General features: G+C 40.3%; 1 protein-coding gene across 2 annotated transcripts; it reads right to left on the reverse strand.

Annotated features, from left to right (window-relative positions):
- Window positions 1-1575: 1575 nt before the first annotated feature.
- On the reverse strand, window positions 1576-41346 carry GUCY1A1 (guanylate cyclase 1 soluble subunit alpha 1). 2 transcript variants are annotated; one of them, XM_058657555.1, is made up of 9 exons: window positions 41200-41346; window positions 23500-23854; window positions 17942-18003; window positions 13735-13793; window positions 11804-12513; window positions 9910-10395; window positions 8079-8222; window positions 5753-5907; window positions 1576-1960 (listed from the first exon to the last, which is right to left on the reverse strand). In XM_058657555.1, exons 2-9 carry the CDS (start codon window positions 23752-23754, stop codon window positions 1759-1761), a joined length of 2073 nt encoding a protein of 690 aa, XP_058513538.1. In that variant the 5' UTR covers window positions 23755-23854; window positions 41200-41346; the 3' UTR covers window positions 1576-1758. The 2 variants fall into 2 exon arrangements, with proteins under 2 accessions (XP_058513538.1, XP_058513537.1); XM_058657554.1 differs by lacking the exon at window positions 41200-41346 and adding an exon at window positions 40195-40458.
- Between the last annotated feature and the right edge of the window lie 30743 nt (window positions 41347-72089).

The following is a 72089-nucleotide window of genomic DNA, read 5'->3' on the forward strand; positions in this document are numbered from 1 at the left end:
GATATTATATGCTTTTTCATTTTTCTTAATCCCTAGTATTTGCCCATAAGGGTTCAGTTTTTTTTAAAAAGAAAAAATGTATTTGTCTCTTAATTTTCTTTGTAAACACTTATTTAAGTTTACGTAATTGTGAGACGGTAATTGTTTTTCTGAAGTTTTATAGTGTTTTCCCATAAAACATATTTAATCTTTTAAGACACTGAAGTACAAGGTAATCAGCATTATCCCTACAGTAATTCCCTAGTTAGAGGCTAGTTAGCAATGATATTTTATTGCTGGAAGAGAGACAATTAAAAAAGTTGTAAACTAAGTTACTTTTCTGTACTCCAACTATGAATTCAGTCTATTTGTACTTCTGCTAATACTTATTTTAAGATTATGATGTTCTTTCTTCTTGCTTTTAAGTTAAGGTCTTTTAAAAATTATATACTTTTTCCAGATCAAACTCTGACAACTTTGTAGGTTTGTTGTTTGTTTTCTCAAGTTAGTCAGAAAACTTAAGCTGACATCAGGCAAAATAAATGTTCAGGCTCTAGACAAATGTTTGGAATTTTCCAGAATGAAATCACGTCATCATTTGCTACAAACACTACTAGTGGTCTTGTAATACACATCACCAAGTTACTTTCACAAAAGGTTGTTTTTTTTTTAAACTCCACAGATATGTGCTTAAGGAGACTGAAAGTTGATTATTCTTACATATACACACGTGAGAATATTCAGCATAAATACATAAGAAAAGGTGGCCATCAGTAAAAAGGGAGAAGGAAAGAAGGGAGAGGGAAGAAAGGAGGAGAAAGAGAAGAAAGAAAGGAAACAGAGGAAGAAACGGAAGTTCTTCTTCCCCTTGTTATTTTGTGTGGCTCAGCGTGGCAATGGAAAACGGCTGCTGAAGCAGGTTTTCTGTGTGTGTGTGTGTGAGTGTGTGTATGTGAGTGTGCACATAAATGTTTTATAGGACTGTAGGCTCTGTGGGTGCATACTGTATTCTCACTCTGCTTCTCACTAAATTAGACGATCATTATTATGTTGGCAGAACATACACTAAAGTTGGAACAATACAGAGAAGATCAGAATAGAACGTGTTATTGCATATTGTTCTAGGTTGTATGTCGTGTTCCATCCTGAATATTTTGCTAGTAGGATACTTAAATGAAGTTTTAACTTGAAAATTTAAATATAAAATTTTGTATTCACAGAAGAACTATGCTATATTCATATTGCATCTAACCCCCTAATTGCTTATTTTCTTAAAAAGTGCAACAGAGAAAAAGTAACTATTTTGTTATACATACTATAGTTAAAGGAGAAAATGTAACAAAATGCAAAATTCAAAAGTTGCAAGAACTTATGGTATCAACCACTAAAATTTCTACTGAAAAAGCTTTATAAGGGCCGCACGGTCACAAATACACATTAACCACCATCGTATTCCACCAGAGCATGAGACTGTGTTGGCTTCATTCATCAGTCTGTGTAGCCAACCATAACTAACTGATATATGTACAATGTGCTAACTTGTGAGTATGGGTAGTGACTTATAAAACCAACAAATTTTTGAAGGTTCCATTTTTTAAAACGGATGAATCAAAGGAATAACATCATAGTTTTTGGTCATGTTAAACGGGAGAAAGATCATATCGTGACGTAGCTCCTGAAATCTCAATACTGCTTGCTAGCTTCCTACAATCCAAAAGTGCATTCAGAGGCACTGCACAGCCTCTAAGGACAAATGCTATTCCATAACAGAACGGTGCACTAATCAATTCCTGAGGCTTTGCCTAGGAAGTTGGCGTTGCCATCATCCAAATCTTTCTTTTGGAAACATAGTTTTGAATTCGATCCTTGTTCATAGGCATCCAGAAAGTAACAGATTCCAGGAATGTCACTGGGAAAGTTGGGTGGAAGTTCTTCTCTTGATCGAGGCGTAAACACAAAACCAGGGCAATCTTTGAGCAATCTGAAAAGACGAAGATAAAATATGATAACTCAACACTGTCATGGGTGCTTGCATAACAAAACCAACATCACTGGGAATATTCATATATCCGCTATTTAGTTATGCTGAACAGAGATTCTTTGGGGGGACATCAACAGGCATCTTCCCAGGTGTACAGTGAACAATCACTTCACAACATCAGGGAAAACTGGTGCTGTGGCAAGTTAAGTCACTGCATGGGATGCCCTCATCCCATTTGAGCAGTGGTTCATGTCCTGGATACACCATTTCTACCTCAGCTCCCTTCTCGTGCATCTGAGAAAGCACCAGAAATCAGCTCAAGAGCTTGGGCCTCTGCTGTCCACACAGGAAACCCAGATGGAATTCCAGGTTCTAGGCTTCAGGATGGCCCAGCCCTGGCCAGCATGGTCAGTTGGAGCATGAATCAGTGAATGAAGATTCTTTGTCATACATACACTGGATTTTCTTTTTCTGTAAATATCCCTTTCAAATAAATGAATATTTTAAAAATAACAGAAGTCTACCACATAATATACTTAAATTATATATTAAGAAAAATAAATATGAACTATTCAAAGATATATAATAAAATGATTTCAAATAATAAAAAAAACAGAATAACAGATCTCTAATTAAAAAATGCATAAAGGTATCATTGAATAAAGCTTCCTATGTCGAGAAACAAAACATTGTCCATTTTTTCACTAAATTTTCATATTAACTAGCAAGTAATCACAGACTTGGAAGGAGACATCAACTTAGGACTTTGGCCTGGTCCAATCCTGTGCATAGCATTTGAACTGTGAGCTAGAAGATGGAAAATCTCTCTCTCTCTCTTTCTGTCTTTCCTTTGTTGCTCTGTCTTTGAAGCAAATATATAAATCACTCATTGTGTAAAAAAATATAGCCTAAGTTTGTTTGAGTGTCTTGTGGCTTGTCACACTTATCTGGAGATGGACCAGGCTGACGTTCAGAACCAAGAGCCCAGTCTAGGTCTCCCCCACACACGGCCCAAGTCATAGAGCCATCAACGCTGCCTTGCATTGTGTGCATTTACAGAAAGCTGGAATTGAAGGTGGAACCAGGACTTGAACCAGGCACTGAGACATAGAATGCAAGCATCTCAACCAGTGCCTTAACCACTTCAATAAGCACTTCTCCCTCAAGCCTATGCTTTTTAAAGAAACTTGCAGAGCAACCCAATTAGAATATGCCAGAGTTGGAATTGCTTATAAAATCATCTTTTTAAAAAAGAAAATTAGAAATTACAAGAGAAACAATAAGGAAACATGTAAACCATTCAGGTGAAACCTAAGATCAGCGGTGTCAGATTTCCCATCTAGTAGCTTTGGTCTGCTTGCTCTTGAACATAATTTCTCCCAAGTTACTGTATCATGCTTCTATTCTTACATCACCTTAGTCCCTTTATCCACTTTATTTTTCCCTTATAGAATTGCTGTCCTACTCCTCCACGACTATGCTCTCAAATTTGCCCTATAAATCAGAATTCCTTAATCTATGTGCCCACCTCACAATGATAACATCCACTTACACATGCCATTTAGCCTTGATGATCCCTGGGTTGCCTCATAAGCCTCTGTCCAAAATCCACTGATTCAACACTTAACAAGATCTAACATAGTCTCTGTAACTTGTGCTTACGTAGAATAGTGTCACCTAAAATGAACATTTAACAACGCTCTTGATGATTAAAAGGAGGGATGTGCAATTTCATTATAATGCTATATTATGAATCATAGATTCGAATCTAAAAGTGAAAGATTGAGGGTGAGGATTTTTTTGGATCATGTATTCTCCTGTGTCCTAAATTTACATGTGTTTCATAAATATGTCAAGGATGTTGTATTTGATATTCAGCAGATAATTTTATCATCTGGGAAATGTCATTTTATGATTCATTGTATTAGCAACAGTTTTCTCCACAGAAATAACTTTCTTTCATTTTTTTATACTTTCTAGTAATGTCTATTCCTTGCCCTGAGTTTTGGCTGAACTTTAAATTACTAATTACACTCACAAGGCATGAATATTTGAATGAGATTTTAATTATCCATTCCTTTTAGAGCTTTCAAAACATATGACAAACAGGAAGTACCTCTGTAGTAAGGAAGAGTTTTAAAATGTCATAAAACTTATTGCACATGAAGTATTCATACCTTTCTAAAATAAACCACCACAAAACCATTGCTTGATCTTTAAACATGGTATATATATATATATATATATATATATATATATATATATATATATACCAAGTCTTTTATGGGCCACAGGCTAGAGATTCCCCACCCTTGGGAGGTTTAGATGCCAGTCATATATCACCATTTCATATCGGTTCCTGAGTCCAACTTGAGAGGCAGTAGGAAGGCACAGGTTGACTGGGGGTGGGGTGGGTAGAGGGTCCCTAGTTTCAGTCATTGCAGGCATTAGGACAGTGAAGCAGGGGATGGGGGCTTCTTTCTGTCTCGTCTGTTGGTTATTCTCTTTCTCCCTTTCAAATGAACGAGTTACCCGCAAGAACAGGAAATACAATTTGCTTCACTCTGACAATATGTATGCAAGAATTTTCTACCTACCAGAGAGTGGCTTGGTGACGCTTACAGATGCTTAAGTGATATCAAAATGGCAGGTTGCTCTGATTCAGCTGCCCACACAGCATGCTGTTGTGGACACAAATGGTGATTCTTCCCATGCTCATTGACTGTAGCCTCTCTTTTACTATGTTAATGCCCGCTGGATGCAGGCTTTACCTCTGTAACCCTTGGGAAATGTGTAATAACCTGCTCATTTTCCCTGGAAAAATTCTTCCTTGTTGGTGTGTAACAAGGAATTGGCCTGGCCCTGGCCACCAATTACAGGGAGGGATTTTAAAATCCTTGGAATTTCCTGAGTTGTAGGAATGTCTTTGTTTTCCAAGTCCCTTGCATCACACCTGAGTTCAAGTTAAATGGATGACTCAGAAAGGGAACAGGCCACCAGAAAAGTCTACCATGTAATGAAAAAGCTGGGGGCTTTGAGCCAGCCTGATCCCTGGGCGGAAGAGGGGACTGTGTTAATTCACAAGGCCAAAGGGTCCATCAATCATGCCTACGTAATGGAAACCAATATGCCTGCATACCACAGCTCAAAGCTCAGCTCGGCAGATCTTCCTGATTGGTGAACTCACTGATTTGTAGGAGGGGTACACACCCAATTCCCTGGCAAGTAAAGGGTATGAAAGCTCTCTAAGACTCCTCCCCCAATTCTTCCTAGACTCCAGTCTGCTTTCTGTTTGATTGACTGCTCTGGCCTGCACCTTCTATAACAAAACTGTGATCAAAAGTATAATACTTCCTTGAGTACCATGAGTTATTCTAATCCCAGGAACTTCTAGAAGTTTGCATCCATTCGGTCAGAAATGCCAGTGGCGCAAGGATCCCGAGAGTGTGGTTGATAACTATCCTTAATAGGACACTTTCATTGGAGACTGTTGCTAGTGCCAGAATTATAATGCAGGCTAACAATCAATAGCAGAATAGCTACTTATGAGAATATTATGTACACAGAGAGGAAAGATGGAAGAAGATAATGTTGTCTGTTAAGACACAGCTGGACTACAAATATCTCAGAAGCCCTCTTAAGTTGAAGATAATAAAGCTATTGTTTTTATCTTTCCTGAATGACTCTCCAAGCCAAACAATAGTCTGGAGAACTAATCAGATCAATGAGGAAAAATGACAATTGCACATAAATAAAAACAATGTATTTCAGATGCATCTGTTTAATTTGTACCTGTAAGTAGTTGGGCTGACATTGATTTTCCTTGGCACACTGCAGGACTCAAACTTGTTAGCCAGAGTGACATCGTTTCCAAAAAGGCAGTAACGGGGCATTTTAACTCCAACAACTCCCGCAAAAACGGACCCAGAATGCAGACCGATTCTCATCTGAAAGCAAAAGGTAGCACACGTTTCCCCATTAGCGGTGAGCTACTTCCTGATTGTCAGTACTAACTTAAAGGCCCTGATGAATTGCTTTACTGATAAGTTTCACCACACCAGTCCCTTCCGCAAAACCTCCAGCCAACTTCCCTTTATTTCTCAGATGCAACTGAAAATGACCAGAAAACACTCAGCAGTCTCCCCTCCTGACGTTTACCCATAGTTGAAGTTCATTACACAGAGCTTCTTTATTCCACCTGTTTTCCTACCTGAAGCCATCTTCCTACACAGCTCTCACAGTCACCATGGCAACAGAAAGAATGTATGGGCCATCTACATACTCCTGCTCTCTCACTAACAGGAGTAGGCCAATTTCTGGACTCCGGGAGCTATTGTCCGAAACACTCAGAGAAAAGGGCCTAAGAATGTAATTTATAGGATGTAAAAAAATTATTTTTAAAGACATTTTACATTAACATAACTTTCTACCAAACATGATCACACTAAAACATGACTAATGGCCAGGAAAACATAATTGTGATATTGAAACAGAAAATAATAGAGGAACTCAGAGAAAGCTGGACCTGCTTAGGCCTAAATGACTGTCAATGCACATTACCCTAAACTCTAGAACCATGCAAAGCCACAGTTGTTCTAGCTGTGGATGTAAGAAGCTCTCTGGGATGTGCTGGGGTGATCTTGTGCAGAGCCAGGAAACAGAATGGTTGAAAATTGGTCCTCTAGAAGATCTGATTACTTTAAGGCAGCAACTTAGGCTGAACACAGAGTGTTGGCTATCGGAACCTTGGAAGGGTGAGAGGAATTTGAATTTTAAGAAACAGGGAAATACATACATTTCTACAAATCGAAAAACAATGTGCTATTAATTCTCCTGCCCCAAACACACATGTCTTAATTATGAAGCCCATTTATGTGGAAATCACTGGTTTTCCTCTTAATTATCTGCATATTTTTTGATAATTATTTTGATGCTAGGAATATTCCCTCCCTGAGCACTTCATTTTTTCATTTTTTCCCTGATGCTGACATTATTATACAGTGGGTTAAGCCACTGTCTGCAGTATTGGCAACACCATATGAGTGCCAGTTTGAGTCCTAGCTGCTCCATTGCCAATGCAGCTCTCAGCTAACTCTCCCGGAAAGGTGGCCCCCAAGCGCTCCAACTTCATGAGGCCCTGCACCAATCCGTGAGACCGCAATAGAGTTCCGGGCTCCTCGCTCCTGCCTGGCTTAGCCCTAGGTGTTGTAGACATTTGGGCAGAGAACCAGAAGATTTTTTTTCTCTCTTTCACTGAAAGTCTCCCTTCCAAACAAATAAGTAAATATTTTCCTTTCATTTCCTCTCTCCACATTTTATAACATGCCAGATGGTATTCAACATGACTTTGAAAGCTCATTTCTGAAGGTCATCCCTTAACCACTGCTTTATGACGGTGACAGAAATTATAAGCAGAACAAATAAAGGTGATTCACTCATGTTTTTTTTAAACCAAATACCTGGCATAACATTATTTAACTTTATTTTCTTACATGTGTGAAGAGATCTTTGGATCTGGATCATCTAGAAATATTGATGTTATGTGCCTTGGAAAATACTGGTACATTAGTGATTAATATCCATTTTAGAGTATTTTCCTCTCCTGCAGACAATGACCAACAAATAGCTACATTTCCCAAACTGCCGTGTGGCACCTAGGTTTGGTGAATCCGATCTGCTTACACGGTATTTGCATGACTGTGGAAGCCTTGAGGTTTCCTAGGGTATGTTTAGCAGAGCCCATTTTCCATCTTGAGATGTTCGTGATGCAGGGTTTCCATCCTGCTGATTGTAATCATGGCAGAAGTTTTGTATCCAGCAACAGAGGTGACAGGATTTTCTGACCTTGACTGTGGTGGTATAGTTCTAAAGTGTGTTTCTGTATTATTCTCAAGGGCAGGAGCCCTTCTTTGAAAGCCCAAGCTACAGATATCTCAGTCTTTTTCCATAATGCTACCATCCAGTGTATGCCCCATAGTCAGTTCTTTCCTGTTTAAATGAGTTAGGGAAGATACCACACTCGACCACAAAACCTTGATGCACACACTACTGTTTGGATAATCATACAGTAAACATCTACTTCCCTGCCACCTCTTGAACGGGTTATCCTCAGCCTTACCTTGATCGGTTCTCCATGAGGGGACATGACCTCGTCAGAAAGTTCCATCATCTTCAAGGCCATGAGTGCGATCTGCACAGCATGGGTGTCACTCTCTCTGTGTAACCCACCGGCCACACAGTAGGCATCCCCGATGGTCTCCACCTAGCGTGAGATATCGTCCATATTAGAAATGAAACGAAGCAAAGCCCTGGCAATAAATAAAAAGATGAAATGAAATAAAGGCCCTAGAGTAAATAACATTGACTCCTGCTGGAAGCTCTCACGCTCCATGGATCAGCCTAGGGAGAGACCTTTCCACATCGATTCTTTCCCATTTAGTTCATCTAGATCTTCTCAGGAGGAGTCAGGAATGGAGAGAAGGCTGGAAATGAGGAAGGGGAGGGAAGGTGGTTTCCGACCAGCTCCTCTTGGATTCAGCAGGGGACTCTGGGGCCACTGTTGTTGTGGTAAGGAGCACAGTTCCCAAAGACTTGATAGGGTTTGTGGAAAACTCCATCCTAAAACCTTGAGAAGAACTGTGCAGAGGAGAAGGCTGTTGCTGCTGCCCGCAACCTCTGCAGTTGGCAGAGGAACGGGGAGTGGGGGGGGACTTCCTGCTTACAGCTCTGAAACAGCAGAGTATCTGCAAACAAATGCAGCAAATTCCATAAGAGGCCGTCAAACCTAATCTAAGTGAAGCCAATTATTTTTATCTGTAATTATCCATGGGCCTCTTTCTCCCCCACCCCCAGGGAGTCATGGCTGCGTCTGGAATTTCCTGTTAGAAATGTTTTGTAGGAAGGGTTTACATCTAAAATCTAGAATGAAAAAAAAATGGCAAGGATTTATGTATTCCCATAAATAATGCTTGTTTTCTCCTCAATATTTTATTTATTTCATGTTGAGTTAAGCTCTGGAATGCCAGATTGTTCTGTGGCAAATTAAGCAGATGACTCAAGCCAGACAAATGAGAAACACGCTTTATTTTTAATGCCAATATTGAAAACAAAGGAAAATAATTTGAATCGTCCCAAAATGGCTTTTTAATTCTAAAGAAGCAGGCTGAATTTGAAATCTCTTCATTTTCTCTTTTACTAATAATAGTTACATAAGAAAAAGAATAGCATATGGCAATAGGAACAGTCACTGCTTAGAACGGGATAAGCGCTCAGTATATCTTGGATGCCTGGTCCATGGCCCATGTTATCTAACACAACATTGATATTAACTACTCCCATCTCTGAAGATCATGGGGTGCACTGCGTATTAGTCATGCATTTTAACTGTGGATACTACTTTCTGGCTACAAAAATGAGGAAGATTATCTTGCTTGCACAACTTCAAAGCAAGTAAAATGGAGAGGACAATTTGAAGACAAGTCTCTTCTATTTAAATGCCTCCACCACTGGTCAGGATGCAACTATGTCTTAAATAGAGGATTTTGATTTTTGTTAACCGGGCATGAAGCGTATCATGTTAACGCTGTACCACGTTGTTCCATTTGAAGAAAATGTTTATAAACCTCCATGCTTATTTTTACAGATAAGGATAAAGTTTCCCTCTTGTAATTCATACCTTAAATTGTTTCATGATTAATGCACCAGCACAGTTAGGTGATTGGTCCACTGACTGTTACAACCGAATCCCACAACAGACTCCACACCCCATCCTCTTTTCACTCCCCCTTCCACGCCTGGCTCATTCTTTGAGAGGACAAAGTGGCAGCCCTACTCCTCCCTGGTGATGGCTAGCTTGCCCCAGTGGAGAAAGCCTCTCCATCTGCGTTCTAATTCAAATTCAAGGTCAATGCTGCTCCTTTGGTGCACCCGTTTCCCTGCTCCACGCCTACCTTGTAGACGTCCAGCTCTCCACACTGCCGGTCAAAGCGCGTGTAGAGAGCATTAAGCATGGTGATGACCTGCAGTGGCGAGCACTGGGAGCAGATGGCCGTGAACCCCACAATGTCTGAGAACAGCAGAGTGACGTTGCCGAACTTCTTGGCCGGCACCACCTGCCCTTGCCACAGCTGCTGAGCCACCTCGGAGGGAAAGATGGAGCACAGGAGATCCACGGTCTTCTTCTTCTCCTCCTCCAGAGCCTGGTGGGCTTGCTCCAGGGTGGCCTTCAGCTTGCCCAGCCTCTTCTTCAGGCCATCCTGGGCTCGGGCTTGTTCCCCTATCAAGACCACATCCCTCAGTGCGTTGTGAATCGGGATGTCCGACAGGTAGAGCCCGCGTCCCGTGAAATCTTCCAGTCTATCCACGCACGGTGACCCCAAGAACAAGATAGCACTGGATTCCACGATGTAGATCATTTGGCCTTTGAGGTCCATAATCTGTGAAGTAAACGTGAACGGATTTGTTGTGATTCAGTCGAGTTTCCTACACCTTCTGAGACACAAGATGAAGAAGTTGATAACAGCAAAAATTCCTTTGTAGCTACACTCTATTGTTTCAACAGTATAAAAAAATGCCGTATTTTCTTATAGGTATAATTGGTCCTACATTCTAAAATACACACAGACGTTTGAAGAGCATCCTGGAGAATAATCTTTGAAGATGTCGGGATTTGCAACAACAAAAAAATAGTTCTTGCTTCAAGCAATTCGCATTCAGCAGCTTGCTGGTGTGTTTGCTGCTATATTCTTTGGATCTTCCCTTTGGGTTAATCCGCACGTGTTTTCTGGATAATTCTGTCCTCAAGAAATACAGTCTCATGTTCTTTTTCCTTGTAATCTCTTACCCTGTTTTAACAGACTTCCTTCCCTTCTCCCAGAAATTACTTACATTGCATTCGGGAGGTATGGGAGTTTAAAAGCTTCTGTCAATGTGATGTGTGTGTGAGTGACGCCTCTCCCTCCATTTTGCTTGTATCATCAACTATGACTTAACAAAACTTTCTCTCTTGAGATTTAATAATCAGCAAAGTTCTCTACCCTGAGATAACAAAGTCAGTCTTTCTCCACATTCTGTTAGAATTAATCAAGCAAAGAATGTACTTCTTAAACCTAGTGAATACTATAGCCTTCCTAGCACTTTCTAAGTCTAGTTAATACTACAAACCCATCTAGCACTTTCTAAATCTGTGAATACAAGCCCATTTCCCGATAAGCAATCAGTAACTTTGGCTTGTTCATGATGAAACAATGCCTATTATTACTCAAATTAATTTAGCTTTCCGACCATAGTTGGAAATGCATTTTCTATAGACATATATCTCATTTAATTACAAAACACTCCAATGGGTTTTAGAACACAGGATGCTTTCAATTAACACTCGTGTAGCAATGACCCCTGCAGGCAAGCAAATGCCAATCTTAGGATAGTTTTGAAAGGTCACACTGTAGAAAATAAATACTTACAATGCAATGGATCAAGCCAGCAAATAATTACATGAGAAAGGAACTTCTGAAAGTCTAATTTGACCTTAAACTTACTTTGCAGTGGTTTTAAGCCATTCCTGCTTTCCCAAAAGCATTTGAAGGGATGCATTTGAGGGAAGTTCCGAAAATTAACGGAAAGTGGAGTTAAAAGTTGTTTATTTTGGTGCCCCTAAAATTCTGAAATGTATGTAGCTTTTTCATGAACCCATTTTCCATGAACTTTCGTGAAATCTTCTGCTGTCTTTTTACCTTTTCATTTCTGATCCTTGCCTAGAGATCTATGATCAAGTTTTAAACATCAAGATAATATTTTATAACACAAAACAATGCATTTTATAATACAAAATAATATTTTCCTTACCCGGGAGGATTTCTTCACAGAATTGTCCCACCGCCTCACACGTACGATGAACTGCATATTCAACATGGTCATGATCCCACTGAATGTTTGGTTGATTTTTGGAGTCAGGACTTCAAAATACTCGTCAAAATGAGGCTTTCCTTGGAAGTCCCTCCTGTTCATGAGCCTTCGGATGCCATTGCCGAACTGCAGGATGACCATCTCTTTGTCAAACATGAAATGAAATGGAAATGTCTTACAGAAGAGTGACGCTGGGATGACCAGGGAGGACTGAGGCTTGCCCGGGGACAGGGACGGCCTCGTGCTCTTCACGTGGACAGAATACAGTAGATAGGGTTGATTAACAAACTCGGTGCAATCGTTTCGGAAAGAGGGCGGCAGTAACGCCACCTCCACTTGGCTTTCGTACAGGATGTGAGCGGCTGCCTTAATGATACCAGGGAGGATGAGAGCCGTGGTTTTCTTGGGGAAGAAATAGTAGACATCAAGGAAGTCGGGGTCTTTATCCAGGCACAGGATGGAAGCATCCTCCGGACCGCCCCTCTTTTCGGCTTCTGGGCAATGGCTGCTCTGCTTCAGCAGGGTACTGAAACTGTTGAGGAAATCTTTCAGGGTGCCTCCCACCACACCAAGGATGTGTTCATCTTCCTCATAGCAGATCTTAAAATGCTCTTCCCCCAGGGACTCTCTGATGACCTCCACGGGCAAGCCTGAAAGCACAAACACATTTGGATAAGCAGATCAAGAACCTCAACTGCATCAACTTGGTAGTCCTTTGCTGTTAGTCCTACTTTCAGCATTCAGATCAACCACAGACATTAGCTTATGATACTTGGCTAACTCTGCAGTCAAGTCTCAAATCAGAACACTTTGTGTAAATCATGCTATTTTTTATTTCCATTACATTTAACCAAAAGAGAAGTATCTCAATTGTAGGATGAAGTCCATATTAGAAAAAGGACCGCTATGTTTCTGGCCACAGTCAGAATGGTCCAGCTTCACAATGGCGGGACTGTGTAGCTTACAAGGCCTCCCATAACATCAGCGTCACACCTGGAAGTTCATTCAAAAGCAATAGTTATTTAGAGAGGATTTTCTAACATTTTTTTTCTAAGAATTCGTATTATTAGTCTCCTGGATCTGAATATGTTGTAATTTGAAAAAAATGTAACTGTTTGACCCATATAGTGAAATTTTGAACAGGACATTCCAAAAATCACTCATTATTCCCTCCCCCGCATTAATTATTATGAGAGCACTGTCAAGTTCTTTCCCCAGGATTGTCATCAATCATTAAGAAAAAGAAAAAGATGGGCCCAGCGCAGTGGCCTAGCGGCTAAAGTCCTCGCTTGAACGCTCCAGGATCCCTTATGGGCGCCAGTTCTAATTCCGGCAGCTCCACTTCCCATCCAGCTCCCTGCTTGTGGCCTGGGAAAGCAGTCGAGGACGGCCCAAAGCCTTGAAACCCTGCACCCGCATGGGAGACTCAGAAGGACTCCAAGATCCCGGCTTCAGATCGGCCCAGCACTGGCCGTTGCGGTCACTTGGGGAGTGAATCATGGGATGGAAGATATTTCTCTCTGTCTTCCCTCCACTCTCTATATATCTGACTTTGCAATAAAAATAAATAAATCTTTTTTAAAAAAGAAAAAGAAAAAAACATTATTTATTTTACTATGTGGGGTAGAATTTTTTTATGCATAAACAAAGCATACTTAGGTTCAAGACCAAAGCTGGTGAGTCTGTTTCCCTCTAAACTTATCTGCTTCTCAACAGTAACGTTAAAAGTGGAAATGTTTTACAGCAAATAAAATGTGTGTGTGTGTATGATAAAGCAATCCTCTTTACATTCTCATCATCAACAAGAAAATCTTAGTTCTACAGGAATAGGAAACACTTGCTCATGTCACAGCTTTAAACAATTCCATTACCTGCCGCAGTTGCTTGATTAGCAATGATTTTTTCAAAGTCGTCTCTTTCCGAAGATTTCCTGGAATTAGTTGGATATTTTTAGTTACCAACTGATGGAAGAGCGTTTCAGATCATAACAAAGAAATGGTCATAGAAATTCATTGGAATAACCTTTTCTGTCGAGGAAAATCTTGACTACCAAGCCTACAGAAAAAGGCCTGTGTCAAATAAACTAAGACAATGCTGAAAGACCCCAAAATACACACCACACAGTGTTCCACCATTATTAATAAAGTAGATTCAGCCGTGAGGGTGTCTGGGAAGAACTAACTTCAATGTGCTCTTGTAGTAACAAGGACATAGGCATTACAGCGATCAAGACAAGGGCAGAAATCAATTAGCTCAAAGGGTTGTCTGATCATTCCAGGAACAAAGATTAATTAAATACCACTTCCTAAAGCAAATGGAAGTCTTCGTTTTTGAGCTTAAGGTTTTATGATGGAACTTCACAAGTTTCACGAAAAAAAGACTTAACAGAGAGATTTGTTTTGGCACCAAACAATTTATACACATGACATATTCAAATAGCTCATGGAAAATGTGCATTATGAACCAACCAAGCATGGATTTCAAGGATTTTGGCACCAAGAAAAAAATAACTTTCTATTTCATTTTTTCTCATGAACCTTTAGCAATAATCTTTTACATGATTATCTCTCAGACATAATTACCCTAAACATTTATCTTTTGTTTTGCATTAAAAGTAGAAACAAAAGAAATCTTTTGTTTAACCAACTGCTACATTCATTCCTTCAACATAGAAGTCGATAAATCATCAGCAAGTGTTTTGAATTTCGGTATTTTCAATTGAACAATTTGTTGACTCAAATTTAGCAAATTGTTTTTCTGATGATTTCTGACAATGATTGAGAATAAATATACCAACTCATTCAAGTATACTGAAGGACATCCCTATGTGTGATTCAATTTGCCTTTGGAGAAGCCAAATTGATAAAAACATATACAAATGAAATTTTAAACAGATTTCGATAAAGTGTGGAGCATAAGAAGTTTTAGAAGCAGTAGAGAAGAAATATTCAGAAGAAATATTGTCTTACCTACATTTGTTGAAGAACACTATGTAAGAATCAGTTTTGATTTAGAGATTTTTAAAAATCCCTGGATGAATACATTTTTCTATATTAATCAGTCTTCTTTTCTCATTTAAATTAGTTCTATTTCTTCCTAGAGGGAGAACAAATCTATTCAGGGCACTCACTGTCACCTTGCCATTCTCCAGGATTCGTGAAAGGAGATGTGAGCCATGCTTAGCCAGTTCAAGCATCACACAGCTTAACTCCACCCTCAAACAACACATGCATGTGACTTCTCTCTCTCACTCACTCACTGTGATTGCACAAGCCTGATATGATCAGAATACACAAGACAAAAAAGAGAGAGAGAGGAAAAAAACTAAACAAAGCTTTCTGGGCAACCAATCCGAGTGATACCATCATGCATGTGAAAAAAAAAAAAGAACCAGAAGAGAAGCGACTCAATTCCTTCATTCAAAGGCAGTTTGTTTTTTTGATAGACTGCTTGCTTGTCAGGTCAGAGAAGACATTAGGCAGCAGCGCAGTCATTGGCGAAAGGAGAACAGAAGAAATGGCAGCTGACTCACAGACAGTGGGAGAAAAACAAACCGTACCCAAGAACGAAAAAGAGCCAAGACAGGAGGCGCAATCCAGAATGCAGCAGCAGCAGCAGCAGGCAGTTTACTGGACGGGAAGCTCGTTTCAACCACTGGGTAATTATCACCTACACTGTTCAACCACACAATTAATCTTTTTCCTCTAATAAATCAGGAAATGGCATATTTTTGGAGATTGACAAATAAGATGATTGCTATTTAAGCTTTGAGATTTATGTCTTTTTTTTTTTTTTTTTTTTTTTTTGTAAGAACTACCCTGCTGGAAATACATTCTGTAGGGATATTTTGGTTACAAAACCCTGGGAATTCATTTTGAGTGAACTGGCTGCCAAGGACTTGCGGAGACAGTCTCAGTAGCACACAGCGAGGATGACTCGTGGCTATCTTATCAGCCTGCCTAAGAATTAAGGTCAGAGGCATTCTGGAACGCTTTCCTCATCACTCATGTAAACAAAGATTCTGCCAAGCACACAGATTCGCACTCTCTCCTTCTGGACAGTCTGTGACCCCTTCTTGGCTCGGTCTTGCGCCTGTCGCTGGAGTCTGGGTGACTCCCCCAGGAAAACGTAAGCACGCATAATCCAGAGATACTCATCTGCTCGAAAGAGACAGATGAATGAATGAATGTATGAAACATCCCGGCTAGTCATGTTAGTCTTGAAACATGAAGGTTTAGTTCTACAAATGTGAAGAGATTTCCAAAAGCCTGCAGACAAATGGCATTAAAAGAGAAGTTTACTCCTGAACGTTTTCAAGACTTCTCCTAGGTATTATCTGAAAATTAAATAATTCTTGAGATTCACAAACTGACAAACAGAGCTGAGGGTGAGCAATTCACCTCGTATAAAAGACATTGTTAGGAATTCCACATTAGGGCTAGCATTGTGGCACGTTGCGTTAAGCCACTGCCCAGAAGGCTGGCATCTCATATGCACAACAGTTCCAATCCCCACTGTTCCATTTCCTGTTCAGCTCGTTCCTAACACGCCTGGGAAAGAACAAAAGTTTGTCCAGGTCCTTAGGCCACTAGCACGGATGCAGGAGACCAGATGCAATTCCTTGTTTCCACCTTCAGCTTGGCTGTTGTGGGTATGTTGGGAGTGAACCAGCAGGAGGAAAAGCCCTGTTTTCCTGTCTGTATTATTTTGCTCTTCAAACAAGCAAACCATCAAAAAACAAACAAACAAACAAACAAATTCTTCCTATTACCACAGCCAGAGTTCAGCTGCTAGCTCTGGTTCCCAGTTTAGGCTTCTGGCATACCATGGGCGGCAACAGATGCAGGCTGAAATAGTTGAGTCCCTGACACCTGTATGGGAATCTTGGATTGATCTTCCCCCCGACAATGGCTTGAGCCTGTGCCCTAGCTGTTGCATATATTCAGAACATGAGGCAGCAAATAGTATCTCCCTTTTTGTCTCTCTGATTCTGGAATAATTTATTTAAAAAGTACAGTGACAGAGAGAAGAAGAAAGAGAGAAGGAATGAAAAGCACGCTTTATTGTGCTGGTTCATGCCGACAATAGCTACAGCTAGTCTGGGATCTTATCCAGGGCACCATCACTCAGTCTGGGTCTCCCACGTGGGCGGAATTGATGCACAAATTTTCGCCATTTTCTGCTACTTTCCAAAGCACGTTCACAGGAAAGCGGCTCAGAGTAGAATGGACAGGACTGAAACCAGTGCTCAGCTTAACCTACTGAGCTCCAATGCCAACCTGAATTAGTTTTCAAAACAACTCACAGAGAAACATCAAGTTATTTACCAGTTTGTGAGGATGTCAAATTATTTTGGGGGGAAAAAAACCTTGTAATTAAATATTTTAAAATATCATGTTATAGAACCTCCTCAAAATTATCTCCAGAAAAATCGCAAAGCTGGAGTATAAGAAAAGCAAGAACAAACAGGGCTGATACGCACAGACACAATCCAATCGGTGATGAGAGTAACCAGCTGATGTCACATGCCCAGAAGTGTCCTGTCCGCCATAGCATGCACCTGCTCCTGATGGAGTTGTCTGTGGCTTAGCATACTAGTGAGAGGTGTGTACTGGGTAGGGAGAGAAGCTTTGCCCCTGGGCCCCTGGGTATTACTCAGACATGGAGTCTCTTCTGGTTTGACAGGAAATCCATGCCTTATCTGTTGGCAAATATTTTTCAAATTCTCTGTTTCTATGGAAAGAAGATGATACCCTGTTCAAGATAGACCTATATACGGTGATATAGTGAAAACACAGGCTCTGAAAAATTGTGGTTTGGATTTCAGCTCTGCCTTTTTCTATACAGCTATAAACTCCTAAACATCGGGAAAGTGAAGTTTAGTCATCCATTAAAGTGTATAAACTAAACACACTTACTTTAAAATTAGCAGCAGTTAAAACCCATAGAGCAGTGTCCTGGTCTTTTTTTTTTCTCCCTATAATGCATCCATAAACGTTGATAGGTCAGTGAGTCTTGGCTGCTATTAACAGAGTTCATAATTCTGCTAGGGGGTACGTCCCAAGTGGTTTGACTTACCTGATCTCTTTTATTTTATGCTTTGCCAATGTTCGCTGGAGGGCAAGGTTCAATCGTTCAAACTGAAAAGTGAAAAGACATATTTTAAGCATGTCCCTAAGTGGTAATTATTGAAAACTCTGCATTTTCAAAAGTCATCTTGAAGGACACATTATTACTTGAAGAGTGAGGGGAGTAAATTTAAATTTTGAAACTGAAACAGACTTTCTGTTTATTTGTTTTCATTTTGTTTTTTCAAATGGCGGAGGCAGCAATAGGGTCAGAGGAATGTGCTGGGTTGTGTATGGTGGCCATAGATCTTGACTGCAGAGCCATCTCACGGACAGCCTCAACATTTGGTCAAACTGTATCAGAATCCAAACCATGGAGTTTAGGCTGGTTACAGCAGCGCTCCCATGATGAAGGCTTCCTTGGTCATCACTTTGTCCAGGTCAGGAGATCCCTGTGGATGACCCGTGAATCCCCCACCTCAGGACAAGGCAAGAGTGTGGCAAGAATGTCTGATACATACTCTGCATGCGGCACCCAGCCCAGTGACTCCCCGCGTTTCACCTCACACTCCTCATTAGAGTTCACACCTTGCTGTCTCTTTCCCACTCACTCCTTTTAATCTCTTAAATCCAGTTTAGCATCGAAGACTGCTGATCATTTATTTGAAATGAGTTTTTTGTTTACCTCAGCTTGTATTTTAACTAGCGATTTTCACCAAATACTTGTGTTTTATTCTTTTCAGGGTTTTAGTTTCTTGTTTTGCAAAAACTGTTTATTTGTATGTATGTCAGATTGCATATTTCCTAAACTCGGCTGGCCTCTTATTGATCTTCCTCTAGAGTTTTGTCTCTTACTCACTGATATATGGGAAACAGCATTGTTAACTAGTGCTGTCAATTTATTTTGCATTTCATAAAAATAATTAGGTGTATTTCTGGATAAGTAGATGAACATTTATTTCATTGTCCCCTAACTAGGGAATTGAAATTTTTTCTGACTTCCAAGTTGAGAAACTGCTTTTTCCTGGAGAACATTTGTATCTCTGAGAGTTCCCACTAGCCAAGTGATACAATGGAATGAAGAAAAACAGATCAAGATTCACTTTCAAAGCAATGAGTTAAAAAATGGATTTGCAGTTTTAACGAAGCATAAAGCTCAATAAAGAAATGTACAGTTTTCAAAAGAACACTTGGTTGCTGAAGATAAATGAATGATCATTTTAAAAGTGAAACACTTTTTCTGAGTCTTCCAGGTACAGAAAGGAAAGATTCATGGCCAGGGGTGAAGGAAAGGCTGGCAGGAGACAGTTCATGGCACAGTTTGAATAGGCCTTAGAGGGTTATGTGAGGGCAAGTAGGAAGACTGACAGACGAGGGACATGTGGAGACGTAAAAAGAGTCTCATTTACCGTCAAGAAAAGAATTAAAGATAACGCTATTTTGATAAGACTGTCAATGAGATGGATCAGTCAGCATGCTTGCAAAGTTTGAATTTCTCAATAGCCTTCTGCTCAGCGACTGATCATTCTAGTATTACCAGTCTTTGAGTATCAGTGGGTACATACATCCATGGAACCAGGAAGATCTGCAAGCTATATCAACCACTGAAACATATATATGTGGGAAGCAACAAACTAAATGGAAGGCCAGCACTGCAGCAACAGTGAGCCAACTTGGCCCCTGTGACACTGTGATAAGGAGCTGCAGTGCCTGTGCCTGTTAGGGTCGCTGCTAAGGCACCCGGGACAGCAGCAGGAAATGGCCCAAGTGCTTGAGCCCTTGCACACATGCGGGAGATCTGGATGGAGCTCCGGCAGGCTGACCTTCGCCTAGTGCAGCTCCAGATGCTGCAGCCATTTGGAAAGGAATTCAGTGCAAAGAAGATCCCCCTTAGCCTTCTTCCCCCCACATCCCCACATGATCACTCTGACTTTCAAACAAATAGACATTTACAAATGGTACATCATTTTGGTGCAAGCAATTTTGAACTGGATGCATATTTCTTTATAGCCATACATTTTTCACAAAGTTTGTGAAGTGCTCTCCTGTGTCCAGAACTCTAGGCTTGTACCCACACTCTGAAGATACTCCGTTCACATGGATTATCATGAATAAATATATGATAAATAAATAGTATTTTTTCTGTTGCCAATGCAGTATCTTAAAGGCTGAGCCTATAAAATTTATCACAGAAATGATAGAGCTAAGTAGAGAGATGTTACTGTCTTAGGTTCATACAAATGAATTCCTTACAATAAAGTGATTTAAATGATACCTCTGTTCATGGAATTGCTAACCAAAGACTTTGATGGACTGAGGAGATAAACACTAACAAATAATGCTATGTCCTGCATTTGTTGTTCAGCACTCAAACATTTTGAACTATTTGGAAAAGCTTTCATGTGGAGTTTGGAGGAGTGAGATCCAATATACCTATAATCCTTAGACCTTAAGTAGAATCTGTGAGTCACAGTTCCTAAAGGTAAATGAAATGCCGCTCTTAAATTTGAATGCTGAACAATGGCCTTTGCCCTGATGAATGAAGGACAGATATGTGTTTACTGTTCTAAGATATATTTGTCTTCTACGCACTTATAAGAACACTTAGGGACTAACTGTTATTTGAATCAACATTGCTCTGTATCCTCCGGATTTTGATGGACAGAATTTCATTGGTATGGCCTAGGGACAAGTAAATACTTCAGCTGATTCTGAACTTTATGTAATCTTAATATTTCTCAGACCAGTGAAATATCAACAAATATATCATGTCCTTTTTTCTCTCAGCAATCCAATAGTTTGGAACACATTTGGGGTTTTGATGATTCTCTTCAGATCCTCAGAGTCTCATCTGGTCTTTGATTTGCGGAAGTGTTATTTACCTATGCATAATCACTTTAACTAATTTCTTTCCATAAACAGATTCTTATTTGCCACAGGAGTGGATAACAGCTGAATGCAAGCTTCTTAAAAAAAAAAACACTCTGCCTGAGAAGCCCATAGGATTATCAGGAGCAACAGCCACAGAAGGCAAGCAATTATTACCAGCAAAATCAGCAATGAGTGAGATGCACAAAGTTTTCCATAACTTTAGTTATACTTCTATTTGAAACAAATGATGTAAGTTTATGTGCCTCAGTTTCTTTGCACAGAAACTAAAAACTCTGTATTCAGTGATCAATAAGACCTCTTAATACTTAAGTATCCCATTGTCCTGGAATGACATTTTCTATGATGACTTGCTAGGAATTTGAATACTTGCCATGACCCTAAAAGCGTACCTAAAAGCATACCAATGATGCCACAAACACTATTTTGAAACTCTTTCTTTGAATTATGGACAACCCTGAAACTAAACAGTAGGCTACATATTTGATCTGTCAACATAAAAAAGAATCAGGGATCAGGGAGAGGGTGTTATTCAAACACAGGCAAATGTTTGAACAATGAATGAAGTCATCTAGATGAACTGCTACAGTATTCACACATATTCAACTCCGGGACATTTACTATCATAGCAGAGATGGCCTCAGTTGGAAAGGAGCCCCGGTAATTAATGTCAAACATATGTTTCTGCTTTTTAGATTTTCCACAGCCTTTTCTTCCTGGCTATATGACACTGTGGTCAAGCCTTGAAGATTTGTCCATGAGTTCACAAACAAACAATACAGCTTGATGTAAATAAAGTAAGATATAGCTTAATTTTGGTACTTCCTTCTGGCTTTTCAGGACATTCCCCGGAGGACAAAGACAGGGCAATTTACAATGGTCTGCCTGTCACCAGTAGATTTGGGGAAGGAAACATAATCCTGTAACTTCTCCCCCAGCAGAGACGGAGAGGATAGGGCACGCTATCAATATTAAAGGTCTGAGAGACTCCTAGAATTTTTAACTGGACTAACTGGTGAGGATAGTTCCTTGGTCAAACCAGTCTATGAGACTGGAAATGTTGGTATCTTCTTCAGCTGTGTAGACGCCACAGCTGTGACACACATGAAGAACCAGAGAATTGTGACACCACCAAAAGAACAGAACAGAGTTCCATTAATCAGTCCTAAAGAAACAGAGAGCTGAGGACTGATTGACAAGTAATTACAACTATCAATAAGCACCGTGAGCTATAAGGCGACGCAACAGACAACTTAAATCTTGAAAATTGCAAATGAATAAAATGAGAATTTCATCAAATATAATAAAATCTTACAGTGCAAGAATGCAGCAATTAAACTGAAAAATTTTTCAGAGAACTATAGAGATATTCAACAACATACTTGAGCATGTACAAAAATCAGGTAAAACTAAGACAGATTTGTATTATCAAGTCAGAAGAGAAGAGAAGACAGAATGTAAAAAGAGAGAATGAAAACAAGAGAGATGAAAAAGAGAAGAATGTAGAAAGAGAGAGAGAGAGAGAGAGAGAGAGAGAGAGAAGCCTACTGGAACACCTTCAAGTGAACCAGAATATTTTAATAAGAGATTCCAACATGGGCATTATGTCTATTGTAGGAATCCAAAATTTATAAAGCAAAATAACAAAGTTAAAATGGTAATCATAGGCTTCTGGAAAAACATGGAAGCTACCCAGCTTGTCCACCATCACCCTCTAGCTAGACAATGGCAACCACAGGCTCATGACTCAGACCCATGAGACCAGGTCAAGAGCACAGAGAACCTGACTCATTAGCATTATGGAAATTTTATCTTCCATAAATTGGTGGACCACATAGGATGGTGTTTGAGATCAGAAGGGAAAAAGTGAGACATGCATTGTTCTTCAACCAATTTAATTTTATTTTTTAAAGCTTTATTTATGTAAAAGACAGGGTGACACAGAGAGAGGGAGACACATACACATACATACAGAGAGTGAGAGAGTGAGAAAGAAAGGGAGAGAGAGAGAGAGGAGACATTGTCTGCTGGCTTACTTCCCAAATGATCACAACAGCTGGGGAGAGGCTAGCCCAAAGCCAGGAGCCTGGACCTCCACTCCAGTTAGTCTCCCACTGGTGTTTGGGATACCAACACTGGTCATCTTCCGTGGTCTTTCCAGTGTATCAGCAGAGAGGTGGAATGAAAACAGCTCCCTGATATGAGAGGTGGTGTCACACGGCAGATTAGCTCACTATGCCCCAATGCTGGTCTCAGGAATTTATTTTTAAAGTAACAGATAGCAGCTACTGAGCATGGCACGAGCTGCAGATGACTTGGCTTAATCATCACTGCAACTTTAGAAAACAGCACTGCTCCTGTTGCCTTGTCACACTGTTCCAGGGCCACACCGTTCCTGTTCCTGTGTCACAGAGGACAAAGAAGCTCTGAGGGACTAAGCAGCTGTGACAGTAGAAGCTCCTTCCAAAAGGAATTCGAGACATTACACATTTTAAAAATAAATGCATGCAGAAGAAACTGTCTTCAAAGAAGTTTTTTTGGGAGGATTTCAAGGGAATATTCTACATGTGTGAAAGCCTGGGATGGAAGAATAAAAGCATATGTCTGAGTTTTTGCTTACAACACCAACTTCTCACAATTTCAAAATGGCATTTGTATCCCAGTAAGGAAAGCTCTCACCTCGGGGAAGATGAGTTTACAAATGCTCTCTGCCAAGGTGTGAAGGTAGACTCGGCTGCGACTGGTCTTTCTCTGGGGAAGGCCTCCTTGAGCATGCTTCTCAGGAATGTTCTGACAGACGGGCACAGTGGCTTTGCAGCTCTCCGAGCTTCCTGCCCCCTCGTTGGCTGGCTCTTTGGGCACCTGACCAGGTGCCAGTAAGGAGAAAGGGCACTCGCCGGTGATCTTGAGGTCCTTGAGCTTGGTGCAGAACATGGTGCTGGTGGCCTTCACCGGATCTCCCAGGGAGCAGAGTTCTTACATACACACTGTCAGAGCCACTTTCAACTCAAGGACACCTGTGATTGTGGGACCTCTGCAAAAGAGTAGAAAGAGGGGTGTTTTTATAGACAAACAGAAGACAGGCAAACCAGCCAAGCACAGGCACTATTTTCCAAGTAAAACAAACAAACAACAACAACAAAAAAGTTCTGGTGGAACTGCCAATTATAAAGGAAACGAAATCTCCAGTCTTCACCATCTGCACATTTCAGCATACCAGTAACACACTTGCTTTTTAATACACTTGCTTTTTATACTCAATCTGTGGCTTTTTATGTTTAAATGCATTTCACCCAGTTTGGTTTCAAAAGAGTAGAAAACCATGGTTTTCTGAAAACCACGTACATCCATTAAGCTAGTACTGCTAGGTAATGCTATCCTTTCAGGAACATCAGAATTATATCAATCAATGTGTCCCAAAGTGCCTAAAGGAATAAAATACATATAATGGTGACCAAATACATGTTTTCAGATTTGAAAAACTCTTAGAAGGAAAAAAAAACCTGAATAAGCATTGTTATTTGCAGAAGAAAATTTTATTTCTATAAAGAATAGATAATTTTATTGAAATGGTATCATCAATAAGGGGAAAAACTAATGTTTCAAATAACTCCTGAGCCCTAAATATCTCATGGGGTTTACCAAAAGCTCTGGATCTGAGTCCAGAGGACCCTGGGCTAAAGCAAGAAAGCTTCTCTTACTGAAGGTCATGAACTCACAACATTGCTGTTTCTTCAGATTTTCCACTGTGTGTGTTGTTATTTTTTTTTTTTTGGATATTGTTTTTATTGACATGTTTCTATTAATATTGCGCTTGTAAATCCTCCAATTTACAACTCATTCATTGTTGATATTTTGTCATTGGCATTGCCTACTTCTGAATTCAGCTCAGCCGTCACACTCCCAGGCTGGCTTTTGTCCTGTGGGATGCCCTTATCGAATTGTCCTGGCCCACGTTCTGATTCCAGCTTCCTGTTCATGTGCGTTTCGGGAGGCACCAGGTGACAGCCAGATGCAAGCATCTGATTAGCTTCCTGTCTCTTGCTTTAACTTAGTTCAGTTCCAGCTGTTCTGAGGGTATCTGGGGGAGTAAACCAGTAGATGGAAAATCTTTTTCTCTGTCTCTTCACCTTAAAAACAAACGAATATGGGCCTGGCGCAGTGGCCTAGCGGCTAAAGTCCTCGCCTTGAACGTCCCGGGATCCCATATGGGCACCGGTTCTAATCCCGGCAGCTCCACTTCCCATCCAGCTCCCTGCTTGTGGCCTGGGAAAGCAGTCGAGGACGGCCCAAAGCTTTGGGACCCTGTACTCATGTGGGAAACCTGGCGGGGGGGGGGGGTGTTCTGGCTCCTGGCTTTGGATCGGCACAGCACCAGCTGTTGCAGTCACTTGGGGAATAAATCAATGCACGGAAGATCTTCCTCTCTCTCTCTCCTCTCTGTATATCTGGCTTTGTAATAAAAATAAAATAAATATTTAATATTTGTGTGTGTGTGTATGTGTGTGAGGAAAGCAGGGACCAGACACAGATGTATTCGTTGTCCAAGGTCCTCAATAGCTTTTGGCTTGAGCTTAACGTGAGAGGCAGGAACTCCATCCAGGTCACTTAAGTGTGTTGCAGTAATCCTTTTCTTAAACTCTCATCACAGTTTCCCGGGATGTGCATCAGGAATACCAAGGAAGTGTTGTTGTTTTTTTTCAGGTCTGCATGCCCTTATAATATGAACTAAACAAGGTGTTCATGTGTAATAAAACTCTGAAGTTTAAATAATGGAGGGTCTCCTTCCATGAACAATAAATTGTCCTAAGGAAGCTGTAAGTTAGGAACAGGAGCCAGGGTATTCTTACACTGGATGAGTCTTTCTTAGCTAGTGTCCACCCTGAGACCAAACACCTACATCCCCACCCTATACCTTCCTCCCAGACAGCTCAATATTTTCTCATCCACATATTCAATGTGGCTGTGCAAAGCTGTAACTGACCAGTCAACTACCCTTGAAATTCTTTATTTTCCCCTATTGCACAGTCCCATAATTTCCAGAAAATTTCACAAGGGTTGTTTTAATTAACATAAAAATAGTACCTGGAACCAGGTTGTGCTCACATCAAAATCAGTTAAATGTTTAGCCTTGTGAAATCACATGTGTGTAAACAAACCAATTAGCATTCTTTGCCTGTTCGGCTGATGAGTTTACACTCAAAGATGTACTCAGCATGCATACCTTGGGAACCTATGTTTGTCTTGTGTTTGCTGCCAGGAATACAGAATATGCTCTTCATTTCAGAGCAAGTGATGACTTTTCATGTGTTACTTTAGAAGTGACTTCAGAAACTGCTTGGTTATTTAATCAGTTCAAGTACGCAGCTGATTATGGAAGTGGCAATGATAAATGCAGTCAGGGAAAAACAGATTAAAATGATACATTTGGCAATCAGTCCCCAGCAAGGAGTTGGATAATATGTTCTCAGAAACTCGGACAGGTTTCTGCAATTCCAGAAGTTGATGATTAAATAGCCTCCAAATATATTTAATGATCTCTCCCTTTCACTGGTGAGTGATTTACTTTGCCATGGTGAGAAATAGAACTCAACTATTGGCCTGCTGTTACTAATTAGGACATTTTATTGTTCATGGAAAGAGACCCTCCATCATTTAAACTTCAGGATTTAATTACACATGAACACCTTGTTCACTACACATAATAAGGGCATGCAGACCTGGAAAAAAAAAATGCTCCTTAGGTATTCTTGAGACAAAATGCCTCTTTTGTAACAGCAGTAGATTTGAAAATTAGAAATGGAGCAGGTGCTTGGTGGCCAGACAGGTGCAGGGGGAAAGTCATCAGTGGGATGTTCACATCCCATATTGTAGTGCCTGGGTTTGAGTCTCAGCCCCTGATTTTCATTCCAACTTCCTGATAGTTCAACATCTAGGAGGCAGTAGATGATGACTCAGGCAGTTGGGCCCCCACTCCCATGTGGGAGACCCAGGTTCAGATCCAGCCTCTGACTTGTACTTGGTCCAGCCGTGGCTTTTGTGGACATTTATTGTGGGATTCTTAGTCTGAAATGCCTCTCACTGTGTCCGTCTTTCAAATAAGTCAGTAATAATAATAATAATAAAAATCAAAGACCAACACTAAAAATAGGGGAGGCAGTGGCAAACCCAAGCACTAAGTCTCCATGATAAAAGGAAGGAGCTGTGTTGGATGCTGACATCCAAGCGGAGACCCGGATATCACAATGTCTGCGATCATAGTGATGGTCATGTTTTACGTTCACAGTCAAAGTTCCAGGTTTTTAAAACCAACCAAGAGAAAGAGAGAGTTTAAAAGTAAATTGTCCTGATAATGATAAAGTTGGTAGGCTTGAGTACAACCTATAATACCTCTTTTCACAAATAAATCAGTTCCAAGCATTGCATGTGCTACCAAAAGGGGAAACACACCGTGTTATAAGAGAACACATCAGGTTCCATACCTGGACCCATGAGAAACAACTGAGCAGAGTCAAGTGAAGCAAGAACTGCAAAGAATAGTAGGCTTGGAGGCCAGGATACATCCCTCATGTTCAAGTCACTAGACAGCATCAGTACAGTTACAGCGTGGGGGTTGGGGACAATAAGGCAACAAGGATGAGACTCACAATAGACAGAGGTTAGGATTTCGCAGGTTTTGAAAACCCCTGAACACAACTCTGTTCCAAACACTATCTATTTAATGTCCAGAAAATAAGAGCTTTATGTATTCCTATAAATGGCTGAGTTGATAAAAGACTGAGATACAGAATGGAAACTGTGTCTGAGTTGGACAGACAACAAATCTGGGAATAGTGAGACATGGCCCAAAGGCAAAAGTATTTCACAGACAGAATCCACAGTCCTTGGCTACTGAAGGGGCTCAAGGCTGAAAAGGAGAAAGGACACATTCTTTTGACCTGACTTGTCAACACCACAGCCAAGGAAAAACTCTGGAGACCACACAGGGTAGTCAAAACAGTGCAGTATACATTTCCCATGCCTCCAGCCATTTCATTCTAACTACAACCAGATTTGGGATTTTCCATGTTCTAGAAGGCCTTGTGGGAATCAGGACACTCCAACTTTCCTGATGGATCTCCTTCTGCAAACTGATGTCTGTGTTCTTCATAGGTCTAGACATGGAATGTTGACTACCAATTTATACCATGATCAGAAGCTCTGCTTCTCTATAAGCCTACAACTGCATGTAAAAGTGTGGGCATACCTACCTAGCTTTGTGTGACTAAAAAAAAAAAACCCCATATTGGTAACTCTCCCAAAATGGAGACCAACTCTAAAATCAGTAGCAAACTCACTTCCAATATTCAAATATATAAAGACTATGAGTCCCTTGCCAGGCGGAACCACTTGGAATGGATCATGCAGGCTGAGGAAATGGGACAAACACTCTATATGTTCGTTTCTCTAACATATATAACAATTTCCTGAAGCCCCTTTTAATACTCTTATTACAGTCCCATGGCAAAAATATTACTTTAGATATATTTAGTCATCTAAAATGAATTTATTGGAAGTATTATATTTATTTGAAAGGAATTAAGAGGAATGTACTTCCTTTCCGCTGTTAAAAAAAAAAACACCATTTTGTTTGTTTTATCTTTAGTAAATGTCATATACTTCTGTAATGCAAATTGACTCAGGCACACTCATACATAGAATGACATCAGAATCAACTTGCAGTCATAGTCAACTCCCTCACTCCGCTTGCCTCCTCTCACTGCCATTGCCCTGTCTTGGTCATGGTCATTGCAGTTCCCTTTAGTTTTCTCTGGTTTTCAAAACTCAGTAGGCTTCATTCAATGTCTACAGTTACTGCCTTGCACAGTCCTATAGAATTCAACCCATCTTGACTAACTGGCGTGGTTTTAGAATTGTTACTCTTTGTGTTGGTGCTCTGAAGGGTTCAATGATTTCCTTCCAATAAATTCTTTTATTTTTAGTGAATGGTTTTAATAGCACACATGGTTTATAAGGAGCACATAGATCATGTTATATTGCACACACTTCCACTTTCAAGAATGTTTACTTTGAATCCTCAAGTCTGATAGGAAGCTGACTTTTTCTGAAAGAAGTCAATAACACTGTATAGAGTTAACTGTGATCTGTGTAATGCAAGCTGTCAAAACTTTTATCAACAAAGACAGCAATTTCCATTGAAATTCATATAAGGTAAATAAAGAAATACCACAGACTAGTAGCCGAATCAACAGTTAGGATTGCTTCTATGAAATGACAAAATAATAGAGTTTACAGCCCCATCCAGAGCAGGAAGAATCTATTTTAATTTTATCTTATCTCATTCACTTAAAAGCTGCATGTCATATGTTCAATAAAACATATAATATAAAAATTGGGCAGCGATGCTGGTGTTTTGAAATTCTTTTCTCTTCATTAAGTCAAAATTGTTGCATAATTAAGGAAGCCTTTCGTTTCTGAAGTACATACAATTTTCTGCAAGTCTATATTGTTCTCAAGGGGGAAATTAAAAACAATCTCACAACCACCAAGCCAAATGGCAATTCTGTGGTACCTGATTCTCTGTTTCTAAATTGTTGCACAGAAAAACAATGAGGACTAATTATAGAAAGAATCTTGTCCCTAAACACTGCTACTAGCGGATGGCTTCAACATCAACTAGCGCTAACACATTTTTATCTATGTGTTTTTCTCAGTGTTCACTCACAAAGGTTAATGTATCATGCAGGGAGAGACAAGATGATGCTTGGCATGTTCATTATAGGATACCTGTGAAATCACACAGAATCTAATTAAAATAGGGTATACATTATCCCCAGTCCAATTAAAATAGGAGATGCAGGTGTTTCTGCAAAGGCGAGGAAGATTCTCAGACTCAGAGAGTCACACCTGTGGACATCCTGAACCCTGGGGAGATATCAGCATCATGTCAGCCGTGGCGGAAAGGAAGGGGTGACTGTCCTATAGAAAAAGAAGATTCTGGAATAAGAGATTTTAGTGATCTTCCCTGTTCCCCTAACTCATCTCTTAGAATTTCCCCCAAGGTTCTCTGGAAGAATGGCTACAACCTAGGAGAATCACATAAACCTAGCATTTTTATGCACTGTTGGAAATAGAACCTTAGTCTGTTTAACAACAAAGTATCAAGGAATGGACCCGGCGGACAGCATAGTAGCTAAAGTCCTCGCCTTGCACGCCCCGGGATCCCATATAGGCTCCAGTTCTGATCCTGGTAGCCCCGCTTCCCATCCAGCTCCCTGCCTGTGGCCTGTGAAAACAGTTGAGGATGGCCCAAGGTCTTGGGACCCTGCACCTGCATGGGAGACCAGGAAGGGGCTCCTGGCTTCGGATTGGCTCAGCTCCGGCCATTGCGGCCACTTGGAGATTGAACCATTGAAAGGAAGGTCTTCCTCTCTGTTTCTCCTCCTCTCTGTATATCTGCCTTTCCAATAAAATAAAAAAAAAAACTATAGAAAACAAAGTATTAAGGAGTGTACAAATTGGTCAGTGATGAAGATGATAGTGGAGAAGCGAGAGTGGTGTCCTGAACATGCAAATATAGCTGTTTTCCTTCAGTTTGCCTGGGACCAATGTGTGGTAACAGATCTTTCCAAGCAAGTCATCACTATAGCCCTCTGATTCTTGAGACAGAAATAATAATAATAATAATAATGATCGTTTGTCAGGAAGGCTGGACCCTGATCCTTGAGGCTCATGTTGGTACCAAACTAAGCAATTTTCAAAACAAGTTCATGTACGTTTTTTCCATTGTGATTAGCTTAGAAGAAATCAATGACAGAAAGAATTTCTGGCTTCGAAACATGCACTTTACAGGAATATATTTGGACACTTGCAAAAGAACACGTTGAGAAATTCTAAGGATTTTCCCATTAAGTCAAAAGCCGCAACCTGTTCCTTTCATGCCGTCTGCCCTCTAATTGATTCAAAATAAACGAAGCTAAAAGATGCCTCTCCAGTTGGCAGCCAACTCCAAGCAGTTCTTACTTCACTATCTCTTACATGAAAGTCCACAGAAAACGACTGGCATCCATAAATAAAATTTTAGAACTAGTATGCATGTTGTTGATTACTTATTGCAATTCCCTCCACTTGTAGATGACAGAACAGAAATGCGGGATTCTAGTGAGCTGGCCCAAATCCCAACGTTCTTGAGGGATAGAAATGAAAAGGAATGTGTAGAAAGCTGGACCATGAGCCCATGGTTTGTCCATATATCCTGATCACCTAGTCAGCTGAAACAGAGAGAATCTCTCTCTTCCTGTTGGGAACTCCCAGTCACCGCCCCACCTTCAGAAAATTTTAGCACTCACTTCTTTTAATCTAAGTTCCAACACTCAGTGATCTGATCATTCGAAACACAGTGAAGTTGCATTTTATCTACACAGCCTGCTAGTAGTAACACACACTACAAAACTGCTTTAGTTGTCCATACTTTCAAGATTGATTTTTATTTTATTGGAAGTCAGATTTACAGTGAGAAGGAGAAGCAGAGAGAATGATTTTCCATCTGCTAGTTACTCCCCAAGGTGTCACGACGGCTGGAACTGAGCCGATCCAAAACCAGGAATCTCTTCTGGGTCTCCCACGTGGGTGCCGGGTCCCAAGACTTTGGGCCATCTTTTATTGTCCTTAGATCTTTACGTGTAAAGATACAAGTATGTGCATATGTGTGCAACACAAAACTAAAGCTGATTTTTAAACTTTTGCTTTTCTACCTTATTATTATTATTATTTTCAATATTTTCAACTTTTGGACAGAGTGAAATCTGAGGATTTACATAATTTTGTGAATTTAACTAAAGCCTGAATTTTCCAGAAAGAGGTATCAATACTCTTTGGTGTAACTCCTTAACCTTCTATTCCAATTCACTGTGAAATTATATAAACGAAAACCCATATATTATTCAACAATGCCTCAGAAGAATAATTTAGCACAATTTCATGTATGATTAGATATTTAGTGAATGTCATGAACAGGATTAAGTGTATACTGGGCAAGGATAACCACAAGGAAGATAGATTGTTTCTCAAAAACAGATTTTAAAATGAGCTGTTTCTAAATTCAAATAGATCTCAATTAAAATGCATTGATGAGACTATTGTGTTCAATTGCTTAGGAGGTTGATGAGGACTCTCTACTCACATCCGCACCAACTCTTCCTAATCAGTCATAGTGTAAGTGGTAGAAATAAAGCATTAACACTCATTTTAAACTATCCCTCCTAGGCAGTATTAGCTAATGAGGGCGCTGGAAGGCCTTGGACTACGTAGAATTTAAGCTGATTTTTGAAAACAGCTTGAACTTAGACATCATGATGATGTCTAAAGGGCATGTCGCAGAGACAGAACACACGGCGTGAATATGAGAAAATTAGGAAGTTGTGGGAAAGACACAGGAAAAGGTGGTTGCTGGAGATACTTTAAAGTTAAGCAGGCAGGATGTGGCAACTCACTAGAACGAAGGAACCTGATAACAGGTTTTTCTTGGAACGCTGGCGGTTTTGCTAATACAAGCAGCAGAAGTGTAACAGTGGGTCTGAAACAACGCTGAATTTTGGTTTTTTTATACGTGGAATTTCACTGGTAGCAGGATCTCTTGGTAGAGATAAAGTTGCCTTCATGTTTGGAACACTATATATGCTTAATAAATGTTAACAATTCTTACTTGGACTTGATGTTATTGCAGCATCTTTATGTTGACCTTGTTCAAGAAACAGTTGACCCAAAACTGTATATTTTCAAGTGTAGTACACAGACGCCTACAAATGACCTGAGGTCTTTTCATAAGATCTGCAAGGCCGACACTATTTTCATAATAATACCCTGATAGTGTCTTTTTCACTCTCATGAGTTCATGGAGTTCAGTAAAGTTTTCCAGAGGCCACATGGCAGGCGGTGACGCGGTGATGCAATCATTCTGATGAGATCTACCTTTGTTACAATGAGGCCATAAAGGCAGGTTGCCTGAGATTATTGCAGTTTATCGGAGTTTTAATTTTGTTCTTCCCAACCACCACCACTACACTTACTACAACAGTATTTTTTTTCAGTACTTTCTTTAGGATGACTCTATCTAAAATCTTCCATCATCCATTCATTCACATAACCCCCAAATATTTATGAATCACTTAGTATTACATTGTGAACGATAGGGCCTCAAGAATTGAATGCAAACTCAGCCCAGTCCTGGACCTTGAAGGAATATAGACTAGGAGAGAGGACAGAGTCAAATCAAGTGAAGTCTTGACAAGTGGTGATGTGTTCACCAAAATTCTGCAAGCTAACCCTGAATGGCATGTTGGTACCCAAGCATGTGACACAGTCGTGAAGTGCAAGCAGCATCAGGACACAGGGCTGTGTGTTGGCCAATAATGTGGGGCCTGCAGTTTACCTGCTTGAGCCCTGCGTGGCAGATACACCAGTTCGTTTTTTCCCTCCTTTTAAACACGTGGCAAGTAGGGAAAATCGCTGATACTCGTATTTACCATCTTAGTCCTTACCAGAGAGAGCTCATGAAAAGAATCGCAGCATTGAACAGACTGTGACAATAGGCACCTACTAATTTCCATTATACACCGAAACAGAACCCAGGGTAAGATAACACTACTAAGCTGTTCTCACCCTGCTTCAACTTGCATTACCTGCTGATAAGGAAACTGTCCACACCATGCCCAGGAATGAAATGACAACAAAAGTGTAAAGAAATAGCTCTCTTCAGGGACTTTGGCTTCCCTTCCTGTTTGAGCACCATGCTGCAGCCCAACAGACCCTATCTGAGTCTTTATCTCCTATCTACCAGCCTCCAATGCTGAGTCTTTCAGCTTCTTTTTTTGCTTGACTCTAAACGTCCATATCCAAGTCCCATTCTTTTGCCTGAAAGCAGGGTGCAAGATAATAAAAGAGACTCATGCCGTTGGGCAAACCAGGTTATGCTGCTTAAGACAATTACCCCACAGACTTCTATAGACACAATCCAAAGGGCTGCATCATCTTCAAGAAGCCTTGGGCCTCAGAGCAGGATAAATGGGACTCAACCTGTTTGGTGACATTGGCCTTGGAATATGCCCTGTATCTGACCCCTTCCTTCTCTACCAAACCCTCAGATAAGCTACAGGTGATAACCAGCTGAAGTCACGACTAATTCATAGCCTCAAAGAAAGAGTAGAAAAAGGAAGAGAGGGAAAGGTAGTGACTTCAGTTGGGATAATTTGGGGTCCGACCAAAGTACAGACCCTGGTTGACAACTATAGCAGCTGAATATTTTTGGCATAAGATGACACAATTAGAGCATGAGTATTACTCTGAACCAGTCACCAGAGAAAAGAGCCAGATGCACACGCTGCGGCACATTAAATTGTTATTTAGGGTAGAGGTGGGCAAGGAAGAACGTTATTTACAATCGGTAACTCAAAATGTTTCAGCACATAAAAAGAAAACCAGACTTTGCCCAGTTTTCACCGGGAAGGCTATCTTTTGTTAAAACATCTTTGCAATGTTCGTGTAGTATAAAAACATCACCTTTAATTCTTGACATCTCAGTTATTGCACATATTCAAATCTCCTTCTTTACCGCATGTACGGCACTCAATTCTTTAGACACAGCACTATCTTTTAAATCAACACATTCAAAAATTCACTTAAAAATCTTATGTAAACGGAGTATTAAAAACACTTGTCCTATTTTCATTAACTTAATATGATCATGTTCCTGTATCCAGGCAGACAAATACCAAAACATTCCACAGAGACTTGAAACTACACTCTGTACCAAACCCATACTTGTTTTTTCCCCAAAACATACATATACCTATGAAAAAGTTTAATTTAGAAATTAGGTCCAGTAAGAAATTAACAATAACTACTCATAAAATAGGATGAGTAGAATGACATACATTCACAAAAACTTTTAACATGTATTTAATATTTGTTTCTGGAATTTTCTATTCTATATTTGTAAACATACCTGCTATGTGGAAGGAAACCATGAAAAACAAAATCATGGGTAAAGGAGAGCTAGTGTAACAAAAACCAGATATCATGTAACCATGTCGAATAGAGTATATCTAAGGCTACAAAGGATTGGCAATTGAGAACAGAAGGCAGCTAAGCACTGCAAGGCACAGGGTATATGAAATTAGACTATGAATAAAAACACCTCCAGGAAAGAAGTCCTAGGGTGTCTCAGTCTCAGGCATGTAAACAAAGCAACCCATGTTGCTGAATAAGCATTGGCGTCCTCTCAGAACTGGTAAGTGGAGCGCTAACCCGAAACATGACAGGATGAGGAGTCCTTGAAGGATGAATGTGTCATGAGGGTAGATCCCTCGTGAGTAGATTAGTACCTTTACAAAGGAGACTATGGAGAAATTCGTGTCCTTTCTGCCCCATGAGAAGCTGGAGAGATGACCATTGAAGATGCAGGTCTTCTTCAGGCACCAAACCTTCTCCTTTCTTTGTCATGGGCTTCCTGGCCTTCAGTATCATGGCAAATCATTCTGTTCTCTATAAATCTGCTCCTCTTCAGAGCTTTGCTATGGAAGTCCAAGTTGGACTAAGACACAGATAAAAGATGCCAAGTAACTTCCTAATTAAACGTAGAAATGTGTTTTCGGGCTTATAACTATTTGATTTGATTTAAAAAGGTCTAACTAAAACTCAAAAATCATAAGATGGTTCCATACTACCTAATACAAATAAGACTCAACCTGAAATTATAGTCTTCTTATAATATGATTATATTAAATCACTTTTACTCATATCCATCAACATAACCTCCTCACTCCAAGCTGGCCCTATCACAGCACACAACTCCTCTTCAACGCCTGATTGCTTGCTACTGGTCCCATCGGCACCTGCCTCCAGATCTCAGCTTTGTCAATGTTGGCTACACCTTCGCTGTATATTTGCATGGATGAAGTCATATGCATATAATGGAACCTGAATCCAAAAAGACATTGACCTTCCGAAGCAATGCCCTAACCTAATGTAACACGTTAACTGCCTTAAGTATTTTTAAAAATCTCCAATCAGGTGGCCAAACATAAAGTTAGGATAACCAAAGTATCTCTGGAAGAATGGGTGAAACATATGTCATCAAACATTGAAGTATAAATGCAAACACAATTCAGAAAGATTAAAGCAGATTAGATATCAGGTGGACTTACTACAGAGTATCTTGGGGAGACAATGCAATATTCTATGTCCCATTACATAAAGCCAATTCTCTATGTCCAGCTCTAGGGACTACATTTATCCCCTGCATAAATCCCCTATAAGATAAGAATAGGGATGTGAATATTATAAAAACAATAATATAGTTCAAGATATGAAAAGGATGCCTACACTGAGAACTGGTCACATCAAGAAATGTTGAGCTACGCTTAAGATATGTACTGACAAATAATGTGCTAAAATTGACCTTAACAGTCTCCGTGAATGAAAAAAAAAAATAGCTGATCATCTGCTTAGGATACAGAGGGAGGCTGACAGGGTTGTACTACAATACTGTAAGCATCCAGAAAGGTCCCATGAAGAACCTGCTCTAGAATGAACCACGAAAAAGGTAAACGAATTCAGTAGCACTGTTAGCCATTCCTTACCCTGAAGCTGGAGTGCATGCTTCTGCAGCTGACCAAAAGTCACAACCATATGACTTCATCCATGCAAATAAACAGCGAAGGTGTAGCCGACATTGACAAAGCTGAGATCTGGAGGCAGGTGCCGATGGGACCAGTAGCAAGCAATCAGGCGTTGAAGAGGAGTTGGAATTTCCGTATACCGTGCGTAGGATAAAGGCAAGGAAACATTAGAAAAAGAGGGTAGCCAGGAAACAAAATGGACAGGGTGTGGAGTTTTAGGTGGTGTTAAGGGAAAGGAAAGCGATGAGAAGGCCCACGTATTGATGACTATCAACAGATTCCCAAAAGGAGGTAGCTTAAGTTATGATCCAGGTCCGATGTGTAGATGTTGACTGAAGTGCTGACCAATGATGAGAGACTACGTGAAGAAAGAAAGGCCCATGTAGTCTTACACTCAAGAAAGGTGGACTTTTCTGTGAGCTGGGAAGCACTGCTAATAGAGCAACAACAAGGGGAAAACTTTACAAGGGGAAAAGGGAAGGGAGAAAAAGAAAGAACAGCACGCATGCGGTTCCCAACAGATTGCAAACCCCAGGAGAGGGCACGGAGGGACCTCTGTGTGACCAAGGCATAATACTGCATGTGGGAGATGGAATTAAACTGCAAGTGCATTGTTGTAAAAAAAAAGTTGTTTTGAAATCTATGCATATGAAGGTTGTTAAACGGGTTCAGAAAATTCATGCTATGAAAAAAATATGCATAATTTCAAAATTGCTGACACCAGCAGAAGCTCATACTTCAATTATATTTTCCCACAAACTTTTGGATACTATCTAGGGATTCAGATATGATGAAACTAACAGTAAAGTCTGGAGGGTGACTGGAGCTTGGTAGGAGATGCAGACATTCAGATAGTTACTTTCAATGTCCTGTGACATAGGGAAACAGATGGGGAGACGTTGGGTGTAGAAGGATAATCCCCTCCTTTCCCCAGGGAGTGACTCTCACTGCCACGGCTTCGTACTATTTCTTACTATTGTGAGAAGAGTTTGCATGTGACTTTGTTCATTTGTGTTAGTTTACGTATTATCAAAGAGAGGGTTTGTTTTAATAGCAGATTGTTAATGACCAGAAAGTGTGTTAAGTCAGAGGAGTCAGGAGCTAAAGCAGTGACCGTCACATTTTTGTTTTTCAGGAGCCTTTCAAGTCTGAAAAAGTAGAAATTCTCTCCTAGCTGAGTGGGAAGCTGGTCCTCGAGGCCTTCATCCTCACGGATAATTCTGTTCATACTCTGCATGCACCCCCCACCCCAACCCCAGGCTATTTGGAAGATGCAAGCTGCTGGTCTTGTACTTCTCAGAAAGTACATTAAACATGAAATAGGAAAAGCATTTCAAAATGAAGCAGCTTTGAGTTGGACAGTCAAGAAATAATCGTGACCCCAAGTCAGTCAACCAGTTCATGTGCAAGGTAACTGCTTCCACAAGGAAACTGCAGCTCGCCAGAAGGTCTTCTATTTGTTCAAATTGGAGACACCCAAGACTAACCACCGTCCAGGGCCTGAAACTTGCAGAATGCATATAGATGGCCTACTGTGATGATTGATGCTTTGGAAAGAAAAATGCTTGTTTAGACAAGTGGACAGAAAAATAAGAAATAAGAATGTTGACTAGCATTGGCTACGAAAGAATTTCTAACTGAGCCTCATGAAAATCAGTACTGTGAAAGTTGGATATCCGAGCAAACAATCAACAAACAAAAACAAAAGTTAAGAAACTTTCCAGTAAATCTGGTATCCAGAAAGGCATTCTGAATCATCACTTCTAAGATATCTCTGCACCAGTAATACATCTTTTCCTTTTGATTTATCCAAATACTGTTTCAACTTGTCATTTCTCCTAACTTGTAGAGATCCATTCTTAAGTCTAACATGACATGCATGATTTTTATAAAAAGACAAGTTGGGAATTCACCTATAAAAATATCAATTTTCTCTACCTGCAGAACACTTCTCACTCATTAGTAAATTTAATAAACACTTTAATTTTTATCTTATGGTTTCTTGCAAATTTGAGATTATATAATGATACATCAAGAAACTGATGTTAGTTTAATATTTAACTTTTTAAAAACTTTTTGAGTGCAAAATGTCTGTGACAAAATTCTTAGCATTTAGCCACAGATATTTCATTAATGTATTCATAATACATACAATGTAGCTTGAGTGTTTTCACTTCAGCTTGTAGCATCTATGAAATCAACTTTCAAAATGTCTTAAAACAGGATGATTTGACACGTGATAACCCAAAGACACGTACGTCCTCAACCTTTGAAGGTTTTTCACATTTCATTTTTTGCAGTGTTGCTAGATGAAAGTGAAGTAACTTTATATTTGCTTATTCTCTGAAAAGGTAAAAACCATCCAAAATGTGTTGTTTTATATCTGAACTTTCCGAAAGAGGGCCTTTTAGGGGTTATTTATGTTTTAGATCCTGAGGAATCAGTATCTAAATGAGGAAGGTATTTCATTTTTTAAAATATTTCAGATTTAAAATGTTTATTTTCCACGGGATCTTATGGTAGAGGAAGAAATACGAAGTGTAAGCCTAGTCATCACAAATTTCTCCTTTAAACCCCCAGGCCTGTTTCCTGACACAATGAAAAACCACACAAATGCGTGTATTTTCTCTGAAATGCCTCCCTGCTGTCGAAATGGCTCACTCCTCTAGAATGTGTCCTGCTTGTCTGTGTCTGCCTGTCGTTTTAAGAACGAGCTGTGTGGCTTACACATTGTAACTGTGTGGTTCTTGTGTTTCTCTTGGGTTGCTGTCCTTTTATGAGTATCTGAAAACTCTGGGGCTCTTGTCTCTAAAAACTCAGCAACTCACAGATCTGAATGCACTTTTAGGGGCTGCCTAACCCCTTGAAACAGACCCATAGAGGCAGCTGCTAAATAACAGCCACGCACAGACCCACAGCCAAGTTCCCCCGAAAGGACCAAGAGCAAGCTGGGATTTGGAATTCTAAGACATTCCTTTTGTTACACCGTTGCTATCATTGATTTCACCAAGTCATCCCAATAGCCTGAAATGATCACGTTCAAAAAAATAATAATAAACACAACCATTTAGGAAAAGCCCACAGATGACTTGTACATCTCCAACCAAGGGACCATGTTCTGTCCAGAGACCAGTTTTAAAAAGTAGCTGGACCTTTTAATGAAATCGCCACCACGGGAGGTCTAATCCTAAAAACAAAACAAAAACAAACAAACCAAAAGAACAACAACAACAAAACACTACTGAAATGTTAAATCAGGACTGTTAGGAAGTTCAAAAAAAAAGTCCTATTTAAATCCTAGGAGGGTTTTCCTTGTTGGAAACCAAGATGCCTTCAATTAGTCCCCCTAAATGTCTTCTAAATCCCCTACTTCGCAGCCTGCACGTTTTACCAAGCGCAGCATGAAGTTAGAACCCTGTAAAAGCCAGATAGCCAAAGGAAACCCCACAGAAGCCACAGAGGCAATCACATGACCACTCGCCCAGAGGGTCCCCCGACAGAAGGGTCGCCCCAACCGCAGCACAGCCCACGAGACACCGGCAGCCGCGCGGGGGCAGTGGGGATGACTCCCTGCACCCTAAAGCGCCCTGGACACCAGGAAACGGTGCTGAGCGGGCTCAGGCGCGCACGCACGCTCAAGTTTTGCCGGCTGCTTTCTGCAAGCCAGCCCTTAGCTCTGCAGGAAGGCGATCCTTACCCACGCAGTAGCCCAAAGGGCCAAGCTGCTTGCCAGCCTGGGCGCGGCCTCCAGCCCTCGCCGGCTCTCAGTTCCAGCCGTCTCTTTGTAGCTCCGGCTCGTTCAGCCGCTGCTCTCGAGGCCAGGGCGCTGAGCCGGATTGGTGTTGTCCGCTGCCCCGGTGCCCTGGCCGTGGGAGAGCAGCGGCCCCGGCGCGCCCCGCGCGTTCTCACGGCCCAGCCCTGCGAGCGCGGCCGTCCGCGTGGCGCGGCCGAGCGCCCACCCCTTCCCTGCTCCTCCCACGGCCGCCGCGTGTCCCCCGGGCCCTGCGCCGAGCCCCCCGGGCGTCCTTTCAGCCCCGGTCTCCCTCCTCCCCTGCGTGGGAACCGGCCCGGGCTTCCCAGGGTTGGGCAGCTGGGAGCGCAAGGAAGGTTTCTCAGGAAGGGGAGGAAGAGGACGAGCTCAGGCCGCGGACACAGGGAGAGGGGAGGCGGCTCTGCGGAGCCGCAACAGCTTACTCAGGGGCTGCTCAGACCTCGGGGCTGTAGGATCTGCAGCAGCTCCCGGGCACGCCTCGTGAAGCCTCACTGCGAATGCAAAAGGGAGCTGGGCGGGAGGCGGGCGGGCCGCGCTGGCGGGAAAGGGGAGCGGCCGTGGCACCTGTCGGCCTCCGGGGGAGCGCCGCCGGGGACCCCGCGACACCGAGTCTGGCTCCTGGCTGTCTACCTGCTCAACAGGCTGAGCCGGCGCGACGTGCGTGCGGCGGAATCCCGACTGGCCGCGGGCGAGCAATCAGTTCTTGCCTTTGTTTCCACCAGGGTCTCTGAGCATCACCCTCCCCGAGCACCCCAAAGGCTCCCTGGCAGGTCCTTGGCGCACAGCTCCCGACTTCTTGGCACACCTCCTCCCTCCTCCACCCTTCTCTGCACCGAAAAGGCTGAAGAAGAGGAAAAAGCAGAGAGAGAGAGAGAGAGAGAGAGAGAGAGAGAGAGAGAGAAAGGAAAGAAAGTAGCGGGCCAAACCCACCATGATGAAGTCACGAGAGGCCAGGGTTCCTCAGCGCTCTCTGCCGCACCTCCCCCGCAGGTGTCCTGCGCCTGGCGCTGCGCCCTGGCCGCCTTGCTTTTTTGTCTCGGGTCTAGTGCAGGGGTAGTGAAAGAAAACTGCGCAGAAACCTGATGGTAGCAAGGGACTCTGCGCCCAGTCCCACCCCCTACATTCACACCAGTGCATGGGGAACGGAGTCCTGGTCTCCGCAGCTGCCCAATCGCCATCCCAGAAATTGCCGCGTGGAAACACACACACACACACGCACACACGCACACACACGTACACACACGAGGGAAGGGGGCGCAGGAAGAGAAAGGAGAAGCAGAGAGTGGGCTCCCGGAACCTTTGGTCCACTTAAAAGCAAAACCAAAAGCATAATTTTTCCCCCTCTGTGTTTATCAGTCTGGAAAAGCTGGTTTTCTATTTGTGCTGGGAAGCTGAAACCTACCCTTATCTAAACAAGTGATTTTTTAAAATGCTATTTTTTCCAAAGTTGAAACTAACATGCTCGTTTATCCACAGATTTCTGTGTTACAGAGACTCTCTTGCATAAGGTGCTCATCTTCCAGGTTCAACGTTTGGTACGCGTGTGTGACTGTGTACCCTCGCGAGTGTTTTCCTATATTTTGAGCTGTCCTGCTTACTTGAAAAGATTCCATTCCTATTGTGCTATTCCACAATTAATCATCAGCTTTCTGTGATCTGTTTCCAATTCCAGGAACTCTTGGCATAAATCATTCATGGTCTTAACCTGTATGAGCTGCCCAACCCACTATCTAATCTGATCCCATTTAAAGCTCATCAATTTTGCCAAGGTTGCTCCCAGCCTGGCCTACTATGCTGGCCACAATGTAGATGTCCCTTGAAACAGATAATGGGGGTGGGGAGGGAGTGACATTTCAATAAGCCAGGCACAAAGGCAGCCAAGAAAACAACGGAAAGATAAAAAGGAGGGAGGGAGGGAGGGAAGGAGGGAGGGAAGGAAGAAGGAAGGAAGGAAGGAGAAGAGAGAAAGAAAGAAAAGAAAGAAAGAAAAGAAAAGAAAAGAAGGAACATCGTGTGTAGCTGTAGAAACGTTGACCTTGGCACAGAGCACAGGAGTTGTTGGACTGCATTTTCAAAACTATTCTGCAGTCTCAGAAGCTTCTTTATCTCTGTTGCTAACCTGTGGAACTCTCTGGGACCACTGGTTTGCTTGTGCCCAGAGTAACTCGGCCTACAAGCAAAAATGAAAAGAAATACCCAGAAACCCCAAAAATTTAACAATGGAGATCATGCGATTTTTTAAAAAGTAAATTAAATGCTATGAATAATCACAGGAAGAAGAAACACCTTCTGACAGGGCAGTGTCCAGGCTTTCCACTTGGGTGTTGAAGGATTGCTTCACAATCACGTTTGGAAACAAGAGGAAACTGGGGATGCCTTATTTTTCTTTCTTTGGGTGGAGAATGCAAGCAAAGTTATGAAAAATAGGGTAACAAGGTTATGGGGGCGAGACGATGTGACAGCATTAGTCGGGAAGCAGGGAGCTAGACTCTCTATCAAAAATGGAAAGTGCATAAAGGGTCAGGAGATGCAGCTTGGGGCTGGATGCCCTGGTTTACCTGTGCTGTGTTCATCGGGAATTATTGACTTTGTGTAAAGGCTTTCCCAGTCGACGTTACTAACAAGGATGTTCACACGGATGAACCTTTCGTGCTCAAAGATGACTTGCTTAGCTGTTGGTGTCTACTTTTATTAACCTCAAATTCTGTAGCCCACCAGACTCCTTGCGTTTAAATCCCAAGTACTAAAATTAGTTTTTAGTGTTCAAACAATGAAATGCACAGGTTCATCTCTGCAGACTTCGCAGATTGTAAGTTCACAAGTCAATGGAAATCCAGAGAGGAAAAGAGAATGATAGTAGCAAGAGGTAAGAGTGAAAATAAAGTCTAGCTTTTCCTCTGACATACATACATGACAGTGAATACCTCTACATACACGGCACATCTACATCTGTGTGACAGACATATATATACTCCCTCAAATGACTGCAAAGTTAAAGACTAGTGAAGTTGGAGTCAAGAGCCAGAAACTCCTTGCAGGTTTCTCGCAAGGGTGGCGGAAACACATGTTCTTGAGCAATCCTTCCCTGCTTTCCAGGCACATGAATAGACAGTTGGATCAGAAGTGCAGCAGCCAGGATTGATGCGCACGGGGGACCCTGGGCAACAGCTCAGTCCATGCGCCATGACACCTGCCCCAATCTCCAATTAGTCCCTATGTTAGCTAATTAGATACACTTTCCACTGGAAAGTAGAGTTAGGACTAAGCCAGCCCATACGTTTCCCTTTTGGGAATCTTTTGTCAGACATGATTTATTTATTTGTTTGTTCATTCCTTTAGCAGTGAAAAGAGAGGTAGGCGAATGAATGACCCTCCCAGAATATTTACATGTTCATCCTCAGAAACTGGGCAGCCTCACACATCAAGGTGGAATCCAGATTGTAAGTTGCAATTAGAGTTGCTACTTAGCTTATTTTGAGATGGGAAGATTGTTCCAGAACATTAGGATGGGCCTCATGACATTGACCCAGAAAGATGAAGCCGGGAGAGTCAGTGTCACATGGAGAGACAGAGCGATGCAATGGACACCAAAGACTCGATGGACAATTTCTGGCTTTGAAAAATGGTAGAAGTCTCAGGCAAGGAATGTATGCAGCCTGTACACGCAGCATTAGGCTAGCAAAGTCTTCTCATTTAGAATTTTCTGTAAAGAAAGAAAAACAGCCTGCCATTGTCTTGGCTTTAGTCTAGTGAGATGCCTTTTGGTCTCCGACTTCTACGAATGAAAGATACTTTGTTTAAACACTACGCGTGGGATAATTTGTTAAACACCAATAGGAAACCCTTGGAAAGTTTGACTCTTGAAAGTGGATGATATTGGGACAAATAGTGAAAAATGTGGAAGCAGTGATGGAAGCTGGCAGGGGCAAAGCTGAAAACTCTCTGTAGAGACAGCTTGAAAAAAGCCTCGATTTCATTGTCAGTCATGATGTGAACATTCCCTCTGCTGTGACACTTCAGAAGAAAGTAAGTAGCACAGTGGAGACCTTGTTATCTTAGGAGATTGATGAAGCAACCTCTAGTACAGACAGTCAAAGTGCTGCCGCGGCAAACACATAAAAATGAGAGTAGTGTTCTTAAAAATTGGAAGAAAGGGGGCCCGGTGCAGTAGCCTAGCGGCTGAAGTACTTGCCTTGCACATGCCAGGATCTCATATGGGCACATTATTTATTTTCTTAGGTAGATATTTTCCCTTTATGTTGGTTGGGCTCATTAAAATGAGATCAATTAGCTAATAAATAGTATATTGTTATCACAATTTGTTGAGTGAATTTCACTTGCCATGGCAAACATGGTTTACATGTCTAAGTCAAAATATATAATTTTCTACAAGAAGTTTCATATTTTCATCTCACTACTAAAAAATGTAGAAACGCAGCTTATATGATAAAATCTTTTAGTATCATTTGTAGATCGGGTCTGGAAAAGGCATATTCTTTGAGCTTTTCTTAAAATTAGATAATAATTTTAGTCTGGAGTATTTACTTATTTAGATAGATAGCTTTTAGATAGCTTTTCGTTACTGTTGAATAATTTTATTCCATTTTCAAAGACAAAGGAAAGCTTTGCTGGGTGTGTTGTTGTGGTCCAACAATTTTTTTTCCATTTAAAATTTGAAATATGTCATTCAGTTTCTTCTGGCCTATTGAGTTATCTTACAATTGCATCTTTTAATGGGTGATTTTTCCAGCGGACATTCTTTCAACCAACATAATATATTTTCCGTTTTTAAAATATCACTTTAGAGGAAAAAGAAAAGTTTAAATTATAATGGTTATTATAAATAGTAACATCAAGAAAACTTTCAAATTCGCCATGGCATTTCCTATAAAAAGATACCAGTTCGGTAAAAGAGGAGCAACTGTTAGCATCTATTAGTAAAATGTTAAATAAGATAGGATTTACATTTTGAATTTATACGGCACAATCTCAGCATACTGTAAGGCAAAGTTTACTCATCACAACACAAAATGGGAGTTGCCCAAGTGTTTTGGCTATACAGATAACAAAACGGAGTCATTCAGATACTCAACGTTCATCTTAGTCAACTAAATTTGATCAAACAAACATTAGCTTCAAGATAATTGGAAATCTTCTTTAGAATGGCCTGTTGCTTGGACGTTGAAAAAAAGAAAACCAGCTTCATGCCCATGGGGTATTTTCTTCGATAATGACAATTTGAATCGTGACTTAGTCTACATACAGACAGGTGCAAGAGACTAAAATCTATAGGCCATCTGTTTGTTCACCCATCTTAGAAGAGACATACTTACACATATTCAGTTCCTAGGGCTTTCCTGACAAATTACCACAAGCCTGAAATCAAGGTGTCTACAGGATGGGTCCCTTCTAAACTCCGAGGGAGAAGCAATTCCCTGCCTCTAACCTAGTTTTTGGATTCTGCTGACTCTGCTTAATGTTTCTGGGCTGAAATAGTTGGATCCTTGATACTGCTGTTTCCACTTCTACATGCCTTTGCAGTCTATGTCTTCAAACATTCATGTGGGAAGCTGATGGGCTGACTGGTACCCTAGCTCTACACAGTTTCCATGTTACCCCTGGAGCCTTTGTTTAGCCATCTATATGATGGACACCATGACAGCATCAACTTCCAAAGACAGTCTCCAGGATAAAAATCAAACACTGGTAATGTTATTTCTGTGAATTTCGCAATTATAAGAAAGGAATGTGAAGGAAACAGCTGCAGGCAGGGCCTGTAGTAAGTGCGACTCAGCTAATGTTTGTTCCAGATAAAAAGCAGCTCACATTTGCTCACTAACTTTGCAAGTTTACTGTTATACAGAGTATAAATAATCCTTACCATGAAAATATAATCCCTCCTATGAGACTCAAAAATATCCACTGCATAAAAGACCATGAGGATCACACAAAATATTTACCTTCCCTAAAATAAATTTTGCTGCACACAGTTGCTTTTAGTTGATTTAAACAATTCAAAATTTCCTGGAAGAATTTTAAATGGATCTCTGACAAATCTAAGAATTGGAAGACACGTTCATATGTGAAAACTAGCATTTTAGATAAGAAAGAAACATTACCATGTCAAAGACACATCTTCAAATATATGAACATCATTAGATCCAAAACATGTCTACATTAATGGTTACTTGGAAGCAGTGAATGCCTTCATCTCGTATGTTTCATTTTGATTGGCGTCATAGACAGAGTTCTCCCTCATTCTTATTTCAAATCAATTACAATCAAACAAGAAAGAGTCAAAAATGTACTACCATTTGTTCTTCTGCCAATATGCTGTAAATAGATGCTAGGTTCTGCCCCGGGTCATTGCCTTCTGGTCCTGTGCCTGTGATCTGGGGTCGTGACTACCTATGTCAGGGGCTTTGTTCTTCCTTCAGGTGAAGCAGGGAAGCTCCTGTAGGAGTACTGTCATCTGTTACATATGTTGCTTTTAATTTAAAGCTGTTTCTTGAAAGCAGGCATATTTGTAAATAGAAAACTACAGCTCCAATACACAAAAACTGTGTTAGGCAGAAATAAACAACATGTTTATGATTTAAGATACCTTTAGCAGACCTTTGCTCTCTCAAAGTTGCTCTGTTTGGGCGATAAATCATATGTGAAGACTCAAGAACCTGGAGTTAATTAAGCCTTCTGCAATTTGATGATTTATATGCACATTTAGATTAATTCATTAACAGAGAGAAAATTAACATAGTGAAAGTTAAATATATTTCAAAAGTAAAAGTATGGTCTTGCATTAGAAGTCAGCAGTATTCACGTCCCATATTAGAGTCCCCCACTACTCTGCTTCTTATTCAACTTCCTGCTAGTATGCCTGGGAAGCAGGAGACAATTCCAGTGCTTGGGCCAGTACCGCACACACGGAGACCCACCTGACGTTTCTGACCCATCCTTTTTGGTTTGACCCTGCCCTGAGTTTGTGACCAATTGAGGAGTGAATAACCAAATCCCCCCACCTCTCTCTCTCTCTCTCTCTCTCTCTTGCTTTCTCTCTCTGTAACTCTTCTGTTAAAATAATTAAAGTGAACATTTTTCTGAAAGAGGCAAACAGTGTAGACTCATACTACCTCAAGCATACTTATCTACATTATATACACAGAATAAATATCCATCTAACATTGATGACAGTATTTTTTTTAATGTTTCTCCAGATAAAGCAAATCCATTCCTGCAGTGGGGAATTTTCTTTGACATATGTAAAATATGTTTTTTTTTATTGCTAGGTGGGAATAAATGTTAGCAATAATCATTTTCTTAGAAGTTTTTGAAAAGGAAACATCTGACTTCCTTTGTTTGTAACAAAAGTTTCCTATGCCCCATTCTAGGAGAGCCTGTGTTTCAAAAAGCTTTTATGTCTCAGGAGAATTTTTTTTTATATAACTGTCAAGTTAGATAAATTGAAAGAACAGCAAAGATGATAAACTGGATATTGAAGGTATTTTTTCCTCTCAATTCTCTCTTTAAAAATAAAGATTATTTGCTTTTATGTGCTAGAGGTTATAGACTGTGTAGAGGTGTGTAGAGGCTATAAACACAGTTGATGTGGAGTACTGCATTTGAGATTTAGAAATGAAGGCTCTTACTGAAGTAGAGGCAAGAGTGATGTCAGATTGCTCTATGAATAAATGTACTGTGTAGTTTCCCTTCATTAGTTGAAGCTCAGAACTAAATGCACATCAACAAAACATAAAAACACCTCCGAGTTATATCAACATTAGGGAGACATCTGTACAGTATTGTTTGCTGCACAATGTAAACAAGTTTTGACAAATTTGAAACTGAAACTAGTTATTTTTAAAAGCATCATCACTCAGTGCCCAAATCTAGGTTGTAAATTCTATTCTCCAATAAAATGAATTGGAGCTCCAAACAGAAACAGCCGAATCTAGGGCTAGGGCAGAGAACACACAGAGATCAGGACATTCAGGACATCTAGGACATCTTGGACTGCCTGAAATGCAGAAAGAAAGTATTTAGGTAAATAAACAAACAATAAAAGCATGAAAGGCACAGCAACTGGTGTCAAAGGCACAGAGGAATCATACAAATAAACTTAAAATGACCAAAAATGGATATTTCCAGGCCAAAAAAGTAACTATAAAAGATCACTGCATTGTAAATCAAAGTATGGAATAAATACTCATGAGATTTTATAATATGGCTTGAGTAATAAAATAAGAGGACAAGTGTAGTCAGTGTAGAAGAACAGAAAGACAGAGCATAAAGAAAAATTTCAAGCAACTGATATAAAAGCTTTTTGTTCAAGGAAGTGAAGCACATTTTCCTACTCCTAGAGTGCAAAGAAATCCAACATGAGCTATTCAGGCAGGTTGCAGGGCAGATGAACATTATAGATGCTAGATGTGAGGCAATTGGCACTTTTCCTTGTCTCCACCCCAACACCAGTAACTCCTGTGTCTTATAACTCCTCTACAAAGCACCAAGTCACTGACTTCTAATTCTGAGAAATGAGATACACTCCCCCCAATCAATAAACTGGAATCCTTAAACTCATGAGTGTCAGACCAGGTGTAATCACTCAATAGTTAAATCCTCACGCCAGGATCCCATGATGTGCCAGTTCATATCCTGGCTGTTCCACTTCCCATCCAGCTCCCTGCATGGCCTGGGAAAGCAGTTGAGGATGGACCAAACCCTTGGGACCCTGCACCTGCGTGGGAGACCTAAAGAGGCTCCTGGCTTCTGGCTTCAGATTGGCTCAGCTCTGGCTGTTGCAGCCATTTGGGGAGAGAACCAGCAGATGATCTTTCTCTGTCACTCCTTCTCTCTGTATATCTGCCTTTTCAAAAAACAAAATTTAAATCTTAAAAAAAATTACTAGTATCCATTAGTTCCAATCAATTATAACCCAGTTGTTACCTTGCGGAAGAGGGGAGACAGGGAGAGACAGAGATCTCAGATATGCTGCTGAGGTTTCCAAACGCACACCGTAGCTAAGATCACAACAGTCACAGTCAGGATCAAGGAATTTCAGTTTTCTCTTGTGAAGAACAGACACCCAACTGTTTGTGTCATCCCTGATGCCTGTGGTTCGCCTTGGCGTATGGCTGTCTCAGCTAACGTCACGACCGCTAAGCTAAGCATCTCCAGGTAAGCCGTGCTAGTTGTCGTGTGAGACATGCAGCTGCTCAGGAGAGATTCTTCACAGTGCTGTTCACCGAGATCCAGTCCAGGAACTATGAATGCTGCTTGGTATGGCAAGGTATTTTCTGACATGGGACCTATATGATTCTCTGTACTCAATTGCTTTACAACAAATGTGTTTAATTTTGTCAAAAGAATTAAATAAATGAATGATTCCCTTTTAGAACACATTTTAACAGGTTTAATATTAGTGTTTATGATTGTTTTTAGAAGAGGCTTTTCCTAAGTAGCCATGAAGGATTTCCAAAGCCAAAATGCATGTATTAATAATTCATAGTGAGTATAAAATTTGGATTCTCTAACAAAAGACTTACATTGCTGCAAGACATTATCGACACCAACATTTTTCTTGTGTGTTTAGAATTTCATTTCTGAGGTCTTACCTTAAAGTGCTGTAGAAAATGAGATATTATCACTTATCTATGGTCTGAAAATCCATTGTACGCTAGCCAATAAGAATTGTATATTTCATTAGAGTTGCCAAAGGTCGCCAAACAAGAATATTGTACAATGCACGATGTCCACCAATCTTCTAGTTACAAACATCAGTTACACTCAAACTGGAAGTTTACTATTAAATGACAATGCCTAAGATGATTCTGCTAATTTGACTTGCAAATGGGACAGGTATAAAATGTGGTCCAACAGATGGAATGTTTAAGAGAGAAGCAGCTGCTTATTGTCAACTTGTTTTCCTTAACAAATGGACTCTCCTAGTCATGGAAATGCTTTCTCTCAAGGCCATTCACAATCTTGAAAATAGCTGTTTTGTCAACACACATCTGCACATTTTCAAAGGCTGCACAGTATGATTTACAAGATAATTAATGGGATTTCATTTGGAAGAGTGCAAAAGAATATAAAAAAGAGGAAAATGTCTTTCAATAGGAGACAGATGGATGTATTCTAGAAGACTGATGAGAATTTTCCACATTACTGTGTAATAAGTGTCCATTTGGTTATTACTTTACAAGCAGTCATGAAAAGATCAGCAGGAATGTGAAGAAAGACTGTAGTCATGGAAATGATAAAGCAAAGTTTATGTGAGATGTAAAATCAGCATTTCTTTTTCATTCTCTCATAGGAGAGTGAATTTCAAAATATTGTGTTGCTAATTGCTAATTAAGTTTTTACTAATCAACAATTGGTAAACACTGACAAAAATTATTATTTAGAGATGGTGGGGAAGAGTCATTAGAAAGAGCACTGGTAAATTGCTTATAACTTGCAATCAGTAGTTAGTGCTAATTCTTCTGAAAACAAGACTCATTCATATGTGTAAGTGCCATAAATGAACTTACAAGAGTTTATATTTCCATACAAAAATTACCCAAACCATATACCTTAGATGGAATATTTTTGATCTTGGTATTTCACACCATTCCAGACAATTGGCTTCGGAGTAGCAAAAAGTTTGATCTTGGAGTGGTAACTGACCGACAGTGGTTGCCTGATGTGGAGAAGCCTCTGAAAGCTCATCCAGAAAGTGTATTAGCACACACACATATCTAGGATGACCCCCAAAATAGCACACAATTTACAAATTCATTGAAAACACAAAATCAATTCTAGTATCTATATATCTTGAATATATATTTAACATTTTATCACCCAATAACCTGTAAGTAAATTCAAATAAATGTATAATAAAGTGTTCTTTTTTTTTCTTTCATTAACCCATGCCTAGTGATTTTTGAGAATCATGGAGTCTTGAATGGTGTTTTCGTTTTTGAGGCACATTCTGATTGTGGAATGCCTCCCCACCCCCATTAGCTATCAGAAAGTGCTAAGCTTACTCTATACAGAGTTTATTTAAAAACATTTCTAGGGGCCCGGCGGCGTGGCCTAGCGGCTAAAGTCCTCACCTTGAACACCCAGGGATCCCATATGGGCGCCGGTTCTAATCCCAGCAGTTCTGCTTCCCATCCAGCTCCCTGCTTGTGGCCTGGGAAAGCAGTCGAGGACGGCCCAAAGCTTTGGGACCCTGCACCCACGTGGGAGACCTGGAAGAGGCTCCTGGTTCCTGGCATCGGATCAGTGCAGTACCGGCCGTTGCAGCTCACTTGGGGAGTGAATCATCGGATGTAAGATCTTCCTCTCTGTCTCTCCTCCTCTGTGTATATCTGACTTTGTAATAAAATAAATAAATCTTAAAAAAAAACATTTGTAATACAAACAAGAGTCCAGAATCTCTGATAAGCTGCTCAAAGACTGCATATTATAGTTTAAAATGAAAATTATAGGAACTTGTAAACAATGACATGAAGGCTGATTCTAATCCAAATAGCTAAAATTTGCTGAAAAGAAAATTATGATTAGGCTTTAAACATGTAACTATATTGAATATGTTTGTGGGATCTTTATAGCTTTATAAATCTTACAAAATTTCTGCTTAAACATAAGGATAATCAAACATTTAGATAATACCAAGAGTTACATTAAGAAAAATCATGGACAATGTGGTAACACAGCTAACAACTTTAACTTAATTATTATTATTATTATTATTATTATTGCCACTGTGTAAATGATCTGTTTGTCAGGAAAAATCCCGTGGTTTTTACTCATGTATAACTAATAGATACCTTCAAACTGAATAATGAGAAAAAGGTTGGTTTCCCCACGAAAAGACTTTTTAAGGTTTTATTTTTCTTAAGTTTCTATTTAAAATGCATTGACCCTTATCTAAAAGTTTGTTTCCAAAGGAAGAGTGAGTCATGTCAGAAATGTTGTCAGTTTTGCCTTCATGAGATCTGGCAAAAAGGCGTTCTATTTTCCTTATATTTTATGAGATCTCAAAATAGCTTAGGAATCCCCCCTCCAGTTCCCAAGAGTCCCTATGATACTAACTTGTGTTTACAGAGCGCTTCACGCTTAGCATCGAGCTTTCTCCCTCCTCCTCTGCTTAGTTGTTCTCAACACCTCATGTTGAATGCTGGGGTGAGTCTCCAGGAAGTACCACCTCTGCAGCCTGTTTAAGGACAGATGTCCTTCTTCCGGAGAGAGCACAGAAATATAGGGTGATGTGCTTTTCATTAGACTACAGGAATTCTCTCTCCATGAGAAAAATCTTGCTCTGCTACATAACATTTTCTTTTTTTCTTGTTTTCTTTTTTCCTACCATCTTCCTGGAGAACATCAATCACTCCATAGCTTTGTTTTAATCTAAATTCTGTTGAATTCCATGTTAATATTCCCAGCTTGGATTTCCCTTCTATCTTGACTCTAGACTTGGAAGTTAATCTGCCTGTTGGATGTTGTCCAGGAGAACCAGGCTAAATCCATCACAAATGTGTCTTACCATTGTCGACCCCCCCCCCCCCCCCCCGCTGACTGCTCCTCTGTTTTCTTTATTGGGATTAGTACTATCCTTCATAAACAAACCAAAACATGAATCATGTCCTAATATCTTCCTTGTTAATCCCTCATGTCCAGGCACTTGCTAATTGAGCTAATTCACTTTCTTCCTCTTATATTCTATAGGCCTTTTCCTTTTTATTGTCTTTATCTGGGACTGTCCCTCACACATTTTCAGCACTTTCTAACTGGTTCCCTAACCTGCAATTTGACTTTGCTTCCATTAAGTTTCCACATGAAAGTTGGTTATCAATGACTAAACAGAGCGTTTATCTTAAAGTTTTAACTCTTTGGTGTGTTTGATAGATGTAACCTGATCTGGCGGATGGCTACTTGACTAATCTTGAGCCTTACCACTTTCTGCTGCACCCTCTAAGCTCAAATAAATGCTCTGTTCTGTGGACTGAGTCTCATGAAGTATAAAGACGCTGGGCAAACACCACTTTTGGATGATAACTCTGAGAGCTGTTGTGTGCGTCCTCACCTTCTATCTTTACATGGTTACACATCAGGTAACAGGCGGAAAGCGTGTCCACCTGTGTCTGGGAGAGAAGAAGACATGGGACAAGGTTGTGGAGAAAGTAAGCTGGACACATGGAATAAATACAATATCAACGTTGGTAGTTCCAGACCTCTGAGAGAGACTTGGAGATCTTTTGTTATCTCAGCATCATTTAACCCAGTTTGACTGATGCATTTACCTGAAAGGATCTGATTTTCCATCTTGGTTCAGCTCACTCATGTCTATTTGTCTCCACTGATATTTCATTCTCTTGTAAGTTCTTGCATGGGTGCTTTCTCCTGTTTTTGTAGTGCTTTGTATTTCCCTGAAAAATAACAGTGCTTATTGTACATTGGGATTTCCCAGTCACTATTTGTGTCTCCTATTCAATTCTGAACTCTTAGAGGACATGGTCCATTTCATTCTTGTTTCTCATTTTATTCCTATCTCATGGTAGCTAATACAAACCATCATGCAATAACTATGTTGTGTAAATGAAAGATTTCATTTTAAAACGAAGGGCAAACAGTGTATGTAAATGAATTTGCACATCTCCAAGGACTTTTAAGGATTTTTAACCTCTCAGAGCTGTGTGCACAATGACTCTCTCTTTGGGAATTTGCTTTGGTGACAGATGGAACACTGCAAGAAAATCTTGTTACTACTGGCCTGTGGCTTTCCTGTATCACACATTTGCAAACATTCACAGAGCTGTGAGCAGCTTTAATCATAAAACGCAACCTCGATTACATTTTTGTTTCATGGATTGCTTGAATGTGTTCGGTTTCATTCTTGTGGTCATGCCAATAACAAGTCCACTAACATTAAAGGACAGTCTGTCCTAAGCACAAAAATGTGAGAAAAAAAAGAGGACATTGTGACACAGCGGTTTAAACTACCACTTCCCACACTGGAGTGCCTGTTTCCCACATTGGAGTGTCCATATCATGAACTGATGTGCTGATTCATGTCCCATCTACTCTGCTCCTCATTCCTTCTGGTGGCAGGAGATGATGGCTCAAGTGGGTGGCTCCTGGTCAATGCCTTGGCCTCCATCTGCTCTGGCTGTGGGTATCGTAAGCAATTGGAGAGGAAGCCAGCAGGTGGATGGTCTCTTATGTGTCTCCTTTTCCCTCATCCTTCTTCTTTCTTTCACTGCCTTTCAAACAGATCAAAATAAATACTGAGGCAACGAAAAGCAGGACATCTAGTTTCAGGCAGAATTATAGAAGTATTTACAAGGATGTTTGGTGAATAGCAATCTACCATAATCTAATATGTTATTTTCTTAGACAGAAGGCACTTCAAAAACTTGAAAATGGAAAGAAAGGTAAACTTATTTTAGTGCAATTTTTAAAAGATAATACATACAAGGGGTCTTTAAAATCTTACTAATGTATTATGTTATGTATAGATTTCAGGTTTTTTGCACTGAATAAATTTACCTTTAATTCTATTCACATACTTTGGGTGTCCTGTGGATAACTTTGGCTTTACATCTAAACCATAGCATTGTTTTATGTGTTGTCTGCTGATAACTCTAGGATAGCTTACACGATAGGTTTTAAAATAAATATCTGTCACCAATCACCATCTTTATCTAGTTAGAACTTACTTCTTTCCCCTTTGTCAAATGTTGTAGAAGCATTCAAGGAATAACATATATTTTCAGATCTATTGTCTGACATTTCCTAGCTGTCATCTTTAATGTTCTACATGCACACACGTACAAAGCTGGATAAATTTTACTTTTTGGTTTCAGACTATGGAAATCCTGTCACAGTTTTCTACTAAGGGAAATTTCCTAGAATCCCTGATTCTAGAATGCATACATTTGCTTTGCTTTGTGTATATCATAGTCTAGCGATCTCTTAAAAATCTTTGGGAATTCGTCTCTCCAAAGGCTGCCTTCCCTGGGGCTAGTTCATTCTTGGAGTTACTAAAGGCCTCAGTTGATGTGGAGGTGAATCAGTCTGGAGCCAGAGCTTTTCCATGTAACCTGTGCACTCTGGGAAAGCAATATATCTTTAAAATTATTTCATTTATTTATTCGTTCATTTATCATTGGATAGATTCACAAGCAGAAGGAGAGAAAGAAAAACCTTTTATTTTCTGGTTCGGTCCCCAAGTGGCTGCAATGGTCAGAGCTGAGATGATCTACAGCCATGATCCAGGAGCTTCTCCTCGGTCTCCCACATGGGCACAGAGGCCTAAGGACTTGAACTGTTCTCTGCTGATTTCCCAGGCAGGGAGATGAATCAGAAGTGGAGCAGCTGGGACATGAACCAGGATCATCCTAGGACGCTGGTGTGCTGGCCCTTGTAAGTAATATCTGCCTTCATGATGCCAGGTCCCAATATCACACAACTGGGACCCATATCTCGCTCAGAGTCCACTGAAATATTCAGGCATGCCAGCCCTACACTTTCTCTTCTTCTCTTTCTTTTCTTTGCTGAGGAAATCCCAATCAAATCTCCCTCCTGGTGTTTTCTTAGGACTTCTGCTTTCTGTGACCTGAGAGACCGAATACTTCTGTTGTGACCTCGTCTGGTGTGGGCGTGCAGTGATGCTTCTTCTGGGACGTGTGGGTATAATCGACTATGTTCGTTCATGCCTTTCCTGTGTCTCCATGCTGGACGCTTCTGATTCACTGGCACATACAAGGACACTTCAACATCTTCTCCCTGTTGGCCTAACCCAGTTAGACTGTCAATTTGTCTTGACAGTTCACTTAAATTTGATTCAGTTTCCTCCTAAATTGATGTCTTGTGTTGCCCTTCTCTGCCACACACTGTACTCCTTGGGAGAGAGCTCTCCTATTACATAACTGACCCAGGCTCGATGAAACTGCATCCTGATTCTGTCTTCGCTTTCCAGGTTCTGGTTTCTTACGGAAGAAAGTGGAAGAGATGTATTTTACTTCTCTTCAGAACCGTGAAGAGTGGTTGAACCTTCTTGAGTATTTCATTTGAGCCTAGGGATTCTGAGTTGTGTACCCAAAATGCCAAAGCCTCTAAAACAGAGACATCTGAGTAAGATCATGAAATGCTGGGACTGGAGATGCTCTTACGCCACAGAAATGGATGCCTGCTTTCTTGAAGAAAGATGTTTAAGAAGGCAGGTGCTTTGAATGGCCTGCTCAACCTCGGGTAAATCACTAGGAAGTATGAAAGCACCAGCCAAGTCTCTTACAATCTTGGTGAATGCTTGGTTTAGACCATGCTGTGTTCCTTTTTTCTTTCCTTCCCCACTTCCTCAATGAATCATTTCCTCTTTCTTTGGTGACTATGTCTTAGATGAATTCGGAGTATTGCTGGAATTACTATCTCAACATCTTAAAGTCCCTCATGGAGTTCTAGCTGATTCCCGTTGGGTTATTAAGGAATAGCTATTTACAATCATGGCTAGCCCAGAAGAACGAATTGGAAGAGAAACAGGAGATGGAGCAGTGGTTTGTTGAGAATCTGACAGGACTTAGATTTTCATTCAGGAAAGTGCGAGAAGAAGGAAGGGGATGAGTTCCACCTTAAACACGTTGAGTTAGATAACGGAAATCTGAACAGAAATCTACCAGGTAGCAGAGATGAGAAGCAAAGTCGGAATACAGAGGAAAAGAAATCCTTGAAGCAGTGAGTATGACTGTGTAAAAAAGATGAGTGAGAAAGGAAAGTCCGTGTTCACTGTTAACACTCGCAGCCATGGAAGAAGGCAGAGGAGGTACAAAGGCAGTCGTTCTCGGAGTAGCCGAAACTTCTCAACATTGGGGACCTGGGAGTCCAAGAGAGTCTGATGGTGCGAAATGGCTTCTCCAGTTGGGCTCTCCACATTTGACTCTCTTAAGACTTGACTCCCCCGTAAGGAAGTTCAGAGGTTGAAATGAGCATAGAGTCAGGTCTGAGAACAGCCCACTCTTTCAGTCACAGGAATCTAGCTATGAATGGTTCCTGCCCTCAAAATCTCTTTGTTCTTGCCAGCTTTCCTAGTCAGGCAGTGAGTGGCCTCTTACAGCTAAAATTTACCATTCTTTGTTTTTATTTTTTTCAAAGATTTACTTTATTTATTTTAAAGGCACAGTAACAGAAAGAGAGAAATCTTGCATCCACTGGTTCACTCCAAAATAACTCCAATTGCCAGGGCTGGGCCAGGTCCAAGTCAGGATCCTGGAGCTGTAGCCTGGTCTCCTACATGGGGTCTGTGACCTAAGTACTTGAGCCAGCATCACTTGCTTTCCAAGCAGCATTAGCAGAGAGGTGGATCAGAAGTTAAGCTGAAGGGACTTGACAAGCTGGCACCCAGACTTTCTTATCTGTAATGACTAATTCCAGTTTCTGATGCTTGCAACCTGGAACCTTATCTTGACTTCTACTTTAGGAGTCAAGAGAGGCACTGGGCTCTGAAAACAGCCCGAGTACTAGGAGTAGTGAGGCTGGATGGGAGGCTGCTATTCCCAGATAAAGCTGTCTTGGGTAATCTCATAGGAGTCAAGCTTAATAGGTTGTGAAAACTCAGGTGCTAGTTGAAACAGATCAGGGGATGAGTAGATGATGATTAGAGGGGCCTGGAAGAATGATTAATGTGAGCAATGTAAAATATTAAGAATTTTCAAACTTCATTATAGACAAGATGCTCATGTAGGACACAAACATGAAGAGGAGAAACATAAGGAATCAAGCATGCCACTGTTGTGGGAGAAATCCTGTAACAAAGGCAGTTGGGAGGAATGGAGTGTGAACAGTAGGAAATCATGGTAGCTTCTGAAATGAACAGAACTGATGCCTACACATTACATGACAACATGATGTGTTTTTACCATGCGCTTCTCTATTTGTGCACTGTCACAATTGAGCTAAATTCTGTTACACCAGAAAAAAAAATCAACCAAAACATTATCATTATCCACTTGAAGCAATTATGTTTAGCATAACCATTTTTTAAATTTAAAAATGTGAGTAAACCTAAAACCATAATTTTTTATAGGATGTTGATATACATACACACACCATTTATTTTTTATTCATCTGAAAAGATAATTTAAGAGAGAGAGAAGAGACAGAGAATTTTCTGTCTGCTGGTTCTCTCCTCAAATGGCTGCAAAACCCTGATGAGATGGGTTTTGCAAGCAATGTGAGCTTGGGCGTTAATGTTGCTGATCATATCTTGGTGACAGGACCTCTAATAATTTGCACACAGGAGTACAATTAAGCCCATGCTGTTTCTGGACACCTTACTGGTGTGCCTACCCACTGCCCCAGAATCTGGCTCAGACATGTAGCACGTCTTCTGGGAAATGACTTGGTGAGTATCCTAAAAATTAACGAAAGAGATAGGAGTATGAGCTGAAACTGCTATGGTGATAAATACAGTGATTGTGACGTGGCCTTGCAATTCTTTGGAGTATAGGAATGTATCTGCTTTAGCTGCTTTTATGATTTTGGCTAGAGGAACTTAAGGATGCTTTTATTAATACAGATACGCTTTGTAATTATTGTTTGATTGCTTTTGGGGTTGTAGAGCCTGTAATTGTAGTTGAAACTTGCCTTGGATCTTTATGTTTTTCCCGTTAAATGATATGTAAATCATAGAAATAGAAATGTAGTAGGAATGCATTACTTTTGGCTTACTTTGAAGAATATGAATATACTATTTTGCAGAATTATCTTTAGGGCACCTGCTTAGTTATGAATTACAAACAGAATGACCAAATGTCTGTGCATGCCCCTTTGTCATGAAGTAAAAATTGAACAATTAAATATACAGAAGCTCATGATGTGTCTGGGCAAATGAGGGAAGACAGTTCTTGAGCTGTTAACTGAGGGCACCAAATGACAGTGCCTGGTCTCCTCTTTACACCGACTCACAGACTCTTCTAGAGCTCTGAACTCGGCTGGAGCCAGCCGAGTTATTTATCTATGGGTACATAGAAAAGTTAATGGACATTGAAATTAAAAGATGAGCTTATTTTGGTCCAAAATAATTTTGGAAACCATGCATTTTGTTCTTCACATGATGCATTTTTGTGGCCATTCTGAGGGCCCATAACACTATGTGTGTACCTTCTGAGGCATTTTTAGTCACCGCGATAAAAGCTGTATAATTTTGACATGAATAATTTTTTATGGCAGCACTCAATGGCTACTGTATTTAGAATATGCTTTACGCTAAATAAAGAATAATATTAGTTGTATATAACTTTCCAGGATTCTCCAACAAAGGCAACAAAGAGGGAATCCTTTTATATTTTGAATAATAGCACACTCTGTGAAATTGTGTATGGATTATCTTCTTCCCAGTCACAATGTAGATCTTTAAAAGATAAGGTTATGTCAGAAAATAAAATGACCAAGGAAAGTGGCACACAGCTGGACTGTTTTATGGCTATTTTTGAATAGAATAATCTTCTAAGTTGGAAAAGTCTTTCAGAAAATGTCATGGTTGCACCTTTGTATCATTATCTAAAATACCCTTCCAATTCTGCCCTTCCCAGACAATTATTTCATTCTGTAGTATATAATAAGATCAAGGTTTATCAAATAAAAATATGTATGGTTTGATCTTCCACTTTTCTATACTCTAGTAAACAAAATTACAGTTTGACTACATTTAAGAACATTAGCTGAAGGAGGTGAATTTGCTGATACATTAAGATGTGGAAGTATCCGGATACGAGTCCCATCTCTGGCTCTTACCTTCAGTTTCCTGTGAATGTGGAGGCCGCGGTGATGGGATGAACACTTGGGGCCCTAACAGCACATGGAGATCTGGATTGAGTCCCTCCTGCCTCCTGGTCTGAGATTGGCCCAGCCCTGGGCCTGCACAGCTTTTGAAAAGTGAATGAATAAACGGAAATCCCTCTCTCTCTCCCCTCACTCCTCATTTAATAAAGACAATTAAATTTTTTTTTAAAAAAAGCTTTACAAATAACATTCCTAACAGATTTATAGGTCATGTTTTGGAAACTTATTTGTTCTGGGAGTTTCCAACTAAAGCTGGGAAAATCAATTTTGTTTGGGAACTAGGAAAACCAGTGGTAGAAGAAAGTATCTCATGCCCTCCTTAGAGGACATCCGAAATTTAATTAAACAGAAAAAGAAGGAAATAAAAGTTCTTAAATATAGATCCCTATGATTACTGGGAATTTACCAGGAATGTCAGATATCTGCCTTGGATACAGAGAAGGACAGAAGAGGTTCCATTTTATCTTTTAGGCAGCATAGGGTACTATCAACAATTAAATAATAAGCTTTCATGAGATTCATTGTTAGATGCTTGGTGAAACAGCACTTAGGATTTTCTGTGATCCTCACAGATGTTAGATAAGCACTGAGTCTTCCATAGTTAGAGTTTTCTTTTTCCTTTTCAATTTAGCCAATCATTGGGTCATATAAAAGGCATTTACCAAAATGTAGTTTTGCAGACACTAATATCCATCCCAAGCATTTGGGGGATGTGTATGAACAAATAGACAGGGGAAGAGAGCAAATTCCTTTGCTAAAATTTATTTGGGAAATGCTAAATGAAGCAAAATTAAAACATTTGCATCAGAGCTGATTTTCAAAAGACTGACAGATTGATACATTTTCTAAATCATGTTTTACCACATAACCCTGTCATCCGTAACTTCTTACTTCCACCACCGTGATTGAATACCATCTAGATACTTAACAGCACTTGAGTATTTCATTGACCCCACTATGCAAAATGCTGACACTGAGGCTGGCCAGCTGCTTTACGCAGCCTTATTCCCAAAAGATTCACACTCCCAGAGCTACTAGGCACAGAGCTTGTTTACTGATACAACTGCTGTTCTGCCAAACAACTTAAGCAAATCTAGAACAAGGCTGAACTTCTCCATCTCCTGAGTCACGTTCAGCCAGACTGGCTTCCTCAATCCCTAGCCATTCTCTCATTTCTATCCAAATTCAAGAAATTCTCTCACTTGTTGCCCCTTGATCTAAGAAAGAGAGTAACTTCTTCAATTCTTACATTTGAAGTGTAAAAACTACCAAAAATATTTTAAAAAGCAACAAGTAATTTGACACCTTCAATTTCCCCCTGAAACGAAAACAAGATTGCAAGACTTTGTCTGTGGTCCATTTCTAAATATAATAATACTTATTGGTAACTTAAGAAGGAAGGATATATATTTTTTCCAGATCATTCGATGCTATTTTCCTCTTGGCTTGGTGTTAGGATCTCTTCAGGACCGGGAGTTTTTGCTCTAGTGCAACAGAAAAGACGAGGAGGAAGGAAATTCACTAATAAGAACTCAAGACAGAATTAGGTTGAAATTCCTAATTATTTTCTCACCTAAAAAAGGAAATGATGTTTAATTGTTGGCCTTTCCTCATGTTAACTGGCAAAATGAGTGAATTAACAGTAGTGAAGGTATTGTTAACCTCACAGTTTGTTTGGAGTTAGGCTGTGGGAAAGAGGAGTTTCTAAAGAAAGTTAAGCCAAGTTAAACAGAGAAGGGAAAAAAAAAATACTGTTATTGCCTTTACTCCGAGTCTGGGTTAAAGGGCTGATTATGTGGGAAGATGCCAAAGGGTCAGATATACAAAACCAATGGAACCTGGCGTCTTGACAAATACCTAAATATAACTTATGGTTTCAAGTACTTGTTCTTGTTTTGTTCCATTAATTTAGGAATTCTGATATAGATTACTATCAAAGCCCAAAGGAAGCAGTTTATTCTTTCTTACAAATGATTGAGACATTCACAAGGTAACTAAGTCCTCTGCATAAATGGCTGTGTAGCTTTATCACACCATAGGTTTTACTGAAAATGTAATGTGCTCATTATACAACCAACCCCTAATATATTTTTGATGTGTATAAATATCATAGCTTCAATGAGTTCAGAGAAGATGCTAATGCTCTATTTTCCTTGGTTAATATATGAAGTTCCATTCTTTTGGCATGCTGATGTCTTGTTAGGAAACAGGCCTAGACTAGAATCACTTAAATATGTAAATTATTAGAATAGAGCAGCAATCACTCTAGCTTATTTCAAGGATGTCATTGTTGTTAGTGGATGCTGACACTCTGAAACTATTCTATAGCAAACAAGAATGTACTGTGTTAAACAAAATTTTGGCCCAACATATGCACTACTCTATGTTATTCTAGATTTATATCATAAATATTACAATAATATGGTGGATTCCTTATACCTATTCTCTTATTTAAAGACAAATACAATTTCTTTTCTAAGAAACACAGTTTGCTTTTTTTCCCATTTAAGCTTTATGTTATTTTACTTACAATTTTTAGGCTTGAAAGAAATCCCTTAAATCAACTTTAGACCTTTGGGGGCAGGCAAACAGAAGTGTACATGGAAGGAAAGTTGAGATTAGACATTTACCACAGTAGTTTCCTTGAGGAGAGAGTTACTATTCTGGCTTTTACAGTGCCAGTTAAGAGAGATACAACCCACAATGGAGTAAGTGGGATAATGTCAGAGCTACTCTTGATTTAAAAAATTTCCTGTCAATATAGACAATGAAAAGTAACAGGGATGGTTCAGGACTCGGATCCTTGCCACCTATGTGGGAGACCTCGTTGCAGTTCCTAGGTACCAGCTACTGCTTAATTCAGTCATGTCTCTGTGGGGCATGTAAGGAGAGAACCAACCAATGAAAATGCCTTCTCTCTCTCTCCACGCTGTGTTGAGGTGTTTACCTAATAAAGTATGTCTCCAAATTGAACAGCACTATAAAAAATACATCAATTCAGCTTAAAAACCACAATTATCCCAGTGGCTAAAGGGAAGCAAGGGCTGAGCTCTGAATCCTCTGGTTTGCCCTGACATACAAGGGCATCCCATCCTGAAAAAAGTAGGATAAGGAAATTGCAAATGAGCAACAAGACAGATAGTACAGATTTGGTTCTATTTTTTTTAATGTGGTTTAGTAGCATTCATAATCACCCTCAAGTACCTTATCTCTATGCATTATTAAATCTCACTTTTCCAAACCATGTATGTATTTGATTTATTGGAAAAACAAAGAGACAGAAAGATATACAAAGATACAGAGAGATCTCCCATGTGCCAGTTCACTCCCCCAAAGCCCACAGCACAGAGCTGGGATCCCAGAACCCAATCTCACATTCTGAAGTGTGAGGCAGGAACTCAGTTCCCTGAGCTGTCACCTGCTACCTACCAGGGTCCACATACACAGGGGGTCAATAAGAGAAGGGAGCTTGAAATGGAACCCAGGCACTGTGATGAAAGAGGTGGGGATACCAAGCACAGATTAGTAAGCCACACATTCACTGCTCAGCCAATAATTTAAACAGTTATTTATACCCACAGTTTGTATATCACAACGGCATGCTATAAGCATTTCAATGTTTTTTAAAAAAAGACTCAAAATCTAAGAAGGTATTCTAATTAATTCCATTCTAATTAGATCCCAAGTTGTCAGCATTGGAAAGTTTGTCTCATTATTTATGAAGGACTTGATCTTGGTCAGGCTTAGCCAAACAAATAAGCAAAAATCTTCAAATTCTCATAAAAACAGTAGTTGTCCTTTCTGATCTAGAAGCTTATAATTGGCATTTTAAAATGCCCTTTTGTTTTAGTCCGATTTACTAATAAAGAACAATAAAACTCTTCTGACATGTAATAGTTTTTATTATGTAAAAATGAAAAGAAGGTCTTAAGTTCTAGTCATCAGATTGAATTTTCAATGACTAAGTATAGGGCAAATAACTTATTTAAAAGTTAACATTTATGGGCCCGCTGCCATGGCCTAGCAGCTAAAGTCCTCACCTTGCATGTGCCAGGATCCCATATGAGCGCCAGGTCTAATCCCGGTGGCCCTGCTTCCCATCAAGCTCCCTGCCTGTGGCCTAAGGAATCAGTGGAGGACTGCTGCCCAAAGCCTTGGGACCCTGCACCCCCGCAGGAGACCCAGAAGAGGCTCCTGGCTCCTGGCTTCGGATCAGCTCAGCTTCTGCCATTGCGCTCACTTGCGGATTGAAATTAATGAACAGAAGATCTTCCTAACTGTCTCTCCTCCTCTGTATATCTGACTTTACAATAAAATAAATAAATAATTTTTTTAAAAAGGTAACAGTTATAATGGGCTACATATGCAAGATCTTCAAAAGTATGTGGACGTGCATACCAAAAAAAAAAAAAAACCTGTGCGTGGATTCCAAAATGTGTTGCACAGAAATAAATTGCCCTTTAATTCCATTTTCCACAAACCTTTTGAAATACCTTCCTATATTTCAAAGAAGAAGGAGGAGGAGGAAGGTGGTATTCGGTCCAGAGGTAGAGTCTAGTTCAAGGTTGTCGTGGTCCCAGCCTTCAGTTTTGAGAGGCATTGCTAATTTGAGTTTCAGGCTAATGCAGACTCAAGAGAGTAGTAGTGATGGCTCAAGTGTTTTTGATTTGGGGAATCTATACTGAGTTCTCAGTCTTGAATTCCGCATGGCCCAGCAGCAGCTTTTGTAGACATTTGAGGTGGTGAGTCACCAGACAGGAGCATTGGCCAGTGTGTCCCTTCCTGTCTGTGTTCCAATTACATGGTTAAATGCCCGAAAAGCAGAAAATAGGAGTTGTGTGTGATAGTAGCCAACATGTCCATATTTTCTCCAACTGATGAGGTCAACCTTTGCCACCTTCAGCCTTTACTGTTAATCTCGAGTTGAGCCCTTATAAAAGGACACTCCACCCCCATTTTGTGGAAATCATCCAAGTTCAGAAAAAGTGAGGATTTTTTTGGCTGGGCTGTGGTTCTTTTATTTGCCAAGCTTTTTATTTAGTGGCACCAGCAAGCCTCTAACCACAATACAAATTAAAGAACATGTTATCTAAAAACAAATGAAATATCAAAGAATTTTTTTGTTATTAAGCCGAAAAAATACAGAAAATAAAATCTGGTAAACTTTCCTAATGATGAGACTAATTGGTCACTTTCAGTTTTTAAAAATTACATAGCAGTTTATTTAAAAGCAATTTGCTTATTTTTACTTTAATTGAAAGAAGACAGAAATAGATGGAGAGAGATCTTCCATTGGGAGAGAGCTCTTATATCTTCTCCAAGTGTCCACATCAGCTAGGACTGGGCTGTGTGGGCAGCAGTAAGTTTACCTATTAGTAAGTAGCAGTATTGGTAAGTTAGCATATCTGAAATACTGATTTCATGTTATAACTTCACTTTCTTTGTCACTTATTCTCTTTAGTAAAGAACTGAAGTTCTATTCAAAGCTCTCTCCTACTAGAAATCTTGTCTCAACAAATGAATTCATTGATATCCACTATATTACATCAGAAACTCTAATCATGGATACAAGATAGAAGGTGAAATAAAGAAAGATGAGCAGGAATAAATTTATGGATTCTTATACTATTAGCAGATGTTAGACTCATCTACTTTCCTATCAGAACCGCTACTCAAATGTGTTTTTCTTCAACTCATGTGCCACTTCATATTCACATTAATTAGCAGTTTTGAATAACAGAGAGTGTGTGTCTGCATGCTGAGTAGCCAAGTTAAAATTTCAAAGTCAGAAAGTGAGGGTGAACAGCATTGGAAAACAAAGAAGTTCATTTTTCTGTTACATGGTAGAAACACATTTCTGTAGTCGGGGGATTCTCAGGTCATTTTTCATTATCCTTTTCTTTGTTGGCATGGATGGTTCAGAGACAGTTGTCTAGCTTCAGAGGGAAGAGTACAAAATTAACCAGATATGAAGGCTTTGTAGCACCACCTCGTTAGTTGCCCATTTTTTGGAGTTTTACCTAGCACACCTGTGTCTACTTCATGGGTGACGCCAGGTTTGTTCATCTTGGGACCTTAAATACACATTTTCCCTGTTACCTCCAGTGTCTGCTTTTGGATGCTAACAGATTAGCTACAGCAGTTGTGGGTGACAGTTGGAAAGTCCCAATTTGTGTAAACACATCTGAGCCAGATCTTTGCCACAAACCATTGATTTTTCATTCCAGCCCCACGAGGGCCTATGACGCTCTAACTTAATGATGAGTTTTCTAAATCTAAGTTTATTAATAGGAAGACAAAATGCCAGGGAATTTTAAAAAATATATCAATTGATAGATTGTGATTAATCTATTTTAGAATGTCCAAATATTTAAGTTTATGCATTTTATATTTTAGAAGTTGAGTTTATTGATCTGCTTGAAAGAGCAGAAGAGAGTTAGAGACAGAAATAGATCTTTCATCCATTGCTTCACTCCCTAGATTGGTGTATCAACCAGGCAAATGATAGGATCCAGGAACTCCATTTTTGTCTCCTATGTGGGTGATGGGGCCTTAAGTTCTTGGGCTGTTGTCCGTATCCTTCCCAGGTGCACTGCACTTAGCAACCCTCTCCAGTAAGCCGGAAACAGATCGCCAGTTCAAATCAAGGCTACGCCGAGAAATAGCATTTGCTTCTGACATATTGTCACCATTGAATTGGGAACGAAGTCCTATGTGTCTCTTGTGGCTCATTTCTTTGTGTTTTTTCATTCTGGAACATGCGTGTGTTAGCTCCCTTTGGTACACAGCAAGTTATCACAAACTTGAAGGCTTCATACGGGACCATTTTACATCACGGGTCAGGGGGTTAGCACCACTTGGCTGCTTCTCAGCGTCAGAGCATCGGTCCTGATGTTGGCTTGGACTGCCCGCTGTCCAGAAGACATGAAGGGGAAGCGATTTGCCAAGATCCCTCTGATTGCTGTTTTGTTGCAACTGCAGACAGAGGGCTTGGGTGTCTTGTTAGAAGCCATGCTCAGCTCCATAACCTGCCTACAGCCCTTTGTCACTCGAGCTGCTCCAACAAGCCTGTTTACTCTGTGCTACTTGCTGCTTGTAGACAACTTGGGGGCTCACTTTAGAGTTCTGGGAGCACATGGGTTGTTATACAACATAAAGTAGCCAGGGAAGACATCTCATCAAGTTTGACATACATTGTGAGTGGGAGTAAGTCATATCCTCGTCACACTCAATGGGACAGCACTGTGCAAGGATTGAATGCCAGGATTCAAGGAGTAAGACGACTGCTACAATGTGTGTGATGAGGATTGTAACATGCACATCTCTGGGGATTTTACAGAGCTGTGGAACCAGTCTCTCAACCCTGAAATGCCTCTTTCTCACATTTTCTTTTTAAGATTTATTCATTTGTTTTTGCTTGTTTATTGGAAAGGCAGACTTACAGAGACAAGGAGAGACAAAGAAAGACCATCCAATTGCTCGTTCACTTCCCAAGTGGCTGCAACAGCCAGAGCTGAGCCGATCCGAAGTCAGGAGCCTGGAGCGTCCTCTGGGTCTCCCACATGAGTGCAGGGTCCCAAGGCTTTGGGCCATGCTTTATTGAATTCCCAGGGCACAAGCAGAGAGCTGGATGGGAAGTGAAGCTGCCAGGACACGAACGGGTGTCTGTATGGACCCTTGGAGCATGCAAGGAAAGGATTTAGCCGCTAGGCTATTGCACCAGGTCCTCTGGCCTTATTAAATGACAAACTAGCCTTGTATCAGCCTCTGTACTCCTTATCTGTTATTAGCCATTGAACACAATTCTTTGTTTGTTCAAGGACTAAATTTTAAATCATTTATTAGAATATGTACTAGGCATGTAATTATATTTATGTTCCCATTTCTTGTTTATAAAAGGATGTATCTGTTTATCTATTTAGGAGCAAGAAAACTTTTTTTCTGCCAAGGGCCATTTGGATATTTATACCATCGTTCATAGGCCATTGAACACTGTCAACTTGAAAATTGTGCTGTTATAGATTTATTGGGTTTTGAGTTCTGCCTGTGGTTGCTGTGGCAGGCCCAGGACCAAAGAGCTTTGTGGCCCACAGAGAGATGGGTTTTCATTCTTTACATCTGGGGTTTGGAAGAGAGAGAGAAAAAAAAGAGAGATCCTCCATCTATTAGCTGGTATTTAAAATGGACACGGTATCCAGGGCTGGGTCAAGACGAAGCCAGGAGCTAGAAACTTCAGCTGCTGTGTCACATGCGTGGCAAGGGCCAAAGCGTCCGGGGCATCATCTGTTGCCTCCTAAACATACCAGTAGGCATTTGGATCTGAAGTGGAACACCTGAGACTCAAACTGGCATTCTGATATGGGACACAGATGTCCCAGTTGGTGGCTTCACTCTTTGCACCACAGCCCACACTCCTCAGCACATTTCTTATACAACAATCGTGAGTGGAAGCTTTTTTTCCTAATACAGGCTGTCATGTTCATTAGCAAAGACTCCATTGCTAAGTGTAAGCTAATGCGTGTCAAAAAGCGCTGCAGATTTCTGGATTTCCTGTCTTTGACATTCTAAACATTCCATTTCATAAATGCTATTTTTATAGTGGCTTAAGTCAGAAATGTGAACATGACTTCTCATCCCAATGGGGTGTGAGTCCTTTGAGGATGAAGTGAAAAGTGCTTTGCAGTATGGTTTAAAGTTGAGAAGGAGACATATGGTGTTATGCACAATGAATGCCAAGAGTTATGTTTGCGGAGAATAGAAACCTCATTTGCGGAGAACCAATATGGACTATTGGCAAGAGAATAATCTTTACAGTGGAAGAGATCTGCTATTCCTAGATGCTCTGGCGAAACTAAGAAAAGCAGAAAGGAGGGAAAAAAAGGCAATCTGTGGCTCCAAGAGCAAGTGAGTCCTAGGATTTCAATTGCAGCTTTCAAAATGTACTTTCAACCTGGCATTCTATAGTAGTAGGGGAAGAGAATAGTCATGACTCTCTGCACCTCTAGGACAAATCTGTCCAATTGAATTTTCCGGGCTGATGAAATATTCTGCATATGTTCTGATAGAGCAGTATTTTATAACACAGAACTATTGAGCATTTGAAATCGGCACTAAGCACTCTAAGAAATGTGAAAGGTGTGAGATAATCGGAAACTCAAGGTTTATGACCTATAATGAAATCAAAAACAGACATCTGTGAAAATAAGAACACAAGAAGGCTTTGTGAAGTGATGTGGGCATCTGTATCTTTGGCTGTGGATGTCCTAAGGATTTTTCCAGTGTGTTGTGAATTCTCTTCATTGCACATCCTTGTCTCTCCTTGACTCTGTACCGTTCTTTTCTTCCATTCATTTCATGTCTACTTCTACAGCTTCATGTTATACTTGGCAGTGAAGAAAACCTTTTAGCTCTTCCTTGAAAAGCCCTATTCAATGAAGAAAAAGGTACGAGCTAGGCGTCAGCAGGTCTGCTTTTCAAAGTTTGAGATTTAGGACATGTGACTCAAGCCCTCGTAGGCTGAGTTTTCAACTTTTCAAGGTTATTGTGAGTCTAAAAGAGAAAGTTTTATAAAAGCTGACATACAGTCTACAGATTCCTAAATCTCCCACCCCTCTGTCCCACTTAGCCGTGGATAAGCCCGGAGTGTCTTGCCAGTCATACACTCTGAACTGTGCACCCAGTTGCTCTGGGAGCTCATGGCAGATGGACAGCTTGGCCATCAGAGTGCCTCATCAACAACCAAAAACCTTTCAATTATCTGTTGACTATAGGCCTAAGCATCACCATGGAGAAAGTGTAAGGATAGAAATAAAGAAAAAATGGATTCCGGTTCAGTCATTTCAATTCAGTTTCCTATCTAGACAAGTATTGAATGATAGGTTGTTACAAGCCCATTTCTACTGTATGCATACATAATGTAGTTATGAAACATTTACAAAAATATGTTTTCTTTCAGGACCTGGTAACACTAATGGTGAGAATAATACTGATTATTCCCAAGCAAGGGACATTCTCACTCTTGTTGGTCTCCACCCTTCATTCTTCCATCAGCTTGATATTACAGAACCATGTCTGAGGCCTTGAAGTCTTGAACATCTGTGAACAATTGGATGTTTTATATGTAAAACAGCACACAGAGTAGCATGAGAGGATAAGAGGCCAGGAAGAGGCTCCTGGTTCCCAGCTTCAGACAGGCTGTTGAACCCATTTGGAGGGAGTGACCAGAGCATGAAAGCTCTCTCTCTCATTCTTTTTCTGTAACTATGAATTTCAAGCAAAATAAATAAACCTTATAAAAGAGAATAAACCTAACCTTAAAACACACATACAGGAAAGGTAGTGAGTTGTAATCAATGATAACTGTACTTGCTTGAGTTGTTAGTAACCAGGGAAATAGCAACGAACTGGTCAAGATTTACAGCTGCCTGTGCACACTAGTCCCAAGCCACCGCTTCCAAATCTAGCACAACCCATTTCTCAGAAGAGAGAGTTTTTCCCCCAGGTTCTGGTTTCTTGTGTACTTGGTGACTTTTGCGTGGTCCTCAGCCTCACTCTGCCAAATGATCAAAGCCGGTCTTTCTGAACATTTCTGGTAAACAAACCAGTGGCTCCTCTTTGCTTTTATCTCCCTCTGACCTCCTCTTTTGGTAAATCTGATTACGGAAAGCTGTTTAGTAGAGAAACTGACTTTTCCCTTAAGAAGTTTTGGCCCAGATTCACAGGAGAGTAACAATTTCTTCTATAAGAAATATCACCAGTTGCTGAGACAGGGTAACAAAATGTATGACTCACATCATTGCTACAAATAAATCTATGTAAGAAAGCAGAGTTTGTGCCTTTCTCATCACTATAAATTCAGTGTCAGTGCCCTAGAACTTCTTAAAGAGGATTTAAACAGCAAATGTACGTAAAATTTCTATGAAAAAATCATCTGTTATTCAGGCACTCTATTACTTACAGTTTATGTAATTAAATCATAATACACATTTGTTATTATTGGGAGGCAAAAAAAAACCCCTCATAGCCTAAAATTCATCTTTCCAACGATTTTCAGAAGATGCATTCTTAAGGTTGTCCTTAGAATTCAACAAGATTTTTAAATGTTTTCTTTTAATTATCAGAAATTGTTTCATTCAATACAACTTTAGGACCATGCTATTGATGTGAATCTACTATTTTGAGAAGAAATAAGTCCACAGAAACTATTTTGGTGCAGTTTTCTGTATCATTAAAATTGTGTGGGGGATGGATTTTTAAAAAAACTAAAATCTTCCCTGGGAATTTTGATTTACTGGTTCTGCGGGGAAAGAGAAACATTCTGGATTCTTAGGAAGTGTTTTTAGGCAAGTGTTCCATCAAGCTGATTGGGAAACATAGTTACAAAGAATGTATATACCTGCTACAACACCCCATTTCCCATCACACTGGAAAATGTTTTGGGAATACCATCTTTCACCCTACACTTCAGAGTGATAGAAATTTTCTTTTCTCATATTAAGATTTGACAGGATATTGGGATCGCCTAGATTCCTTTTCAGCCGGTCATCTGACACCTGCTGTGGGGATACTGAACCACTGGGTGGTTTCTTTGCTGACTGACATCTCTTAAGGGATGGGGATGCTCAATATAGTTCTACCAGTTCCTCATGAAAAACTTCAAAAGGAAACGTTCCTGAAACAAAGATTGAGAAAAGCTGCCCACCTTACAGGGAAAGATTGGTCCATCTAATGGTTTATTAACAAAAGTTAAATGTTGACCTTTGTCACAGTTGCCTCTGTGTTTACTTAAATGTTTGATTTGCTCCTTTTAGTATCAGATTTGTAATATGTTTAAGTGATACACATCCAACAGAAAACTTTGTGCAAGAAAAATGCAAATCTTACAGAAAGCAAAAATGGAGAAATGGAGCCGTTAGTTAAACCTATGTAAGCTGATGCCACATTTATAAAACTAAAGAGGGTGGATGTTTGATGGGGTGATCCAAGTCGCCACTGTCAAA

The sequence above is a fragment of the Ochotona princeps genome, chromosome 32 (assembly GCF_030435755.1).
Source record: "Ochotona princeps isolate mOchPri1 chromosome 32, mOchPri1.hap1, whole genome shotgun sequence".
NCBI classification, from domain to species: Eukaryota; Metazoa; Chordata; class Mammalia; order Lagomorpha; family Ochotonidae; genus Ochotona; species Ochotona princeps.

Excerpts from the sequence above, each read along its gene's own strand:
- GUCY1A1 (XM_058657555.1), bottom strand. The coding sequence starts at position 23,754 with ATGTTCTGCACCAAGCTCAAGGACCTCAAGATCACCGGCGAGTGCCCT. Across the intron at positions 10,396-11,803 it reads CTGTGAAGAAATCCTCCCGG|ATTATGGACCTCAAAGGCCA; the intron begins GTAAGGAAAATA and ends TTTACTTCACAG. Across the intron at positions 8,223-9,909 it reads GAGAGCTGGACGTCTACAAG|GTGGAGACCATCGGGGATGC; the intron begins GTAGGCGTGGAG and ends ATCTCACGCTAG.